Source organism: Engraulis encrasicolus, chromosome 1 (genome assembly GCF_034702125.1).
Source record: "Engraulis encrasicolus isolate BLACKSEA-1 chromosome 1, IST_EnEncr_1.0, whole genome shotgun sequence".
In the NCBI taxonomy this organism is placed as follows: domain Eukaryota; kingdom Metazoa; phylum Chordata; class Actinopteri; order Clupeiformes; family Engraulidae; genus Engraulis; species Engraulis encrasicolus.
Genome location: NC_085857.1, coordinates 51,517,567 through 51,581,237, shown reverse-complemented (window position 1 = coordinate 51,581,237; position 63,671 = coordinate 51,517,567). Strand labels below are relative to the sequence as shown.

Sequence of the window (63,671 nt, the reverse complement as noted above, 5' to 3'; positions counted from 1 at the left end):
AAGTACAACATTAGCACAGCTGTTACACCAGTTATTATTTTACTTTTGACATCACATTTCATTTCAGACAACTGGCACTTTTCACTCGAGAGACAAAAGCTGACAAGTCAAAATTACATAGATTCAAGAACACCTTGTAATCCCATTTCTGTCTAGGCATGAAAATGCTTTACTTCATTCATTTATTGATTCATTGATTTTTAAGTCCCAAGAACAACCATGAAAAGGACACTATTTATTTATATGTTAGACCTAAGAATACATTGTAAAAAGCCATTTAGTTATGTATTTATTTATTTTTTAGTCCAGCTGCCTAACACTAGAAGTTTTTTTGAAGAGGTCCCAGGTCACGGCATCACATTCGATCATTCATCACATCATACAGTAGGCCTACAAGAAAATGGGTTGGCATCACATTATACTTAGTTATCAAATGATTATCCTGTCACATACAGCTTAAAAAAAGATAATATCTTCAACAAAGAAAAAACATGCATATCAATCTAAAAAAAATGGGTGCCGGAGTCACATGAAAACTGAAAATAAAGTTTGGGACACCAAGCTCCTGTTGCTTTTATTAGATGTGCCATTTCAGGCAGTCTTTCATGGTGTTGCGTACTGTATTTTCAGTTTCCACACAAGAAGATAATGTCACGAAAAAGAGCAGTACAAGGAACATCACATTTGATCAGCCCATCCTGTCGCACAAGATAAGACCAAAAACAGGCAGACTTTACATTAACCAAACCTAAGCAATTGCCAAGGGCCCCGACCAAATCTGCCCAGGGGCTCCCAAATGTCACCAGTAGTGATTAACACAGAAAAAAAGTAGGCCTGATCTTAATTTGTCGGTTATGTAAAGTAATCAAAGATACATACACCACAAAAAACTAAAATAGCACCTTGCTCCTTCCATGTCAATTGGTAACTTAAAGAATGACTTTTGAGACCACATGTTTATATTTCGACTACAGGGCCTCAAAATGGCTAGCTATGGCCCTGAACAAAATAAAAGAGAAGGGTGAACTGAACACTTATTTGCAACATACAAGATCAGAATATTACATGGGGAAAATGCATTGCCCATCTCATTTGATTGTAATACATCAAATAAAGGTAAAGAGTACTACATCCAATTCCTCCTCAGATGAAACAAGATCAGATCAAGGGCAGAAAATAGCCCACCTCATTTGACATAATTATCATGACAATTTTTTTTTTTCAAATATTATGACGAAAAAATAATTAAAAAGAGGTGTAAACAGGATACCATATCCAATTCATGCTCAAATGAGACAAGATAACATCAAGCGCAAAAAATACGTAGACTATCAAAAATCAAAACAGAAGAGTACACAGACCACTGCATCTCTTCCGTGCATCAAAGAAGATAATAACATCAAGGAGAAAGAATGATGCACAGACCGTCTCATTCATGCATAGACTCTCTCATTCACCCAAGTTATCACGTCGTAAAAGAAAATAACATAATCCAAGATAATAACAAGAAGGGAAAAAAATCAGATACTAATCTCATTTGATCAGTTATCCTGTCATACAGGAAAAATAAAATCAAAGGAAAGTGTGCAGACAAGTTCAACGTTCAGATGGCTTCCTGTATTTCTGCATAGTCATGTGTTTGTCCACATGATAACATGAAAAAAGCATAGACTATCTTTAACTAACTAAGCGACGAGTCATCACATCATAAGAGATAATAGCATGAAAGAGAAAAGTACATCCAATCAGTCACCATGTTGTGGAGTTCGAGTCAATCTAGCACCTCCCACAGTTTCCTGTTGCTAGTGGCTTCCTGCCTTTTGGTGCCTTGGAGGAGAAAAAAAATACCTCCTGTCAACCTAGGCAGAGCAACTTTTAGGGGACTTTCACCCCTTCAACATCCCGATTACAAAGGAGATAACGACCTTTGAATTGTCCTTAGGCAAGATACTGAACAGAACTTGGATTATTTATGATGCTTTGCTTGCCGTCACAAAACCATAAGCAACTGGAAAGGTACATAGAAAGTTCAAAGTTCAGAGGACATTTTGTAATTCAGTCATGTACTCATCCACATTCACACCTTTGACAAAGGACGGCCATTTTTATTTATTTTAAATCTTTTCATGTGTGGGTATACATGTATGTGTTTATGTAGGCCTACAGTATCTTGGCTGCATCGTAAGTGAGGTTCACTACGAGGATACAGTTCCAAATATACTTCCAACCACTCATCAGTCATCACATCATAGCACAGGTGTGGGAAACCTATGTCTTAAGGGCCGTTTACATTTCCTGGTGAAACAGAAGCTATGTGTTGACGCCCAGGGGGCTGGGCTACACAAACCTTCTGATACACCAGTGATTCGTTCTCCTCCTCCGTTTTCGAAATAAGCGGGGCAGCACGACAAATCAGGATCGTGGGGAGGGAATTCAGTCGGTAGGACGTTTATCGAACGCAACACCCTCCCCCAGGGTAGTTCGGCTGTGCCCGCCCCCTCCCTGAATCACAACAGTAATGGCGGCGTGCGAGGAGTTATCATGCGTCGGGATGGAAGCAGCAATTTTAGCGGTGTTATCCAAAATACCTCAAGTTGATTTTCTAAAGGACGAGCAGAGAATGGTTTTGGAAGACACGTCCTACGTCACAAAGCTTCAACGTGAGTGGTCGAAGTGTCATGTCATTCATATGAGGTTGCTCCAACCACGTGCAAGCATCTTTTGACTAAACCACGCCTGCGGAGAGGCGTGAAAGGGCAGTGTGCCAGTGGTTCACCAGGAAACCGTTTACAGCCCCTGAGGACTTTTAAAATGCCCCCGATATAATTTTAATATTATGCAGCTTCACATGAAATATGACATGTTTTGTAAAGGAATCTTAGAAATTCCATTTGCATTACAATTAAGTTATATTTCAGGGGACCTAGAGAAGGTGTTTTAAAGGTGGCTGCCTTAAATATAGGCCTAAAGTGTAGGGGGAAATTCTAGTTTGTGTTCATAGTATGGCCCTTGGAAGACATTTACAGCCCTTGGAGGAATTTGAAGTGGCCCCTCGAAAGAAAAAGATGCCTCACCCCTGTCATAGCATAAAGGACAAGGGTTTGCACTCAAAGTTCAAATTTCAGATGACACTCTGTAGTTCTGCATAGTCATGTACTCATCCGCATTCACGTCTTCGACATAAGACGACCCTTTATGTCGACTGCTTCTGTTGCTGTCCACTGCCACCGGTGCCATGCTTTGGTAAACAGAATCAAACATGCGCTGGGTGCTGTTGCCATTGATCAGTTCATTTGAGGGCGGACTTTGGTAAACGACATCATCAGCAACATGTGAGTCCTGATTGGTCAGTTCATTTGAGGGCGGGCACTGGTAAATTACATCATCAGCAAAGTGTGAGTTATGATTGGTCAGTCTATTTGAGGGCGGGCACTGGCAAACTGGATCAAAAACAGGTGGTTCGATGCTCTGATACACTGCATTTATTACAGGCGGGCTGTGAGTTGAAGTCAAACTTACACTCTGGTACACACCCTCAGGAGAGTTTGAGTTCTCATTGATTGCTGCAGCTGAGGGAGGGCCAATACTCTGATACACTGGGTTCCCATTGGTTGCTGCACCCGAGGGCAGGCCAATACTCTGATACACTGGGCCAACATAAGGGTTCTGATCTGTCGATCCAGTGAAGGGGAGGGGCATGCTGTGGCTCCGCGGAACAAACACACCGCTGTTCCTTTGGCTCAGATCAGTCTTGGGTAAGTGCGTGTACCGACGTACCGGAACACTCCTAAACTGATTGCTATTGGTCAGTTCGGTGGAGGGGGGAGGGGTTGACCAGATGGTGGAGATGCTGATTTGTCTGGTGGGCTGAAGATGCTGATAGTGGGTGTGGCTGGGGTTGGGGACAGAGATGGGTCTTGGGTGCACTTCTGTGCTCCTATGGTCCATGCCCTAAAAGACGCACACAGTACAATTTAACACAATATAAAATGAACATATAAATGTATAGGTAAAATGTGACAGAAAAATAGCACCAATTCACCACAAATAAGGTGTGACAGAACACAAAACAACATGCTTTAAAATTGCATCTGTGTATTACAATAAAATGCATTTAAGCAGAGCACAACTAAGCACAGTACAAAGTACTATTCGGAACAGCAGACTTTCTGCATTCTATGTTAGGATTTCTATATTATAAAGTCAGTGCAAGTCTTACCAGAACATCTGTATAACTTAACATAAAATACGTTATACCGGTAAATCATATTTGTAATTCAACCTGAAACATACCGCAACATATTTTAGAAAGGTCAGATGAACTTGGCACATTGATACCAGGTTTGTACGAAATTCTGAATTGAAATTCAAATTAATGCCATAATACGAACAATAGGTGGTGATGGAAGCAGCCCAACAAGTGCCGGGAATAGACACATACTGATACATTTACAGCACCATCTAGTGTTCCCATTTTGTCATTACCTTGAATTTCTTTGAATTTAATCTACACCACCCATTGAGAGTACATAGAACGCCACCACCTAGTGTTCATATTATGGCATTACAGTGAATTTCAATTGATTACTGTGAATTTCAATTTGGAATTTCATACAAGTCTGATTGATACACAAGGGTTATACGGTCAGAAAGCAGGGATTACATCATAGGTGAGCGTATACAGAAAATAACATGAGAGTCCATGAAACACATCCCAGTGATAAATCCAACCTACATTTGTATGACCTTACATAAAACGACATTAGAAAATCTATTTTATTCTCATGCATACCAAAATAGATGGTGTCCCATCTGTGTTGAAGCTGGAGAATGCATTTAAGTCAGGGAACAGCAGACCTGTTGAATAAAGAAAGAGTATAACTAAATGGTGACAAATATCTGTAATTTTATATACTGACAGTGAAGTGACCTGAGTGACCAGAGCGAATTTCAGTGATTAAAGCCGAGCTACTATTATAGTAATAAGCTATGTCACGGTTTGGCAAAAACCTATTGGAATGTTCATATCTCTGAATGTCCCAGACTGACAAGCCAGAGTCATTATGCGTTTAGATAAATCCAACAAGTCAATATCACGTCCAGAGCAAATAAAGCAAATTCATGGTGAAACATCTTCAGTGACCTCGGCAGGCTTCTCGGGTCATGAATGGGGCGATGGTGGCTCAGGTGGAACAGGATCCTGTTCAGCAACCAGAGGGTTGCAGGTTCAAGCCTGACTCTGCCAGACCTTGAGCAAGATACTTAGGCTACTAAGTTACTCCTGGTGTCAGGGTGATACCCTGCGTGGCAACGTCTGCCACTGGTGGGTGAATGGGTGAATGTGAGGCATACAATGTTTCAACAATATCTGAGTGCTCAAAGGAGTGGAAAGTTGCTGTAAAAAAGCAGTCCATTTACCATTTTGGTTATTTCTGGTGTACACACAGCTGTAGTCTTTGATGTACATACCTGTCATCCCTTCTGAACCCTTGTGTCTTCTTTTTAGGTGAATCAGAACCCCCAACAAGACCAGCAGAGCTGCCATCACCCCGACCACTGCACACGCTACAGCGGCTGGCAACAGAGGGGTCAAAAGTAAAGGTAAAAAAGAGAAAAGTTTCCTTCCAACACAGGTATCTTATCTGATTAACCAGTAGACCTGTCTACTTGTCTTAGGCCCTCGATACACTTGCTGCAGGATACACGTGCATGGGCACGTTTTTGTGCATGAACACGTTGCTGTGGGTATATGTCAATTGTACTTGTGTTAGATACTGCACACAGACGTGTGCGTTCGGTGCAATCTCGTGCAAAACTACACAGTTTCACGCGAGTGTTTCCGTTGAAAACGACAATGGCGGCAAGAGCCTCTCAATGAGCTTGTCCTGACATTACAAACATTTGCATGATCCTACTTCCCCGTTGCACTTTGATAATGCAGCGTGAAAGTGTTCTACGCTATGATTATGTCCTTGATTGTAAGTCGCTTTGGATAAAAGCGTTTGCCAAATGTAATGTAATGCATGGTGCCATCTCCGACGCACCTGCCAGCTGAGGTGTGCGAAAAAAGCCGAAGTTCAAGCCCCAAAATAGTGGCATATCCCTTTAAGGGAGCCCAAAAGTGGGGAAGCAAATGCACCACTTCATCCCCCTTTCCGACACCTCGAATGTAATGTATTGTAATACAGTGGTACCTGCTGATGTGGATTTAAGTGATATCCCATCTCTGGTGACCAGGTCAGGACTCTGGGTAATGGCAGATGCTACACGGGGAAATGGAATCAAAATTGCATGAGGGTTTACATACAACTGGGGAGAGGAACCTGTGTCTCGATGGTTGAAACATTTTATGGCCCCTGATATAATTTTAATGTTATGCAGCTTCACATGAAATATGACATTCAGTATTTTATAAAGGAATATTAGAAATTACATTTGCAACACAATTGAGTTATATTTTAGGTTCGGGTCTTATATACAATATACAAATTGGATTAAAAGCATGGTATTACTAAAAAGTAAGTAAACAAGTAAATTCTGCTGGGATTTTTGAGACTAAAAGTTTTAGTTATGCTCTGATATTGAATACAGTATAATCTATTGTATCGGCCTCCCAATCATATACATGATACACATACTCACTTTCCCCATATATCTTGCAACATGCGCACACTCTCTCTCTTTCTCTCTCTCTCTCTCTCTCTCTTTCTATCTCTCTCTCTCTCTGTCTCTCTCTCTCTCTCTCTCTCTGTCTCTCTCTCTCCTCATCTCACCTGTGTCAACCTCAAGCTTCAGTTCCATGTAGAGGCCACACAAATGCCAAGCAAACCCACAACCATCTCCACCACACACACACCCAGACACACACTCACACACACACGCCTCACAACGCACCTGTGCCAACATCAAGCCACAGCTCAGTGTACAAATCCAGCGACCATTTTCTAACTCCACACCAATACTTCCCAGCATCCTTTGCAGTCAGTGCAGTGATGGTGACAGTGAAGATGCCAGAAGCGGTGTCGTCGTGGAGATAGAACCTCCCATCCTGGGCCCGGGATTGGCCAGCTACCGTGGTTTGCACTGGGACGTCTTTGTCGTAGAGGGAACAGGCTCCCCTACACAGGTACTTCTGGTTCTCATTGTAGTCAGCGGAATACGGACATCTGTAGAAGAAAATACAGTATGCAATGGTAATTGGGCAACACTTCACTTGACGGCGATGTCATAAGCATGTCATTACAGTGTCATAATTAGTGTCATGGCACAGTTATGCATGTGTCATAAACAGTATGTCTATGTCATAAACATTTTATGACTGTTGGCCTTAAGTGACATTCGGTTGTCTTTGCCATAACCGAATGTCACTTCAGACCAACAGTCATAAAATGTTTATGACATGGACATAATGTTCATGACTTATCTATGACTGTGTCATGACACTATTATGACATTGTAATGACATGCATATGGCACCGGCGTCAAGTAAAGTGTCACCGTTAATTGTCACACATGAGCTACATACGACATAGAAATACCAGTGTTAACTTAACTCTTCTAGAGCTTAAATTAACTCCTCCTCAGAGGTCATAACACATTGTTAATTGTACTCTTTGGTCAGTGTATCATTTTGAGAGTTATTTCTTTTCGATATTGTGTAGGCTATGTATTAAGAGCTGTACAGTTGAAATCACACTGGCCACCTGCATCATATTACACTGACATGTGACTCCCTGTGAGTGTAGTTTGACTCTCCGCAGAGTGTACTCTGTCTGGGTGGTGCAGGGCATTAATCTTTTGTTAAAATGTCTGCAGGTTCCAAACCCACCCTGACCTCTCCCTACACTTCCATAAATGGCTGATGTGCCCTTTGGCACGCCACACTGCTCCTGGGTCTGTCACCAATACCCTGTGTAAAGGAATGCAATTGAACACTTATTAGATGGGACCAAATACTGTATGATCTAGAATGCTTAATTGTATTCTCTGAGTGTTGAAACAGAACTGATAACTATTCTTACTAAACAACAAACAGTCACGCCTTCCCAGGTACTTTTGATCCTCATTTTAGCCCGAAATAATTAATTTTAGAATCTGTACAGTACTCATTTTGAACTGATAAATTAACACTTTTGGAATTTACTGTTTAATGTTAGAGGAACAATTACTTTATAGATCACTCTAATTTCAAGTCTGATAATTAGAAAAATATGTTGTTGGAAAACCTCCAATACTTAATAAGGGACCTAGTGATGTCACTTTAATGCATTCAAATTGTTCTGCTGAACAAACCAAATGCATTTTACATTGGTTATTAAAAAAAAAACAAAAAAACAAGTTGCTTGGACTTGTGTTTGTCCGCCTGCAGTGCTTTGGGTCGTCTGCAGGGGCCACCAAACACCACATTGTGTGCACATAGTATTGGCTAAGGGGCCATCACTGATTGCTCTGGCTATTCATGTGACCATATAACACACCTGCCATACAATAGCTTACGACTGCAATGCCAGTTGAGTATTACTTTGTCCCACATACCTGAAAACAGCTGTCCCACCCACGGTGCCATGGACTCTATGGACTGAGGAGGCCATACGTACACCTGCATCACACACACACACACACACACACACACACACACACACACACACACACACACACACACACACACACACACACACACACACACACACACACACACACACACACACACACACACACACACACACACACACACACACACACACACACACACACACACACACACACACACACATAGAGGTCAGAACCACTTGTGTGTACGGACATGTCTTTGCATAATGGTTAACGCATGTTTGCAGTGCAGTTCAAACACATTACACATTTCTTATTCGTATAGCCTATTCCAAAAACATACTGTATGCATCATCATGTGTAGACAGACGTCATGACAGCAAAGACATTTCCTTTTCCACATTTTATTACATTACACTACAGAACACAGATAGTACTGCACATACTGTAGTAATGACAGAATACATATTCTATTCTATTCTATTCTATTCTATTCTATTCTATTCTATTCTATTCTATTCTATTCTATTCTATTCTATCAGGATTTCACAGGACATACTCAAGTCCTCTCCTTTCCCATATGTCATTACACTACTCCAGTACAGTACAGGTGTGTATCTTTCATGGTACATGTGTATACAGTGACAATAAAACGACATTCAATTTAAAACTAGTTTATTCTAATCTAAAAAATGTGAAGCTGACAAGCAAATTTGGGAAAACATTTAAAAAAAGAGTCATATCAAGACTTGTGCTATTACTGTGTAGGTGAGGCGGGCGGGAGGCGGGAGGCACATTGTGTTTCCATCTGCCCTATCAGGAGTGTCATCTAAGACACAGAGGCCACATCCTTTTCCACATTTCATTACATTTCAAGACACAACATTCAGGGTTCTAAATTATTTTTTTTCACCAACGGCCAAAACGGCTGGTAGGCCTATATTAATCTTAATAGCCAAACAAACACTCACCAAGAGATATTGTATTGCATTGTATTGCATTATATTGTATTATATTATACTCTTCTCTTCTCTTTTATTTTCTATCTTGTTTCATTTCATATGTAATGTTGGCTACATGTTAGGTGGCAGAGGTAGGAGACCCGTTGTGTTTCCCTCACTCTATCAGAAGCTTCATCACAGACACCCAGGTCATTTCCTCTCCACAAGCTACACGTTGAACTTTTCCCCTCTGTTGAGAAGAACTCTCATTTTCTATAGGGTTGACACTTTGCGACTAATTCCCCTTGAAAGTCCACTTTCCACGTTCAAAGTCACCGCCCAGAATAGATGCTTGCTTCCTTGGTATTGCAGACCATTCTTTGCATAACTAAATTAGAGAGGCGGACTTGGACCTACGTGGACCTGCCGTTGTCATATGCCTCTTTTCCACTGCCGGTTTTCCGGTAGGCCTACAGCTTGACGCAATGTGACTCGGCTGCCACTTTTTGCTTTGAGATTGACCTGGGTAATGCCTATTCGAAAAGCAAAAAGTGGTGGCCGAGTTGCGCTGTGTCGAGCTGTAGGCCTAGAAGGTTGCAGGATCAAGATCAAGAATAATTACATTACACTTAGCTGACGCTTTGAGGAGCCTGTTCGGCAACCAAAAGGTTGCAGGTTCAAGCCCCACTCTGTCTTACACCATCGAGTACATTACACTTTAGCTGATGCTTTTTTGTATCCAAAATGGATTACAGTTATTGCTTTTAAGGGCATTGGTTACAGTCTCTAGAGCAATGTGGAGTTAGGTGCTTTGCTCAAGGGCACTTCAACCATCGATGAAGGCGGGGGGGGGGGGGGGGGGCTTCGAACTGGATCCTCATTAAGTTGTATTGAGTGTGTGGGGGTGCTGCTGGTACTGATGTGTGTGTGTGTGTGTGTGTGTGTGTGTGTGATCTTGAATTTCTGATAACTGTGAAATTCCTTCAAAACGTGCTAATTCATGCAGAATGATGGAAAGTTGCACAATGTGTCCATCTCTGATGCAGCTTGTGTTTGGGAGAAGTGAAAGAGGATCCCAAATAGAACACTTAAAGGACCTAGACACTTCCCTTGAACCACACACACACACACACACACACACACACACACACACACACACACACACACACACACACACACACACACACACACACACACACACACACACACACACACACACTTCTATGGCATATTTTTAGCAGGCAAAAACAACAGCCGTGTAGCTGAACTGAAGTGCAGGACGTTATAGTCAAAGAGGCAAATCAATTAAAGCAAAAAGCATTTAAGGAAACTACCATTTTTCTTTTAGTGTAGGCATATTGATGACATTCAATCATTACATTACCTTACACTAAGCTGATGCTTTTATCTAAAGCGACTTGCAGTTAGGGTATTGGTTACAGTCCCTGGAGCAGTGTAGGGACAGATGCCTTGCTCAAGGGCACCACAGTCATGTATGGAGGAAGGGATTGGTAAGGGTGGGGATTGAACCTGGAACATTTAACTATACAAAGTTACACTTTATGTACGGTAATTGTACCCCTAACTGTGACCCTATATTATAGTGTACACATACTGCATGCTGCTACATACTGGAGTCAAATGTAATGAGTAGGTGTATAGGTGTAATGTATAGGTGCTCTTCAGTTAAAAAAAGAAATAAATGTAATCCATAAGGAAGCATGAAAATAAATTGTACTCACCAGTCAGCAGAATGAAGGTGCTCAGTATTGTTGTCTTCATTGTGGCATATACTCGCCTCTGTGTTGTATGCATTTGTGTAGGTTGGATTATTCGATTGGGTGATACGTTGGGCTGTTATGGTCGCTGCTGACAAAGTTGTTGTCACTTTCTTCGCACCTATACACAACACTTCAGAAGACAAATGGTCTTCCCTCTCTCCCTCTCTCTTATTGCATCACTTGCCCTCTCCCTCCCCTATCTGTCACTATGTCACTCGCTCTCCCTCCCCGTCCATGTGACACCAACAGCTGCTCCTCCTCTCTCTCGCTCCCTCTCTCTCTCTCTCTCTGTCTGTCTCTCCCTCAAAGACACTGCTCCTCCTCCTCCTCTCTCTCTGTCTCTCTCTCTCTTTGCCCACCTTTCAGTGGCATAATAAATCCTACATTACAGATACAGAAAGGGGATGGAGGTGGGGCGAAGTGAAAGGGAGAGAAAGAGAGAGACAGAGACCGAGAGAGAGACAGACCGATAGAGGCAGAGTCAGTGGGAAGTGGCGGGGACAGCTAAGGTGACATCTAGAGTTTGCTTTGTGTTACTACATTATCTGAACTGCAAACTCCGTATCGCCCTCTTACTGCAGATGGGCTCTATTCACTCTCTGCAGAAAACACTGGACTACATCATAACAACACTGTTTTTCCATTATAGGGAAGGAACAGATTAAGACTTGGTCATTACCATTTTGGCGACAGTAAGGTTATAACAGAGCTCCCTGTGCTAAGGGGTTAAATCTGAGGTTCATAACCTCAATCTGGCAACCCTTAATGGGACCAAGGCCAGGTGATTTTATTGTTTGGTCTCAAAAATTGTGCCATTAAATAGTATTCTGCCTGCAGCCCACCAAGCTATTGCAGCCTCATAGGGAGAAACAATGAAGTGACAAGCTATAGGCAGGGTTTTGTGTCTGATGTTGAAAATGTTTTGGGAGGAAATTGTCATACACAACCAAAATGGTTGTTAAAGGCCACTGCATGAGAACTCAAACTGAAATAATCGTCCATCATGTGTTTCTGATCATCCAGCGGACAAAACTATGATACAAATACGATGATTATCGTACATCTGACAACTCTGGCTGTGGACCCTTAGCCTGGTTCACACCAGACGGTGTATGTGTAGCTTTGGCGCCCCCTGGCGGAGCAGAGCTTCACACACTACCGTCTGGTACACAGCCATAGAGCACGCTCCGTCTCCAACCAGAAAATAGACGGAGCATTTATTTCTTAAATATAAACGGTAACTCACATTGAGGAGTCACAAGACAGATTAGAGACTATATTGACTCTTTAAAGATTAATAGGAATTTTGAAGGAATTTGTTGGTGAGGAGGCCGTGCAGAAGCAATAAATTCTCAGCCTATTTTCTGGTTGGAGATGGAGCGTGCTCTATGGCAGTGTACCAGACGGTAGTGTGTGAAGCTCTGCTCTGCCAGGGGGTGCCGAAGCTACACATACACCATCTGGTGTGAACCAGGCTGTGGACCCTTCTTTGAGAACCTGAACAAGCTGAAACTACGTTTTTAGACAGCATGTGACAAGATAATAATGCTATAGTTCAATGGAAATTCAAGTTTATTGTTGTTGTCATGGTAATACATTTGTTGCATTCAAAAGCAGCCATACCTTTCCTAACTATAAAATTCTCATCATTACAAAATGTATCCTTGCAGTTGCTAAATAGATATGCGCATCTAAAAAACACTCTAAATATCCACACAATCATGTATTGCAGGATTGCCTGCACAACAAACGGCAGCATGAGCAATATATGCAGTAAATCTTCATCATAAATTCTGTCAGGCGCAACGCGCTCACCATGAGAAAATATAACTATCTTTGCAATTGCTTAACTCTGTGCAAACAGATATGAACTAAAACACAACACCTTACATATCCACAAAATCATGATTGCAGGCTTGCCTGCACAACAAGCGACAACATGAGAGACTTTCGCAATCTATGCAATACATTATAAATTCAGTCAAGTGCATTCCAACCAAAGTATCAGTAGGATTTATGACGTTAAAGGCAAAGAAAACGCATATTGTAAAAAACAAAACAAAAAAAACAAGCAAAAACAAATAACCATCAATAACCCATTAATAATCCATTGCATAGAAAAAAAGGCATATTCTTTTAACATATAGGCCTATTTACGGTTAATCTGGGCCGTTGACAGCTTTACCCGGGCCCAGGACAAAATCATCTTAAAGGGCCCCCCTCTCAACGCATTCAATGTAATGGGGACCAAATTCTGGGCCCCCTACCTCCAAGGCCCGGGCCAACTGACCTATTTGTACCTCCTTGCCTGGGTCTGCGGTTAATTGATCCACACCCTATGTTCATCTCTGAACACTGCTGTAGATGACAGAGAGCTCCTCCTCTGGCTGAGCTGGTGAACTGCAGGAGAAAATATGCAATATTGATGCTTATTGAACACAAAGAGGTTAGGCTAGCGAAGGCTCTCAAGAGTCAAGGTAGGGTAGATAGAAGGGTATTTATTGTCCTATTTAGGTAACACTTTCAATGCAAGTATGTGAATTGTAAGTTCTACCTATATAATGTCACAGGTACAGTAAAAAAGAGTAGGCCCATTCCTTGTTTGTATAATAGAGCAGATACTGTACATGTGAGTAGACATTATGTCATTAAGTTCAAAGAGGTATCCTATGTAACAAGGTAGAGGTTTGTAGAATATCTATTATATTTGGGTATCATATACCGGTATATTATATTTCATTGCTCTGTGCTTTGGTAACCGATACTTCTATCTGCTCAACACTATACTGTCTGTACAAAATGCATATGCAGTATACTGTAGGGAACCTACCTCTTTGCAACATTGGCCTTCTTGAAGTGGACGCTAGCATACTGCACGTCGTCCCCCTGGGGTCCTGCAGTCTGAGGACGGACGGTGGAGTACTCAACATCATCATCCCCCTCTCCATCTCCACCCCTCTTCATCTGGTGGAGAGAGTGAGTGAGTGAGTGAGTGAGTGAGTGAGTGAGTGAGTGAGTGAGTGAGTGAGTGAGTGAGTGAGTGAGTGAGAGAGAGAGAGAGAGAGAGAGAGAGAGAGAGAGGAAGAGAGAAAGAGTGTGAGAGAGAGAGAGACAGACAGACAGACAGACAGACAGACAGACAGAGGCAGAGGGAAAAGAGAGAGCAAGAGACAGCAAGACACAGACAGATAGAGAAAGAGAAAGATCATGCAAAAGAGAAAAAGGGAAAGAAAATGGAAAAGAGAGGTGTGGAATATGGACAAAATATATACACTGTATCAAGCATTCCAAGCAAACTATGATAATTATATGTATAATGAAGTTTTTCTCTTTTTTAAACAAGGTAAAAGGAGAGGATGTGGAGATTTAATTAGTATGTAAGAAGTCCCACAAACCTTGTTTCCAGCTGATCCGCTTCAACAGACATTGGGAAGATGGAGCGGAGAAAATTTTAAATTTTTAAATTTAACATAATAAAAAAATATGCTGAAATATCATGGACCAGAGAAATTATTAAAATTATAAAATAAAATAAAATAAACAATCAAAATACACATATATATATATATATATATATACAGTGGTGCTCATATGTTTACATACCCCAGCAGAATATACACTTTCTTGGCAATTTCTCACAAAATATGAAGGATTACACAAAACCTTTTTTTCACTCATTGCTAGTGACTGGCTTAAGATATTTATTAGCAATATTCTGTGTTTACTCTTTCAAAAGCATGATCACAACCCAAACTACCCAAATGACCCTGTTCAAAAGTTTACATACCCTAGTTTCTGATGCTGAATATGGCCCTGTTTAACGTCAAGGACTGCTCTAAATTGTTTGTGGTAGTTGTGGATAAGGCTCTTAATGTTCTCAGATGACAAAACAGCACATTCTTCCTTAAGAGCCTTATCCACAACTACCACAAACAATTTAGAGCGGTCCTTGATGTTAAACAGGGCCATATTCAGCATCAGAAACTAGGGTATGTAAACTTTTGAACAGGGTCATTTGGGTAGTTTGGCGTGTGGTTATGCTTTTGAAAGAATAAACACAGAATATTGCTAATAAATGTCTTAAGCCAGTCACTAGCAATGAGTGAAAAAAGGGTTTTGTGTAATACTTCATATTTTGTGAGAAATCGTAGAGAAAGCGTATATTCTGCTGGGGTATGTAAACACATGAGCACCACTGTATATATATTGAAATATTAATAGGGAAAATGTACCATATAAGGGAATATACAGTGAGACTAAAGTTCAATCTTTCCTTGTCACCTCTCAATATCAATAGGTACCGTGTAACAAAGTATGGAAAATATTACTGTATATGTACAATATGCAAAGGTTTTACATGTAAAATAATGGCATTATTAATTATGAATTGTTTATGTGCATCATTATACTGTAAATAAAGCATTTCATTGGTTGACTAGCCAAGAAAATAGGTCCAATTCTTGGCAAAATAAACACATTACAACATACTTTCTTGGAAAAATGCTATACCAGGGATTTTCAACTTGTTCTGGCCCAGGGACTGTCTTTGTGAATGTATATTATTTGCAGCACTGTAGTTGCCTCCCTCGGACCACAAGCAATATTGCCACCGACCACCAGTGGGTGACGACCCACTTTGCACTGTGCAGAATATGTCACCAACATACCTTTTCTTGTCCTTCTGAAACCGGATGCTGGCATACTCAACGTCATCATAATCATCACCACTCCCTCCTCTGATGCCCTCTTCTCCACTCCGTGGAGTCCCTCTGGATTTACCAGCAACTCTGCTCAGGCCCTGACCTGTGTCCTAGAGCATTACAGATATGTTAGTTAGACATTGCCATCATCATCATCATCATCATCATCATCATCACTTCCTCCTCGACCACCTCCAAATATCTCTAGAATTACCAGCCTCTTTGCTCTTGCCTTAACCTGCGTCTTAAGGCGGATTCATAACTTAGCGTAACTGGCGCTAACCTCATTCATACCTCCCTTGAGACGAGACATTTTTTGTAACTTGGCGTGCGCCACCAGCGACCATGCAGGTAGGCAGACAAAGCAGGAGTTGCGAAGAGAGGCTACAGCTACTGTAGGCTACTACAGAATGGACCCTGCATCATTTTGAGGATAATAAAATGTCCTAGAGAGTTATTTTATCTTCTCCCTTAAATGTTGTTCAGTGAAACAATTGTTTATTTTGTTCAGAAGCACGTTATGTTTGTATGTATTTATAAATTCTGCAGCCAGAACAATGCTCTCACATGGTCTTGGAATGATCTGGCAATGTAGGCTACAACAAAAATCTATGTTTCATTGTGGTAAGTCACAAGTCAGACGTTCAGTAGCCCTACAGCAGCCGTGTTTGGCTTTCTATTTTTATACATCTGTAGAACTCACGCTGCGAGTTGCGACAGATGCTGCCGTTTCTCTCATGAACAGCAGAGGGCACACTTTCGAAAATGCAAGCAAAAGCCTGTAAATGGTGCTTTTGACTATGAATGGTCTGCCACATTTGAATGGTTCTCACACCAAATGCGCCAAAGTGCGCACGTTAAGTATGCAGAGCCCTTTAGAGCAGTGGTTCCCAACCTATGGGTCGGGACCCAACTTATGGGTCGCCAAAGATCCACAGGGGGTCGCGGAGCCCTCTTGATTTTAAGGGTTTTCATTTGAAATATATATAGCCCATGTTGAATAAATGACAAAGCATTTAACTAATAAATGCATAGAAGCAGCAAATTGTAAGTGCTACATTAAACATTTATTCTATATTTGACCAAAGACGAATTAAGAGGAAAGAGGAATAAAATAACTAAAATTAGTCTTCGCAGGAAACAGAGGGCATCTTGTGACTCCGTCTCGTGCGGGCGCTCGCGTGGTTGGGTCACCAAAGCTTACAATAGTAAAAACATGGGTCCCTTAAGAAAAAGGTTGGGAACCACTGCTTTAGAGTATAACAGATGGGTTAGTTAGCCATCATCATCATCATCATCATCATCATCATCATCATCATCACCACCACACCCTTCTCTGCCAACTCCAAGTTAGTCATTATTGCTGTCATAATCATCATCATCATCATCATCATCATCATCATCATCATCATCATCATCATCATCACTCCCTCAACCTTCTCCACTTGCTGCAGATGTCTGACCTTGATCTGTACCTTATAGAATTACAATTTGCTGTGTGTGTGTGTGTGTGTGTGTGTGTTATAGTTTAGTGTGCCAAGTTTTGAACATTTGATGAATACAGTCAAGAAACACCCTCCAAACATGCCTCAGGCCTATTATGTTTACTATTAAGCTTAAGTGTAAATACAACAGCACTAACCTTGTCAAATCTGCTCGGTGTCCCAATGTTGTTTGTGGTAGATGCCTTGCGTTGCCTGTGACTCCCAAAAAAAGAAACCAAAAGCTTTCTTCAGAGTTGTATACTGTTACAGATGTGATTGCAACCAGGGCCGCTGACAGCTTTGGCTTGCCACGGGACAAAGTCTTCTGAAAGGGCCCCCTGCTCAATACATAAAATGTAATACGGACCCAATTTTGGCCCCCCTTTCTCCCTGGGCCCGGGACAACTGACCCCTATGTCACCCCCTGCCGCCTTAACTATGAAGTGCTGGGGGAAACCTAGTCAGGGCTAGACTGCTAACCTGGCAAACAGGGCATTTTCACAGAGGGCCGACAGCCCCTAGGGCAGGATACTGTTGTTTTTTTTCAAATGTTTTGCGTGTGTTTTTTTTTCCGGACTGGCCCACAATTTAGAGGGGGTGACCCATCGTTCATCTTCAGTATAGACATTGGATTGAGTAGAGATGGATCTAGTAACAAAATGACTAGCGGTACGTATGTGTGTGGGGCCATTATAAGCCAATAATGCCCAAGTGTTTTTTTTTGTCCCAATCCAGCCCTGATGATGGTGAAAGAGCAACTCACAGCCACTTTACAATGACACACAGAAGGACCAGCAACATGCAGAGCAGCACCATCACCAGCATAACGAGGAACACCACATGGTCTTCTTTTGCTGTGAGGATCAGACCACAGAGATGTCAAACAGTCAAAAACCCTAAAGAAACCCGTTCCCTTCCAACAGGGGTAATGGACTTACTCTACGTACTTCAAGCTGATTCTGCGCTCGTTGGATCAAATTTGTGGTGGGTTGCTGGGTTCCTGTTAGGTTTCAAGTGTTTTTCAGTGACAACAAAGTCTATCTAGCTCATTAGTAAATGTTGTAACAGCTGTATGTAATATCATGCGCTGGTGTTACTTACTTAATTTCCATTTAATATTACTTTTGACACCTCTGCCAAGCACAGAAGAGAAGAATAAAACGTACTGATTTACAGTATTTCTCAACTGGTTTTGTACATTTCTCGAATCTCTCTCGCAATTTTCAAAACACTGTATTCATTCTCAAAGCAGCTTTAGGGTGGGAGACGTGACGCCTTGTTTTTTCATAACATTGGTTAAAAACCTACAAAACTGTTACTTTTCCTTTAAAAAACAAATATCAATGAAAGAAGATGTGGTACATTATGTTTCATATTAGTCTTAGATGAGAAGAAACATTTTTGTTAAGATTTATGTAAAGGTTTATATGTCAAATATCCTGCGGTGTGACTGTAACATTAATGAAACCTGGAATATAATATATATATAAATTACCCAACAACATTTTGAATAATGTATGAAGCATTTGGCATGATTGCATAAATATTAACTTTGTATTAAGATATGTGAATGTGAAAAAAAACTCAAGACAGTAATATTAACTACAAGTTCAGTTTCGTAACACAAATTGCGTCCTGTGCGGTGACATGTATGTCAATGTTTGTGAATGGGCAGCTGCAAGGCCAACTACAAGGGTCTTAAAGACTGGCTCCTAACCACTCAGTACCTCAGTTATTGGAGAGTGCTGTGGAAGTAGCCTAAATTAGATATTGGAGGCTAGGCTTGCACATCTTAAGACATAAGGCTTGCACATGCAAGACGTGGTGGTAATGTCAAAGTAGGTGAGCAAGTGAATAGCCTACACTGCGCGCCAGTGTTAATTTCGTCAGCTTTTTTTGATTTAGTCTTAGTCTTAGTCACAATGACGAAAATCAATTTTAGTCTTAGTCATATTTTAGTCATTGCCTTCCCAATTTAGTCTTAGTCTTAGTGAAAATGACGAAAATCAATTTTAGTCATAGTAAAATAAATAACCTACAATGGCTATTGTTATTTCACAAAGTATTACTAATATTGCCTATTGCAGCAAATATTCACCTTGTTACTTGGTCATTTTCCACCAAAACCCAAATCAGTAATTTCAACATCATAGAGCAAAAGAGCATCACACACACACACACACACACACACACATCCAGGTGCAGGCTGCGCGCTCTCTCTCTCTCTCTCTCTCTCTCTCTCTCTCTCTCTCTCTCTCTCTCTCTCTCTCTCTCTCTCTCTCTCTCTCTCTCTCTCTCTCTCTCGTGCATTAGAAGCTGCTGCATATTATATTTCATTTTGAGTTTGATCACGGAGGAAGCTACATGCTCTTCTTCACCTGACCGCGGGACTTAAAGCCTGCAGATTGCCAATGCCGGCAGTGGGAAGACCAGACATCCCAAGTCTGCATGAAGTTCAAGAAGTCTCCCTGATAGTGGCTTCCCGATGACCACGAGTCAGATAAAATACTGCTGATGGTAGACTATGCAAGTTAGCGGTTTTTGTTTTCAATTGGCAATGCGAGCAGAGAACGATAATGACTCGTGCGGCATGTGTGGAATAGGCTTAAATAGATTGCGCGAGCACGCTTCGTATGCCCTGCATAAGTCCCAGGAAAAATAGTTAGGCAGGGGGGGTATGCGGACTGGACGATAGAAAGGACACGCACATACAAATATTTAAACACTAATGCTGTTTTGTTTGTCGGGGATGTCGAGGCTCGATAAGCATGACCTGGAAAGAGTTTTTGGAACTTAAGACGCACAGAAATGCTGTCGACTTCCTTGGGTCTTTTAGCGTTGCTCTCGACGAGAACAAGTTTCAAATCTCAACAGTTTAAAACTCCTTAGCGATCGCCCAGCCATTGATTCTTTCCAAAACTGGGCTACAGTAGCCGTGCCTCTGTTACATTAGACAGGCCAACTTTCCCCCTGCTGGCGCGCGCTCCCGCGGTGACTGATTTAAATACATTCACAAATCCGACCTTCATGATTTGCTTGCTGCCTACTGATATGGTTAAACAACAAATATAGCAAACATTATTAAAAAAGAACAGACAACGAACGCCGGGCTAAGACAGCCTAAGTGAAAAGGAGAATAGGAAGCTCGAGGAGGTTTAGAATGACAGTATCAGAGGAGGATTGGCGCGACTGTCATTACCTACTGCAGAAACACATGTCTTCGTCATGGATAAGAGGGTTGTTGAACATGTTTCAAAATGAACACTTCCCTCAACGTCGGCTATTTTTTCTCTTTCTCTGGGAATGTTTTAGGCCCTAAACTCAACTTAAATGGACTCACTGAACTACTAGGCTACAGAGCTACTGACTGAGCCGCGCCATGCATTGGCTGCCAGCAGATACAAGCGAGGCGACACAGCGTGAGCGCGCAATCACCTATGAAGTTCAAGACACTAGGCCTATATTACAATTACAAATTACAAATTATTTATGAATAATTATATATTTTTAATGTCCATTCGTCCATGGCTTGTAAATTTCGTCTCGTCTTAGTCTGCTTGACGAAAATATTTTTTTATTTTCGTCATATTTTGATTTGCTTGAGGCAATTTTTAGTTCGTCATCGTCTCGTCATCGTCAAGGGAAAAAGGGGCGTTGACGAAATATTTTCGTCATCGTCGTGGTTGACGAAATTAACACTGCTGCGCGCCCTCGCCAAAGTCTTCTCTGGCCACAGTGGCCAGGAGGAGTAAAATGAACAGGTTGCATTTCTCCTCACAAAGTTAACGTTCCAAGCGGAGTTTAGCATTTATTGCTGTTAATTCGCTGTTAAAAGTTTGTTGATCACTCTCCATCTCCCTCTGCAAGCGGGGCTGGTGCACGATACCCACACACGACTTTCATTGTTTTGGCGAGCTCATTAGAAAAGCCGACTTGATGATGGACTAGGCTACTGACAAAATTATTCAATAACATTTTCGGGACATAGACAGATCATAATCGCAGCTTTCAGTCGCGCACACATCCAAACACACAGACGCGCGACCCGTCCCTTTCCTCTCCTCTCCTCCGGGAGGGTGCAAGCACACGCACACACACACACGGCACCCCTTCCTATCTCATACTCTCCTCCGTTGATTCGATTGCACTCACGTTTCGTCGGCTAGAAGTCAGCTGATGTTTTTCAACTAGGCAGCTACTAGGCCTACAACTTTCACAAACAGCAGTAAGGCATTGACAGCAAGACATAATTTCCTTCACTCTTCCCTGTTGATTCGATTACACAGGCGGACTTAAATTCCCGCGGTAACGCAAACAGGAACGCTTGTAATGCGCACTATCGAAGACATGGGCAGGAACTCGGCATTGTTGTGAGATTCTCACTCAAGATTCTCACTCCTGAGACGGAATCAATAATAAGTTCGTCGTTTTTTAAATTAGCCTATATATTTTATTTTTTTTTTACCTCAACGTAAATGACGTCATGGGCAACGCGAGGCCCTACGCAGAGAGCGTAGTGAGCGTTATGGGCCCGCCGGCTCTGTGTGGTGTGACTGCTCTTATAGAAGGAAAAAACGTTTTTTTTTTATAAATGAAAACACACATTAAGATTAAACACAATATCATTATCAAGTTAGCATGAGCTCAGATGTCAGTCATGTACACAAAAGGATTAAAATGGCCATAATGCAGTGGATTTCCTGTGGTGAGACTTTATTTTCCCGCAGTGTGACATGCCTATGCAATGTGTTAATGCAGGACACATTTTCTCAAAAATGACAAAAATAAGGCGAAATTCGACGGACCACTAAGTTCTTAATTTTTTTCTTTTTTTTCCAATGTTTTCCATCATTTTTTTCTGGAATTGGAAAAAAATATTTTTTTGCGTTACGCCCTTAAACGTCAACCACCCTTTAACAAATGGCAAAACACCGTGGATGACCTGCAAAACCGCGTCTCTTCCTCAAAATCCTTAGTTTGTCTTTCAAAACCAAGTTTTTGTGTCAATGAACGTGTCAGTGCCAGCAAAATGGTTAGTCATTGTGTCATAGTGCATGAACAAGCTAGTCAAATCAATGTATCATGTTGTCAATTGACTAGTACACTCTTGAGGATGTTTTCTGAAGGGAAATGTTGTTTAGATTTGATGGGACATGTTGTAAATTCGACTGTATGAATCATTGATCAGCTGAGACTGGACTAGATATACACTGTAAAAAATGCCCATTGAAATTACGGCAAAAAAACTGTCAAATTGCAACAGTCAGTGACCGTAAAATGTAAAACAGTTTATCTCTGTACTAAATACGGCAAGCTACTATTAAGTCAAAAAGCGCTACATAACTTTATTTTTGACAGGTGTCATATGTAGAAAATACTGGACTGTTCTCTGTAAACGAAAATATTGGAAAATACCGTTAAGTGGGATGAAGTAGTCAAGAAACGGTACATAACTTTATTTTTCACTGGTGTCATATGTAGAAAATACTGAACTGTTCACTGAAAAGAAAATATTGGAAAATACCGTTAAGTGAAGATGAAGTAGTCAAGAAACGGTACATGACTTTATTTTTCACTGGTGTCATATGTACACAGCAAATTTGTCAGAGTTAGATTGATCAGAGTTAGACTGGTGTTCAGCCAAAATCTAAAATTCTCCACCGCAATCATTTTTCCCCTTTTTGGACTTTGAGGCTTTGCCATCAGAGTTTTCGTTTGAGAGGCAAATTGACACAGTACACCTCTTCAAAATTCAGAATATATTTTTTACATTCCTCCTACCCAACAGAAAGAAATGGAGGTTATAATGAATTAAATATGAATTACTCCACAGAAGACTGATTGCCTGTCTGCTTGGCTCCAGGTGCCTCCACGTTGTAGATTTGACAACAGTGAAGCTGGCAACTGAATAAACTGTGCAACAGTTAAGGACTGCAAATGGCAACAGTTTGCACATTTTGCAGTAATTCACTGTAACTTATATATTAACAACCTACAGTTTAGCCTCATTTAATGTGTAAAATATACCTATAGGCTAGTATAATTTTAAATTATCTACCTGGGACAGTAAACCCACTTAGAAGTAGCCCAGTCTATTGAAACGGTCATTCTACCCCATCCAAATCAATCTGTCAATCAATTCCTGACCTCACCTGAGTGCTAAGGGCTGTCATGCAATGATTAACTTACTGCCTGCACCTGCCAAATGCTTCATCACTCGGGTCACATGGTTCACTTGAACATGTATTTAAACCGGGACTGTTGCATTGTACTGCTCACTGGTTGCTAGCTAGCTGGCTGGCTGGCTGGCTGGCTGGCTGGCTGGCTGGCTGGCTGTAAGGCCGGCCGGCCGGCTGGCCTGCCCTCACCTGGCCTAGCCTGGCCTGGCCGGCCCGGCTAGCAGGTCACGTTGTAAGGGTGGCTGTATGGCTTGCTAACTAGCTTGTTTGTTAGCTTGCTTGCCCCGCTAGCTGTGGCCTTCATTTTCCTTAACCCCTTAAGGCGCGGCTTTATACATTCATTGTTACCAGTATGGTAATGACCAAGTCGTGGTGCATTACTAAAGGGCCTGTGTTGTGTCATAGTATTGTAGTGCTATGGTAGTTACATTTCAATGTCTATGACAGCGTGCCTCAGAAGGTACGGCGCGCATTAAGGGGTTAAGGTTATTTCCATGCCTTTTTTAAATAAAGAATGCATTTGCATACCCTTCATTGATGATACTGGACTGGTCCACCTGCCAGCACTAGACAATCTGGCAATTGGGCATTTATTTAGGTATCTAATTAGGTCGATGTTTATCAGACTCCAGTGAGTAGAATCAGTCCAATCAGTTGTCCTTGATTGCAACTCTATAACTGGACTGACCTGAGTATAATCTGTCCAATCAGTCGTCTGATTGTAACTCTATAATTGGACTCACCTGAATATAAACCGCAATTTATTTAACTGTACGTTTTGTCAACCATGGCTGCCATAATTTTACCGTAAAATGTAAAAAATAATAATACCGTTATTTATTTAACGGTAGGCTTCGGCAACCACTGCTGCCGGCAATTTACCGTAAAATGTAAAAAGAAAATATACCGTTATTTATTTAATGGTAGACTTTGGCAACCACTGCTGCCAGCAGTTTACCGTAAAAACAACAGTTCTTTTTTACAGTGTACATCTAGAGTATGACCTATTCATTGACAGACATCTCATTGCAAAATAGAAAAAATAGCCAACTCTGGTTGAGGTGTCAAAGTGCACCCTCTACCGCCCTTTTTACTTGTCTTATAGGCCCATGTGAAAAAAAACATATAGAACTGTAAAGTAAAATACATTTGAAACAATACACTGATACTGTATAAAGTACACTTACTGTCTTGTGAAATTCTAGGGAAATATGGTAACTTTGCGTGGAGCGTAATTATAAAGGGCACATGAGGCATAGAGTAATGTAATGCAGTACAGTGCTTATTGTTGTATTGCATGCTTGTTTTCTCTTTCCCTTCTACTGCTTTTGATTAGAGAGAGTCAATATTTACCTGCGAGCAATTTACCAATTCAGATCACATTTATAGACACAAATCCAATGGAAATTATACAGTGCTTAACACATTATGACAGCTTGGTAAATCATTTTGCATGTCAAGACTTATACTATGACCTAGGGCCTAAATGTTTTGGGGGGTGAGATAGTTTCATGCATTCAGTGACAATGCTTTTTGAGTGATATGACAAAAGCAATTGAGAACGTACAGAAAAGCTGAGAATTGTATACAACCATTGCATGGTGGACGAAAGCATTTGCTATATGCTGAAAACTATGAGAAACTGATTTTATCATGTGCACAGTAAACACCAGGAAGTCACAATTGAACAAAAACTTTTGAGAATTGTTATTCTTTTGTGAGAAATGTACAAAACCAATTGAGAAATACTGTAATCTGTAAGAGAATGCACTGTCTATGTCCATACTGTCTTATGTCCATGTATGAGTACTGTCTATGTCTATAATGTCTATGTCCTTACCTAGATTAGTCTATGTCTGCATGGGAAAGCAAGAAACGTAATTTCAAATTCTTTGTATGACCAGTGCATGTAAAGAAATTGACAATAAAACCAACTTGTATGAGGGCCTAGTTTCAATACATGAACCAGACAGATTTGCCTCTTACCCGTAACTCCAAGCCCCAAAGGCTTGCCAGAGGCGTGATGCCCATATGGACCGCAGGTGTAGGTGCCGTTGTCGTCCACAATGACAGGGTGGAGAAGCAGCTGGTTGGTGGTGCTCTGGTGCTTCTTCTTCTCTACAGGTCTGCCATCTTTAGTCCAGATGAATGAGGTGCTGCCCCCCAGTAGACAGGTGGTGATACAGGTCAGAGTCACATGATCGCCTTCCTTCACGTCTTCTGTAGCCGAAGTGACAAGCGACTGACCTGAGAATTGATAAAACTCATTATTTCATTATTTATCTCAGAGATGAATCTGTGATATGGTGGACATTCAAAGTTTGTGCGACTGTGCGTACGTACACAAGAATGTTAGGCTGAGGGGTGTTGAAGGATGACCCTCATGTCCCCCAACAGCACAGGAGTAATTGCCTCCATCTTGATAGGTGATGTTGTGGAGATGCAGCTGGTTGGTAGCGGTCTGGTGCGTCTTCTTCTCTACAGGGCCACCATGTTTAGACCAGATGAATGAGGTGTTGACCCCCAGTGGACAGGTGGTGTTACAGGTCAGAGTTGCATCATCGCCTTCCTTCACGTTGTCTTTGTCCGTTTGAATTGTATGCAGGCCTTAGAGAAGGGTCATGATAATAAATATGAGAGAACAAAGTGGGTATGTGGATATCTCAATGAAGTTTTATCAAGAGGAAATTTTGGCTACAAAAGTGTGGGGCAGCTGTGGCCTATGGTCAGGGAGGTGGGCTTAAGATCAGAGGTTTGCAAGTTTGAATTCCACCATTTCCTCTTCTCTACATCTGAAGTGCCCTTGTGCAAGGCACCTAAACCCCAATTGCTCCTGCAAATAACTGTAAGTTGCTCAAGGTAAACCTGTCAGATAAGTGTAATGTAATGTAGTGTAAAAGTTTAATAAATGTTCAGTTTAAGCTTTTCAATAAAAACGTTTACAGTCATAAAATTAATTTTAAAGGTTTAAATAACAACAAATAGGCCTAATACTACTACTATTACTACTATTACTACTAATAACAATCATAATCATAATCATGATAATCATTACTTGACGCTGAGATACCGTTAAATTTGTGCAATTATAACAGTTAAGCTTTAAAATGTGCCATGATTATGAACTGTGATGTGATTCTCATGTGAGGTTCTGTACTCACACTTGACATGCACTCTCTGAGGTGGAGAAGGAAGGCCTTCCTGTCCTTCAACAGCACAAGAATAGCTGCCATCGTCTTCATAGGTGACTGCCTGGAGATGCAGCTGATCGGTGTTTCGCTGGTGTTTGTCATCTACAGGACGGCCATCTTTGGTCCAGTTGAATGAAGTGCTGCTGGGAAGTTTGCAGGTGGTTTTGCAGGTCAGAGTCACATGATCTCCTTCGTTTGGTTTGCTGCCGGATGGCTGAACCTCCAGCCCTGTGTTATGGATTTAGTGACGTACTAAATTAGAATATACTGTAGCAGGGTCTGCCAAAGGAATTGCAGTTGCCTCCACGTTTAAGTACGTAGCCCTACCATTGATTTAATATATTTAAAAACATGTAATCAGTTAATACAATCAGGACCGTAACAAGACATTTTCAAATACCGAGGTCAAATACTGTGTGCCGCACCGCATACTGTACATTTAGGATGTTTCAAACTCTTAAGTCAAACTCATAAGTTTGTTTTCATCAATCACTGCCTTGAGGATAAACAGACTGAATTTATCATTGTTGATCATATATATATATAAATTTTCATCATGAATACATTTTATATTTCGGAAAAAAATAACAAGGACATGACCTCTGTGTCCTCAATGTTAGTTACGGCCATATATACGATGTGTATCATTTAGCAGAATGGAATACCTGTGACATATAACTCTATTCCAGGTTTTCCTATCCATTTCTTTCTGTCTTTGTCGGTTTCAATTCTACAGTGGTACTTGTGCTCTGCATCAGCATTTTGAACACCACGTATGCTAAGAGAACACTTCTTTTTATCTCCACAGTCCGCTGTTACCCTGTTTTTGTACTTCTCAATAGTTGAAATATCTACAGGCTCTGTAGAATCCTGGTTTATCCAAAAGGCCTTTGTAACTGTGAGGCCACTGGGGTAGGTGTACGAACAGGACATGTGTACTGATGATCCCTCCAGAGCACAGATGGGCTGAGGGCGGTAGGTGACAGTCCATGTCCCACTATGAACTCCTACAATAAACNAACAGATACATTACTGAACACAGTAGCATGCACGCGCACGCACACACACACACACACACGCACGCACGCGCACGCGCGCGCACACACACACACACATGTCTCCATCAAGTAGACGTTGTCCACAACAAAAGTGTGACTTACCAGAGGCCATGATGAGCAGAAACAGGAAGAGAGAGTATGATGTCATCATGAGAGAGTGGGGTGCCATCATGACTGCAGCCTGAGGGACTGAAGGATTACTGAGGAGCTCGTCTCCAGGAGACAGACTCTCAGATCAGACAGACAGACTCTTATAAAAAAAATAGCACAGCTCTGAGAGAGAGAGAGAGAGAGAGAGAGAGAGAGAGAGAGAGAGAGAGAGAGAGAGAGAGAGAGAGAGAGAAATTTAGATCAGGAATGGGCAGCTGTGTTGATTAAGAAGGCCAACATTTTTTGATCAAAACTATCAGAGGGCAACTTGACCACACACTTCAATTAGAAGCTAAATGATAAATTACATTTTCTAAGAAAAATATTTACACTCGAATGTGTATTAAACCATTGCATTTTTAAAGTATGTTCTTGATAAACAACCAAGACTAAATGTGTATTTTTAAAGAAATAAACTCAAGTCTACGTTAATGCCGGCGCAAAATTAAATTATGTTCATCTATGGGCCACACCAAGTAAGGAGGAGGGCCACATGTGGTACCCGGACTTCCAGTTGCCCATCCTTTTTTTTTTTTTTTACCAGATATAGGAAGATGGAGACAGAGATGACAGGGATATATTAGGACAGGGGCTCCCAAGCTTCCAAATTCTGGTAGATTCCAGCCAAGGCCCCCTTTACATCCGTCATGCCACACTATTTTTTTTTCTTAGCACTTTCACAACTCAATAAAGTTGGTGCATTCCTAAACCCATTCAAGTACTACAGAAATCATACTACATAAGCATTGTAAGTAGGAAATAATTCATGATTCAATGTTCAAGTCTTGTTACACTATACATACATAGTGTATATGAGCCAACTCTAATACATATTTGACATTATCTCACACGCCAAATAAAATGAATGTGCGGGCCAGATAAGGCCCCCGCGCTTGAGTTTGACAGCCATGTTATAAGTTCCCACATTCTAGAAAGTCTAAAATTACTATAATACTAAGTAAATATTCTAGTTTTCAAATATTGCTGTCAAGGACACAAATATCCTGTTCAGGAAGCACTAGCCACCGCCATGACAAGACTCCACCTAAACCCCTATGTAGTAAAGGACAGCACATACTGAAATAAGTTCTGGATTTCAAATGGCACACTTGTGCACCTCGGGCACTATGTTTCTGTGCACGACTAATATGCCATACGTATACGAAACATGAACACTAAAGTGCAAAAGTGCACCATTTGAGATTCAGCCAAGGACTTGAATATTTGAACTTTGGGTTGCACAACTAAGTAGTAGGCCCATGCTATTCAGTCATATTAGTAGTAGATAGGTATGTGATTATTGAGGGCGTCTTATCCAGAGAGAGAGAGAGAGAGAGAGAGAGAGAGAGAGAGAGAGAGAGAGAGAGAGAGAGAGAGAGAGAGAGAGAGAGAGAGACGCAACGAATGGGCAGAGAGAGTGAGATAGAGAGCGCTACATGGAAATGTGCAGATGTGTAAGTGATGGTGAAAAAAAGACTTTTTTCACACCTTCCTGTTTGTGGTTAATAGGGCCTCATAAACTGTCAAAGCTGTCGCTGTCAAAAAAGAGGACATTAACTCTATTTCAGCATAGTGCCCAACACGATCTAGCAGTGCATAGCGATGCTATAAATACCATAAAAGCAACCACATTTTTGCCTCGCTTTTAGATTAACAACCCGTGTCATGCTCTCTCTCATCAGGCACTGAGAGAGAGAGAGAGAGAGAGAGAGAGAGAGAGAGAGAGAGAGAGAGACTAATGCAGTGGCAGAGCAATTGCATGCAGGGCCCCAAGGCAAAACACTGATGGACCCATATTGCCTGCCAAGGTCACAATAGGGGCCCCCACCACCAATATGGGAGGGCCCTGGGCCTAGGGGCAAGAGTCCTCCCCATTCCCCTTTGCTCTGCCGCTGGTCTGACGGAGACATGCAAATGTGTGTGTGTGTGTGTGTATGTGTGTGTGTGTGTGTGCGCGCGCTCGCGTGTAAAAATCCAAAGTCAGACTACGAAAGAAGGAGACATGCAAATGTGAGTTTGTGTGTGTGTGTGTGTGTGTGTGTGTGTGTGTGTGTGTGTGTGTGTGTGTGTGTGTGTGTGTGTGTGTGTGTGTGTGTGTGTGTGTGTGTGTGTGTGTGTGCGCGCTCGCGTGTAAAAAAACAACACTTTTTTCACACCTCCATTTTGTGTTTATGGTTAAAAATCCAAAGTCAGACTACGAAAGAAGAAGTAAGAAAGAAAACGTCAAAGAAAAAAAAAAACACACAAAAAGATGTTATCTCACATAACATAGCCAATGAATTATTACTGTAAAATTCATGTAGGGTACTATTTTGAAGCCTGTAGCACTCATATGTCACCTCTCAAGATAGCAACTACAGCCTATAACACTCACACTCACTGCTCACTAACTGTCAAGGTAGCAAAACAAAACATTAAGATTACACTCAAAAATACGTAACAAAGCATGAATTATGTGCTGTAGAATGTATGTATGGCACTATTTTGAAGCCCATGACACTCATATTTCACCTCTGAAGACAGCAACTATAGCCTATAACACACGCACACGCACGCACGCACGCACGCACACACACACACACACACACACACACACACACACACACACACACACACACACACACACACACACACACACACACACACACACACACACACACACACACACACACACACACACACAGTCCAGATATAGCTTGTGGGAAGCACCAAAAGCCCAGAAGACCTGTGAGGCATATGAGGAAGTTTCATTAAAAAAATACATCTACTGTACGTATCAACATATATTGTCAACATATATCCATAGGCTAATAAAGAAAACTGAAAGATGAGTTTGTGTGTGTGTGTGTGTGTGTGTGTGTGTGTGTGTGTGTGTGTGTGTGTGTGTGTGTGTGTGTGTGTGTGTGTGTGTGTGTGTGTGTGTGTGTGTGTGTGTTTTGCTAAACCTTACTGTACTGCAGTGTTTGTCAACCTTTTTCTAGGCAAGGCACCCTTTCAATTCATGAAAAATGTCAAAGCACCCCAAACCAACAAGCCGTAACATGACATCGCATCCGATACCACACAAGTTTAGAAAACTAACACATTTGGAGATGTCACACGACCTACGTTCGAAGTTGCAGCTGACTGGGGCGACCTATATTTACTTTATTGTGCATAAATGGCAGATGAAAGATTCCACTGACTAGCATTAACTTATCAATTTAGACAAATATGTATTATATTACATAATTTATTTATCAGTCAGGTTTCCGTGGCACCCCTGAGGGTGGCCCGTGGCACCCCAGGGTGCCCCGGCACCCCTGTTGACAAACACTGCTGTACTGCATACAGGCCACAAACAAACATACAGTTACATTCTGATCAGTAATATTTTCTGATGGGGGAAACTGTATGTAAGCAGCCGACTATTTTCAAACATATGCATACAGAGATACACTCATCACTACTCAGCACACACAAAACACCTTATATAAACAAACAATATTCATATAGCCGACATTAAATAAAGAAAACCTTGCCATTGTAGTCACGATACATCATCTTTACCGAATACACATAAAACTGACCTAGGTCAGTGGATTGCTCTATTTTCTCTGTACATTTGGCTTCGCCCCATCCTCTCGTCTCTCTTGTTCGCCCTCTCCTCGCTCTCCCTTACAAAAAAAATTTGTAATCTACAGAATATTCCAATTTAATGATACCAAAATGTTTTCACTTAATTTAGTTTACCACAACCTTTAACCCTTTTTAGGCTAATTCACTTGAACAATCTGCATGCAGTAGCCTATTTTAGCCCATGTGACCCCCTTGTCAAGTGTACTTAATCAAGTCAAGTGTACTGTCCCCTTGTGCTCTGTGTATAGTCAAAAGGATATCTCTATTACAGAACTAGATTACACTCATCACTACTCAACACAAACAAAAGCCATACATTATAAAAACAAATAACATTCTTATGCATTAAATAAACAAACAACATTCATATACATTAAATGAACAAAATCTTGCCATTGTGTGCACAGTACAGTCATCTTGATCTCAACTCATCCGAATACACACAAAACCAACGGTAGGCCTTAACATTGAATAAACTACATCCTGTGGACTGTGTGGCAAAGGGGAAGAGAGGGCATGCCAGCCTCTGATACAGGTCATCAGGACTAGGCTATAAATATCGCCCATCTTTACCCCAACACACTTTATAAGATATGCATTAAAGTCCTAAAATCTACTGGCCATACAATTATATCTAAATAAATAAAACACACAGATTAATAAATTAAATCTTACCCCTGTGCTCAGTGTACTGTACTGTATAGTCAAGAGAAAAGAGAAGTGCATGTAGGCCTCTTTATCAGGACTTGAGGACTAGACTACTACACTCAGACACAGGAAGGAACCGCTACCAGCACACGTCACGTCAGACCTGACATCAGCCATCTTCTTTCTTTCTCTCTCTCTCTCTCTCTCTCTCTCTCTCTCTCTCTCTCTCTCTCTCTCTCTCTCTCTCTCTCTCTCTCTCTCTCTCTCTCTCTCTCTCTCTCTCTCTCTCTCTCTCTCTCTCTGTACATTGTATAAAAGTCTGTATGAATGTACTGCATGTATGTATGTATGTATGTTTGTATGTACAGGGAGTCCAATACATACATGTATGTATTTGATCCCTCTCTGATTTTGTTGGTTTGCCTACTAACAAAGACATGATCAGTCAATAAATGTTATGATAATATGTATTCTAATATGGAGAGACAGAATATCAAAAAGAAAATCCAGAAATTAACTTAAGAGAATATATATTAATTTATTTCCATTTCATCGAGCAAAATAAGTATTTGATCCCCTGCCAACTGATAACAGTTCCGGGCCCACAGACCAGATGGGCACTTCCGATCAACTTGTCATCTGAATTAAAGACACCTGTACATACTAACATGCATAAAAGACACATTGAATCAGCAGATTCAGTCCATAGTATGAGTGAATCAGTCACACTCCAACCTCACCAGCATGGGAAAGACCAAAGAGCGGTCAAATGATATCAGGGACAAGATTTTAAACCTGAACAAAGATTAAATGGGCTGCAAAGCCAGAAGAAAGAGACTGGGTATTAATGACCCAACTGTTGATGCATTTCTTCCAAAATGTGAGGAATACAAAATGACTATCCATCAGCCTGTCTGGGGTTTTATACAAGATTTGACCTTTTGTAGGGATTTGATAATCATGAGAACAGAAAGAAAGCACCCTAGACCTGTACGGGATGAACTAGGCAATGATATAAAAGCTACTGGGACCAAAATCACTGAGAAAACTACTGGTAGCACTTAATGCCACAGAGGTTTAAAATCCTGTAGTGCACACATGGTACCTCTACTTCAGAAGGAACTTATGCAGTCCCACCTGAGGTTTGCCAACGGGCATCAGACTGGTTTAGGATATGATAAGGAGGTACTGTAGTCAGATGAAACCAAATCAAGCTGTTTGGCATTAACACAATTCAATGTGTTTTGAGAAAGAGAACTGCTGTCTATGATCCCAAGAACACCCTCCTCACCATCATGCATGAAAGTGGTGTCATTATGGTTTGAGGGTGTTTGTCTGGCCAAGGCACAGGACAACTTCACATCATCAACGAATGGATGGAGGGAGACATGTGATGTGCAATCCTGAGTGCAAACGTCCTTCCCTCCTCCACTACACTGAAGGTGGGCCATTTTTGGATCTCCCAACATGACAATAATACACAACATACAGTCAAAGCAACGAAGGAGTGGCTCAATAAGAAGCATATTAAAGTAGTGAAGTGGCCTAGACAGTCTCCCTATAGTAATTCTATGGAGGGAACTGAACCTCCCATTTGCCAAGCTACAGCCACAAACTATTAATGTTTTAGAGATACTCTGCAAAGAAAAATGGCCAAAAATCATTTCTACTATATGCACAAACATTGTCATCAACTAAAAGAAGCATCTGACCTCAGTGCTAGACAACTAGGGCTTTGCCACAAAGCACTTTATCTTCTTTAGCTAGAGGGGTCAAATACTTATTTGCCTAAATTAAATACAAATAAATTAAAATATATTATTTTAAGCTATTTTCTGGAATTTCTTTTTGATATTTTGTCTCTTCATGTTTGAATACATATTATCATAAATTTATAGACTGATCATGTCTTTATAAGTGGGCAAACCGGCAAAATCAGCAAGGGATCAAATACATATTGGACTCACTGTATGTATGTATGTATGTATGTATGTATGTATGTATGTACAATGTATGTTTATTTTGCGGTATTCACACAGTAGACCACTTGCTCCCATTGTAGATACTGTACAGTATACATGATGAAAATGTTAATGCATTTAAAAAATGTGTCATTAGTTAATTTATCCATCCATCCATCCATCCATCCATCCATCCATCCATCCATCCATCCATCCATCCATCCATCCATCCATCCATCCATCCATCCATCCATCCATCCATCCATCCATCCATTCACCCATCCACCCATCTCTAAATCTGTCGTCACTATTGGTCAGTTGTCCTGTGCCCGGTGGTGGGGTGGGGTGGGGTGGGGATGGTGCTGTGGCTGGGGGTTTCCTTGTTGTGTATTGGGCTGGAGGGGCTTTTCAGATTAAAGCTGTCAGCCGCCCTATGTACATCAAATCTCATCGCATTGTTGGCTCAAACACACACATGTACAAACAGACAGTGCAGACCGTAAAGAGAAAAGATCTGCTGTCCTGAAGCGTGTACGGTTGTAAAAAAATACAGTTCCCGGCCTTACCACTTAACACACTACAACAGACCCGAAATGGACTTAGACTGTTGTTTATTGTCATTCAACAACCAAGGGGTGTTCCACGGGCATGGTTAAAGTGATACTGTCCCATTTTTGGAAATAAGCTCATATTACACCTCGCCCTGAGTTAAATAATTGGGTTTTACCTTTCTCCTGTACTTTCAACCGTTCTCTGAGTATGGCCAGGGCAATTTTACCTCCATGCTAGCAGTTAACATTGAGTCCTATGAGAACAGCTGGTGGCTAACTGGTCTCATAGGACTCAATGTTTACTGCTAGCTTGGAGGTAAAATTTGCCCTGCCATATCCAGAAAACGATTGAAAGTACAGGAGAACAGTAAAGCCCTATTATTTAACTCAAGGGGAGGTGTAATATGAGCTTATTTCCAAAATGGGACACTATCACTGTATAGTCAAGTTCATTACGTTTGGATCTGAACCTTTCGCTGGATTTTTATGGGGATTTGGAAAACTATACATTTTTGAAAAGTATATTGTATAAGCAATCAGAAAAACCATGTTTCCATTTGCACAAATGTCTGCATGGCGGCCATCTTGGATTTTTCAAAATGGCTTCCGAAAAACCATAATTTTGCAATATCTCAGCTTCTGAATGAGCTAAAACATTGATTCAAACTGCTAAACCTACATTTTCAGGGTCACTGAATCTACTGGTGGTAGTTTTAATGTTCTCAGACAGTTTGTTACCATGCTAATTTATTTGAACTGGTGATTTACTGTATAGTATCTACAAGTAGATGCATGTCTGTCAATCCCACCATACAAAACATCCCAGCTAGAATGTGCAAAACAGTTTACGTGTCCAGCATTGTGCTGTATATATCCAGGCTTGCTTGTGCAAAGCTCATACCAACTACATTGTATCCAGTAAACAGGAGCAGTGCCATGTAGTGAATATATTGAATGTCAACAGGCGTTACATTTTTGCCTTTTGCCTTCCTTCAGCATGCATGTATTTTCTGTATGATGATCCTGGAATCTGACTGCAAGACACAGTTACAAATCAAGTAATAAATTGGTGTTATTAATATTGTTAATGCACATACTGTCATTAACTGGTGTTGGTGATGGTGGTGGAGTGTAACAGTGAGGGTTCTGTTTGCTGTTTGTTCTGGTTATAATCATGGGTGAAGAGCATCGAGGTGAACAAGAGGCATTATCAAGCATTATGAGCTCATTAACTGGAAGCTGTGTGTTTTATGCCAGTCTGACGATGCCAAAAGGTGGTTCTGGTCCAGAATCCAAGATTAGACGCCGATGGACATGTACTGGAAGTAGGTCAAGAGGGGGCCAGTCTGAGTGATGGGGGCTATGTTAAAATCAAAAGACGACTGCAGAACTGCACTACAACCTCCCAGTGATGCAGCACCGTCTGCATTGCTTCTAGGCAGGCCAAGAGCAATGTAAATATTGTTTCTGATCTCCAAAAAATCGGGAACTCCACCCACTTGGTCGGACAACAGTCAACCAGTAGCAAACCTAAGGAGGCCGGTCAACCATGCCATTTGGGAAACGTTAATTGTTATGGACTTGGTCAGACCAAGTCTCGAAAAATGACTGAAAAATGACTGACCCAGGCACCTCAGCATCTGATTCTTCTCCACTATCCACAAGATTTCGTACGAGTCCACTCGATAAGAAACCATGCTTCTTCTACCAAAAGGACGATAGTGAACTGCTTTATCAGGTCAAAACTGCAAATGGCAGTAAAACTCTAAAGGCTGCTGTAAAGTCCCAGAATCCCACCCTGAAAACAAGAATGACCACCAGCATCTCAGCAGATGATGCACATTCAATTGCTGTCCAATATCACAAAGATTGCATTCAGTAGAAAGTGGCTGAAAAAGAGAATCTTCACAGTCTTGCCATAACTGAAATCTGTCTGTTATAAATGACCTAAAGAAGTCAAAAGTCCCTACTATCCAGAAGCATGTGAAGACATGGTTCATGCTGCAATGACAACTGATGAATATGATAACATGAAAACAATTTACAAAGCAGCACAGGTGACAAGGACAAACATTGCAACCTTCACCAAGACAGGCCAGGGAACAGATGCCATACAAGTATCCAGCAACATCAATGATGTCCCAGCTGAATTGTACAGACTAGCAAGGGTGTGTCTCTCTTTCGGCCACTTTCTACTGAATGCAAGTTCATGATTCTCCAAGGCTTCTGAATCAAGCATGTTGACATACATTTTTTTCAATGATGTCCATGCTTTGTTTTGTGTTTCCACATCAATACGGTTGATCAGCTCAAGCAGACATGTTAACGTCAAGGCTTCTTTGAGAGTTGTATTTCTGTCAGGCCTGAGTCTCGCCGTACATGACACATGTTTTGTCCCACAATCTTTGTGATATCATACATCAATTGCATGTGCATCATCTGCTGAGATGCGGGTGTTCAGTCTTGTTTTGAGTGTGAGATTCTGGGACTGTTCCAAAGCAGCCTTTGGAGATTTTCCGGCATTTGCAGTTCTGACCAGATAAAGTAGTTCACCATCGGCCTTTTGGCAGATGGAGCTTTGTTTCTTGACGAGTGGAGTGGAGAAGAATTAGATGTTGAGGGGCCTGGGTCATCCATTTCTGTTCATCCTCTCTTCTTGCCACGCTTCTTGGCTGTGCATCGTCCTGTAGAAATGATGTGCATGTTGGTTGCTTGCATGCTGTATTTGAACCTTGTTGGTTGCACCTGAGTGACAGGAGAGATACTAGACTGCTTTCTGTGTCCCTGGTGTCTCAGCTGTGCAGTTCTGCAGTCGTCTTTGGATTTAACATGGTCCCAATCACTCAGACTGACCCTCTCTTGAACTACTTCTCATACATGTCCATTAGTGTCTAATCTTGGATTCTGGACCAGAACCACCGTCTTAGTATCATCAGACTGGCATAGAATACACAGCTTCCAGTTAATGAGCTCATGGGCTTGACATGTCTCTTGTTTACCTCGATGTTCTTCACCCATGAATATAACCAGAACAAATAGCAAACAGAACCCTCACTAAAGCACACTCACCAACACCAGTTAATGACATGCTCGTATGTGCATTAATAATATTAATAACACCAATTGATTTGTCACTCTGTCTTGCAGTCAGTTTCCAGTATTATCATACAGAAAATGCATGCATGCTGAAGGATTCCCCCAAATGAAAAAATTGAACACCTGTTGACACTCAAAACATTCACTATGTGGCGCTGCTCCTGTATACTGGATACAATGAAGCTGTGAGATTTGCACAGGCAAGCCTGTAAATGTACAGCAAAATGGTGGACATGTAAACTGTACCAGTTTTGCACATTCAAGCTGGGATGTTTTAAATGGTGGGCCATCTACTCATAAATACTATAAATCAATAGTTCAAATAAATTGGTGTGGTAACAAAATGTCTGACAACAATAAAACTAACACCATTAGATTCAGTGACCCTGAAAATGTTGGTTAAGCAGTTAAAATCAATGTTCTAACTTATTCAGAAGCTGAGAAATGACAAAATATAGGTTTTTCGGACGCCATTTTGAAAAATCCAAGATGGCCGCCACCTGTGCAAATGGAAACATTGTTTTTCTGATTGCTTATACTATCTACTTTTCAAAAATGTATAGTTTTCCAAATCCCCATAAAAATCCAGCAAAAATACATAATGAACTTGACTAGTAAGAGATAAACCAGGTTAACCCTCAAGCGACCGGCCTGTTTTTGCGACTAATCTGACCGAGCGGGGTCATTTATGACCCCAAGGAGTTTATATAGACATACCACTATATAATTTACTTTTTGGGGTTCATTCAAATTTATTTACATCTTGCACATACTTGTCCCTCATCTAAAGCAAAAAAAATGTGAATTTGAACATTTTATTGTTTTGCTAAAAAATAGTCAAACTTACATACGTATATGCTAAATATGATGTATGCCCTCATTTGTATAAGTAATCATCAAAATACAAAAAACATCCAATACATTTTTTTCTTCTCTCATCATCAGTAATCAACTGAGAAAGTTTCATGGTGATATCTATCATTTAATTTTTTTAGCCTATTCACTTGTAGTAGTCTCACCATAATAATACAGTATATTTATGCTAATTATGGAAATTGCTCAAAGTGAAACTTTGAGAAATCAAGCTAAATTCTATCCATTAGGCGCATAGCTGACATTTCTGCAATAAAACTTTAGGGTACTCAACATTTCTGGGTTCATGAAATCACAAGATCAGAGAATATGGTAATTTACATAGAAAAAACATGTCTCAAACATATAACCTTATGCACACTCAAAATTTCTCTGAAACTTTTTCTGGACATTGTAGCTGTGAAAAGGTGTCTTCCACATATATTAGAGCAAAGAAATGATTCAACTGATGCTTCAGCCTTTGTATAGCCATAAAATAAGGAAAATTCTAAAAACGCCATTGATTTCTACACTGATGACTTGTTTCCTCCCTCTTTGTTCATCAGGATGACTTCCATTTCATATTCTCATCATGTGTCTAGGACCACTGTGCCATGATATCAACAAATATGGAGCAGAGGAACAGAGGAAATGCTACCTGGGTGCCCTCACAATATGCTTCGTTGGCTATCACAGGGGTGCCCTATTTATTTATATAATATATTATATTTTAATACTATAAATGTTTATATTGTGAATATTTTAGGTCTGCTGACCATGGCCTGCCCAAAGACACAAAATACAAAAATCAGAGTTTGAAAATTACAACAACAATGGACATTATAATGTTGAGTATCTCATGGATCCTCTCGGGGTCATAAATGACCCCAGAGGTGTTTTGATTATAAATCCTACATAGATGGTCCAAATCTCACAAAAAATCATTCACAACATGCACAACATATGTATTGACAAACTCCTAGAAGGACAAGTTTTTCTGATGAAAATTGCCGGAATGGTGTATGAAAATATGTGCCCGGGGTCATAAATGACCCCAGTCGGTCGCTTTAGGGTTAATTTAACCTACAGCAGTGATTCTCAAACTGTGGGCTGGGGCCCACTGGTGGGCCCTGAAGGTATTCCAAGTGGGCCTTGAAATCATTTTCCAAAAATAATACTCATATTTTGATGTGTGTTGCTGTTGATCTATTTGAGTTTTATTCTTAATTGGGTCAGAGGTGTGGGCCCAAACATTTTTGACAATTTTGAGTGGCCTCAAGTTGAAAAAGGTTGGGAACCCCTGACCTACAGGATATAGTAAGTATGTTAATAGATGGCCCGTATGTGTCATTTAGTTTAGAGGCTCTTGTACTAGCTGATTAAACACAGGTTCAAGGTTAACTTAAAAAATGTACCAACTTATCCTGGATCTGGTCAACGCTGTCAGTGGCCCTGTCTGTGACTAATGTAAAGGTCTGTTGAATGCTTATTGTTGTTAGAATAATAGACAGATAACTTTGAATAATGCAGAAAAAAGAGAGAAAGAGAGAAAGCGACAGAGACAGATAGAGAGTTGGGATGGTCGATGGGTCGTGAAAAAGTATCTTGTGCCACATCAGTCATCGCAAAGAACATCATGGCCCCTAGAGGGAGCAGCTGAGCAGTGATTGTCTGTTAGTGGTGGCTGATGACATCATCACAGTACAGGCCTCATCACTCTTTCACAGTAATGGTGACTGGTAAAAAATATAAATGAATGAATGAATGAATAAATGATTGAATGAATGAATTGTCCAAAACCCATAAACGTTTTTCTAGACTATCTGTGCGAGTTGGTGTACTGTAGGCTTACATATTTGTACATAGGACTTCAGACAGCTTTCATCTGAAAAGCCCCTCCATACAATACATAACATGAGAGAGAGAGAGAGAGAGAGAGAGAGAGAGAGAGAGAGAGAGAGAGAGAGAGAGAGAGAGAGAGAGAGAGAGAGAGAGAGACTGGCTGGCTGGCTGGCTGTTGTCAGGTTTGACGTGACGTGGGATGTTGTCCGTTCCATCGTGTGTGTGAGCGTAGTATAGTCCTCACGTCCTGATACAGAGGCCTATACATGCACTTCCCTTTCTCTTGACTATATAGTACAAAGAACACAAGGGGAAGGTTTATTTTATGTAATTGATGTTTTATTTATTTAGTTATAATTGTATGGCCAGAAGATTATCTGACGTTTTAATGAATGTCTTATAAAGTTTTGCCTGTGTGTTGGAAGATGGACGATATGACCTGTATCAAAGGCTGGCATGCCTTCTCTTCCTCTTTAATAAATCTTCCTCAAGAGTAAGATTTAGTTCATTTGATGTTAAGGCCTACTGTCAGTTTTTGTGTGTATTATGTAAAGATTAGTGTACTCTGCGCACAATGGCAAAATGTTGTTTGTTAATACATATGAATGTTGTTTGTTACATGAATGTTGTTTGTCTATTTGATGTATGGGTTGTATGTGTGCTGAGTAGTGGTGAGTGTACTCTAGTCACCTATTAGAGGTTTCCTCTTGACTATATACAGAGCAGGCGACAGTATTGTACATGTTATTTCTTTAATGCACGCCTTATAAAGTTTTGTGTGCGTGTGGGATGATTGCACTGATACACGGAGTAGACACATCTGTAGTATACACCAGAGATGGGACCAAGTCACTAATTTGCAAGTCGCAAGTAAGTCTCAAGTCCTTCCAATCAAGTCCGAGTCAAGTCACAAGTTACGGCACATTTGACCAAGTCAAGTCCAAGTCCAAGTCATGCCAAAGCTAAGTCAAGTCCAAGTCCAAGTCTTATTTTTTCCAAGTCCTTAGCAAGTCACCTTGTATTCAATGTGCAATATTGACAATTGCCTTTGGTTATAAATTCATTACCTCTCCACACTGCTTTGCATGTCCCCCTTCGCCAGTCATGTCCCTTACGAAAATCGACCATGGTATACCATGATTTCAGTTTTTTGAGCATGGTTTGGCATTGGTTTTTGGTTTTACTAGGTTTAACTATAAATTGAACCATGGTTTTACGCTGAAAACTAACCATGGTTTTACCACGGTTTATAATTATTCATTAAATTACTTTTATCTTTTATCCAACACATATATTGCTGACAGTCCTTGGAGCAATGTTAGTTAGGGGTTAGCAATGGGGTTAGGTGCCTTGCTCAAGACCACTTCAGTCATGGATGGAGGTGTAGGGGGAGGTGGGTCTAAGGGTGGGATTCAAACCTGCAACTCAGTGATCTTCAGCCCAACTCCCTAACCATAACACCACGGCTGCAGATAAGCGTTCATGTTTTTTTTTGGGGTGACCACGCAAACCACAAATGATCATATATTTTAGCATGGCTTGTGACTATGGTTAAAGGTAAATCGTTTTTTTTTCTTTCTTTCATGCATTTTTTTCACACACAAATGCAAAAACTTAATATATTCATTGACTTAATTTCTTTACTTATTCATATATATTTCAATCCGTTGTCATTACTGTAAAACATTAGGCTCGGACGCAACTACGCAGGAAAAGATTTGATCAAAACGTGATTTGCTTGGTCTTAAAAAGGAGGGGATAACTGCGTCGCAACCAAGCTGGACACATCAGGACGACGAGATTTCAACAGCGGCAAAGAAGGTGGATCTATAGGTCTGTGGGTGGATCTACCTTTTTTGACAGCGGGTGTACCACGTCGCCCTCTCGTGGAATGAAATCATCACTGCGCTAATTCCATGACGCGCTTACCGACGTTGGCACATGCTTGGACATTCCCAGACTCTCTCTCCTAGTCAAAAAGAAATTCGATGGTCTTGAGGTAGAGACACAGGCTTTTACACTCGGAGGATTAAGGTTCGACTCTTCGTCAAACTTATGATGATTTGGCATCTGTTCCATGTAATAATTCAGTTAATTAGCCTAGTACTCGCTTTTCATTTTGTGTTTTGGGACCAAAGTCGTCATTCAGATAGGACAGTTTTAAAAAGACATAAGAGCGCCAATCCATCTTGCAGGGATTGAACCCAGGTGTTCAATATGTAGCTTTACCATAGCGCCCCAACCAAAACGGCCACTCTATTTCTTCACTTTCATACATTAGAGACAACACGAGTCACTCGCAACATATCTGTTTCCAAATTCACCATCAGCAACTAAAGACTTCCTGTGTTCCGATGCAGTTTCGAACCGGGGTCATCACGATTGGAAGCCAGGTGCGCAATCACTACTCTATCCGTCGAACAAGCGCAGTGCGGAATAGCAGTGTTTTTGTAACCAACGGCATACACTCCTAACGTGGCGAAGATGGAGCATGTGACGACAGGGTGGTTTGTTTCTCTTTTTTACTGTTGTAAGTGGGTTGTGCGACCATACATATGGATGATACCACTCTGAGTATGCTGCATTTGAGCATGAAATGCATTTCAGCATGTAGAAAATGAAGCACGTTCAACTACACACACACATGAATCACATGAGCTATCAACACCAATCACGGCAGATTCCTCACATCATGGAGGAGGTCTTCTGCCCAGCGCAGTAGGTTTTTGTTACTGCGTGGCTGCTTGACAAAACTTTTGTTCCCGCGATGGTTCAATGCCATTTGTTACGACTGCCAAGCAGAGGTCACTCCCTTCAACTGCGTCGTGAACGGCAATTCTAACCAGGATGCTTCACGCGGACACAGTGAGCATGCTCGCTGCCTAGCAAATTTTCAACCTCGTCAAAAATACGCCATCATGAACGCCCTAAATGATGTATACCGTGATGACATCATCAGCCACCCCTAATAGAAGGTCACTGCTCAGCTGCGCCCTTTAGGGGCCATAATGTTCTCTGCAATGACTGATGAGGCACAAGATCATAGAGGTAGAAAATAACACTAGAGGTGACCCCGCCCCCCTTTTTACGGCAATCTGTAGCGGCCATTATCTGTAGGTAGATCAGAGAAATGGAAATTAACGGAGAACGAGGCTCACCTCTGTCAAAAATGGCTTAATCATGTGAAAATGTCCATCAACACACTATACAAGGACAATTGAAGTGTGTTGCTAACTATGTTCATAAAATATATTATTTGATTTTTAAATGTATTTTATCGACTCATATGATTTAAGTAGATATTTAGCCTGACATTTCAAATCTGGTCTTTGATTAATGTGTTACTTCATATTCACACAGTTTTAGTCAATTTTTTGACAGGGGTGGGTGTGTTCTCCATGGCCTGAAGGTACCTACACTACCTACGGAAGTTGGGAAGCTCCATCTGCCATTTCCCAGTGCTGTCGCAAATTGCTGTGTCCTCTATAGTGTTATTTTCTACCTCTATGCACAAGATACTGTATTGCTTTCCATCCCGGCTCTCTCTCTCTCTCTCTCTCTCTCTCTCTCTCTCTCTCTCTCTCTCTCTCTCTCTCTCTCTCTCTCTCTCTCTCCCTCCCTCTCTCTCTCTCTCAACTATAAGCCTTCAACAGACTTCTAAATTAGTCACAGACAGGATTGCTGACAGCTTTGACTGGGCCCAGGACAAAGTAATCTGAAAGCCCCCTCCCCAAATAACGAAAATGTAATGAGGACCTAATTCTGCCCTTCCCCCTCCTCTCTGGGCCTGAAACAACTGACCCCTTTCAGTTTCGCTGCACATCGCTCTAGTAAGGTACAATTGTAGCGTGTCATCAACGCCGGATTTAGGGAAGTAGTGTCAATGTGCTAATTCACTGTAATAGGTGTGTGTGTGTGTGTGTGTGAGGAAATGATCGTAGTGATACTCTTCTGTAGAACAATGTGTTCTCTCTACAAGATTAGGACATTAAACACAAGACAGCGGGACAAGGGAACAAAGTTCAGCAGCATCAAGACAGGTAAAGTGAACCATGTCTCATCTCTAATCCTTTTGAAGACGGTCAGTAAAATTATGTTTATACATCGCATTATAGTTTCATAAATTATCCAAAGCGTTTTACAATTATTTAGCTGCCAGGTAAGGGTATGGTTGCACTGCAATCCCTTTTGAAATGTGGGGATAGGTGCAGGGGCTCAGGATTTGGCTATTTAGCTTCGCCAATTAGCAAGGCACTTTCTCGTCGCCATTTTCACAAATTTGCATTTCCGACCCCACTTATGATTGGTGGGTGCGCAAGTTTAGTGCTGGGCACACAGACCTATGTAGGTCTGTGGTTGGGCACCTTATAATAGCTCCATGCATCCAATGCCCGTCTTCTATAGCTTTCTGGTCAACCAGCAGTCAGTAACTGTTGGCTGAGTTAACTGTTGGCTGAGTAAACTGTTGGCAGAAATGAGGTCCATGAAACTCCATGTTTGAAGCTGAAAAATTCATTCAATTTTGGCTGAATTCACTAGCCTAGCATTCTCCATTGAAATGACTGGGGCAGGACTTATTCACTCTCTCCAGTTCTTATACTACCTCCATGGTTTTTTGCCTTGCTTATGGGCACTAAACAATGGATGGGATCAGGGCTGGACTGAGACCACAAACCGACCTTGCTATGTTTGGCATAGACCAGCCCTTCACCCCTACCCCCCATAATACAATTAGCAGGGGCTCAGTGTATATTATGGATGCACCACTAAATCACCCATCTAAATTGTGTGCCGGTCTCTAAGAAGACATTTGAATCAAACAAACAGAGCAAAACAACTAAACCATCAGCTCAGGGGCGTCAGTAGACTCAATACTATACAGGGGCACAATAGCCTATAGCCTATTATAGGGCACCAAAAAGAAATGTGATCGCGCAAAGTGTGCAAGCTGAAAACAAATTTCGGCAATTATTTTTTTTAAAGAATGGACAGAGATAATTTAGGGGTGGGGGGTATTATTTGTAATATTTATTTATTTATTTAGTGATGTATGGATATTCTAATTTATGTTACACAATACAGTGATGGACAACCTGAATTCATCAGTTTAGAATCCAGTGCCACATATTCCAAATGACATGATCTTTAGGTAAACCCAGGTAATTTGGAATAGCCTAGTGGCACTGGACCATAACTAATGATGAACCCAGATTGGCCATTACTAAATGTAGCATTGAGATGTGTTCATGGATTCGATAATCATGTGAAAGGGCCATAGATGCATTGACTTGGAATAACACATGCAATACTGTGCTGGTGTTTACACAAATTGTATGTCATTACATTTCATCTTCTTCAGCCTTTTTCATCTTTCATTGGATCGTTTTATCTAAGCTTCATCCAGTAGTTGATTTCTTTTTAATTTTTCTGCTATTCTATTAAGGCTATCTGTTAAATATCTGATTTGCGCACAATGCACTCAGCCGCGATGCCTCACTTTGTGCCTGTAGTTTCCCCACAACTCGCCGATAATGAACCTGTGTTCACAAGTGCTCGAATGGTTTTCTGTCTAATAGCTCCTTCATTTGGAAAAGGAGACACGGGACAGACGCTCTTACACCTAGTGCGCCCATGCAGTGCCGTTTGAGTGTTCCTCTATGGGTTCGAGTTTATAATTTTATAGTCTACCACCGCGAGCGTGGCAATATTCTTGCGTAGTATTGCTACGTCAGGTGCGTAATGTGGCGCATGATACAAGTGAGAAGCATACCAGGCTACGGAAAATGAAAGGGTTGGAATTGTGTTCCCTGGCCCTGACATGATGACATCGAATTTATTTGAAATGCAGGCTCTAGTAAACCTGCGTGTTATTTGTTACCTAAAGGATTTTTAATGTTTCATTGACATGAAAATCCAGGACATTTCAATCCTTTCATAAAATATCCCGGGACGCCCAGGACCGGTAGTAAAATCAGGACATGTCCTGGAAAATACGGACGTTTGGTCACCTTATAGCAGGGCTGATAGTATTCAGGCTCCATGCCTGATTTCAGGCTTGACAGAGTTTGCAAAAATAAAAACATTGATAATAATTACCCATTAGGTTATTCTTATCTCAAAGTGTTACAGGTTCAGGGTTTTCTTCTATTATCAGGCTTGAATAATGGTCATACACAGGCTATTAAATGTTTGAATAATGTGTCAAAATAGGCCTATGTTACGTCACTATGCAGTATCTTGTCGTCGTCGTTAGAGCAGGGGAAAAAGTTCAGGCTCAGGATTTTTTTTCACTATCACCCCTGTTATAGGCTTATGTATTACAATCAATGTTTTAGTGTGTCTTTACTCGGAGAACTAGTAGGCCTGTCGTGTTTCTTAAAGTCCTGGAGCCAGTCCTGGATGGGATACAAGCTGGCAACACTTTTCAGCATCCACTCCCAAATCATTACGCTGCCCAACTGACTCCATGTTAAGCTAAGCCTTTCTATTTGATTTGGACATAATTATGTTCGAAAAGGGTAAATAATTTCCGGCGAATCATGCTTAATATACATTCAAAGGGAAAAATACAGTAAACAGTTTGACATTACAGTGTATTATGACTAGTGATGGCAAAATAGCATGTAACGCATTGACAATAAAAATGTCCCTATTCTGTGGTATGCAATCTGTGGCATTAGGTGAGTATCTTTGCCACCATCACTTTCTGTGAGTCCATGTCGTCATCTTAACTGAAGCAATAATTCACAAGTTAAAGGGTGTTGTCATTGACATGGCTCAAAGCTTGCTCTGATCATATCTCATTCCACAAATTAACACTAAGGAAAAGCAAACACATAAATGAATAAACAAACCATCTGATTAAATAAATAAACAATCTTTATTTTACATGGACGTGCGTTATCTGCCCACAGCTCTATGTTCCCACTAGCCTGGTCCTGAGCACCCCATAATACTACTTTTTCATGGTATTCACAGTCTGGAGCAGTGTTAATTTCGTCAACCATGACTATGACTAAAATATTTCGTCAAAGCCCTTTTTTGATTTTCGTCATTTAGACTAAGACTAAGACTAAATTGGGAAGGCAATGACTAAAATATGACTAAAACTAAAATTGATTTTCGTCATTGTGACTAAGACTAAGACTAAATTAAAAAAAACTGACTAAATTATCACTGCTGTTAAATACAATAGAGAAAAAGAGAAGACGTGTGTGAAGAAGTTTCATTCTGAACAGTGTCATACGTACATGTTAAAAAGAGAAGCAGTGCGCGGAGAAGGTTTATTCTGTCCAGTCAATGATATATGTTCAAAAAGAGAAGCAGTGTGTGGAGAAGTTCTATTATGTACAGTGTTGACTAAAATGACTAAAATGACTAAAAATTGACTAAGACTAAAATTGATTTTCGTCATTTAGACAAAGACTAAGACTAAATTGGGAAGGCAATGACTGAAATATGACTAAGACTAAAATTGATTTTCGTCATTGTGACTAAGACTACGACTAAATCAAAAAAAGCTGACAAAATTAACACTGGTCTGGAGGTTGTTTGATCTGACGCGGTTGCAGGAAGTGGGAAGGAAATTTTCGGAAAAAATTAGGATAAGTTGTTGAACAAACATGTCTGACATCTATCTTTGGCGATGTAGGACCGTTTAACAGACGTGTCTGACAGAACATCCTACCATAGGATAAAATGACAATGTAGGACTGTTTGTCAGAACACCGGCCAAATCCTGCCGCTCAACATCGCTCCACAGAAAACAGTTACCAGACGTAGTGCCGAGCCACAACCGTATCTCACTCATTTCGTGAAGTATTCACGAAAAAAAAATGATTAATTTTCGTGGTGCATTCATGTTATTGCCTGTTTATTTCGTGACGTATTCACGAAAAAAATAGATTAATTTTCGTGGTGCATTCACGTTATTGCCCGTTTTTCGTGGTAGGGCAACGAAACGCTGCCTATTCACTAGAATTGCCCAACTGTTGCCTAGCGACCCACTAGTTTGATGCCCTTTCGGTAGCCTACCGTCACATGGTAATCAAACATTTCAAACAAGCAATTTAGGGTTAGGTTTAGGGTCAAGGTTAGGGTTAAGGTTAGGGTTAAGGTTAGGGTTAGGGTTAGGTTTAGGGTTAAGTAAGGTTAAGGTTAGGGTTAGGTTTAGGTTTAGGTTTAGGGGACATAAGGCGTAAGTACTGAAAGGGCGTCGAATTAGTGAGTCCCGAGTGTATCAGCAGTGTTCTGTCAGCACCCCCTCCCCGCCCCTGCAGACGCTTGGATAACCATAGCAGCAGTGGGGCAATTCAAGTGAATAGGCAGCGTGAAAATTAATCTATTATTTTCGTGAAGCCTTTACGAAAGGCGGGCAATAACGTGAATACACCACAAAAATGAATCTATTATTTTCGTGAAGACTTTACGAAAGGCGTGAGATAGGGCTCCGAGCCAAGTCTCTTGGCGGAAGTACATAGGATCGTGGGCGAGGCTATGTTGCCACAGCCATGTTCCAATTATGTTCTATCAAGATTTTTTTTTATTATTTCAAAGATTGTTTTTCCTAAAAAAAACACCACATTTGATAGGGTTAGGGTTTTGGTCTGGGTGTATCTTAAATTGTCTGTGCGTGTGTGCGTGTTTTCCAGTGTGTTTAATTCACCCACTACTCTCAGTCATTGTGCTCCTTGTGTCTGTCTGTTTAGCTCGCATAAATATCAACCGACAAGTTGCTGGGTATAAGCAATTGTAGCAGCATGCATATAATAGCATACTAGTTGATGTTGTAATAGGAATTATCTTTTCACCTACAGTACAAGGTGTTCTGCTTACGTCTGTGTTTTGAACTAGAATGATATAATATGTGTGTCTGGGCAGGTGTAAAGCATGCTATTGCCACAAACGCAGAACAGAGGGTATTTTTACGCACACACATTTGGATGTCTCTCTGCATGCACACACACACACACACACACACACACACACACACACACACACACACACACACACACACACACACACACACACACACACACACACACACACACACACACACACACACACAAACAGACAAACTGCTTTTACATGTACATGATTGTAATAAGGCCCGCGGTATGCTTGCTGTAGGACACACGTGCGCAGGCACGATTTGAGCGTGTTAACCTGCGTAATTCATGCTAATTTTTATCTATCTATCTATCTATCTATCTATCTATCTATCTATCTATCTATCTATCTATCTATCTCTCTCTCTCTCTCTCTCTCTCTCTCTCTCTCTCTCTCTCTCTCTCTCTCTCTCTCTCTCTCTCTCTCTCTCTCTCTCTCTCTCTCTCTCTCTCTCTCTCTCTATCTATCTATCTATCTATAGCAATGCTGCTGGCTAGCCATTCATGAAGGTGATTTGTCCAGGAGTCATGATGGCACCCTACTCTTTCATGATGATATCACACTCTCTGTTCCTGTTTCAGCTCATCGTGGCCTCTGGTAAGTCACACTTTTATTGTGGACAACTTCAACTTGATTATAACCATATATAATGGTGTGTGTGTGCGTGTGTGTGTGTGTGTGCGTGCGTGCGTGCGTGCGTGCGTGCGTGCGTGCGTGCGTGCGTGCGTGCGTGCGTGCGTGCGTGCGTGCGTGCGTGCGCGCTTCATGGTGAGTTCATGGTGAGGCAAGGAGCATTACCTAGTTCTCAACAGATCTGTGTAAGGACTATATACTGTGTTTATATATTTTTTGATTGTTTTAGCAGTTCATGGCAAGACATGGAGCATCACCTACAGCCCTCAACACATCTGTGCTCTGGAGGGATCATCAGTACACATGTCCTGCTCTTACACCTACCCCAGTGGCCTCACAGTTACTGAGAAAATGTGGATGAATCAGGATTCTGAAAAGCTTGTAGATATATCAACCATTGAGAAATACAAAAACAGGGTTGTAGTGGGCTGTGGAAAGGAATGGGATAGTGAGTGGAATAACAAGTGTTCTCTTAGCTTGCATGGCATTCAAAAAACGGATGCAGAGCACAAGTACTACTGTAGAATTACAACCAATGTAGAAGAACAGAAATGGATAGGAATGCCTGGAATCTCTCTACGTGTCACAGGTATGTAATCTTAATGCTAAATAATGAACGTTACCTTATCATGTTTCATGTAGTTCATTTATTCATTCATCTTATTAAATGTATTAATGTAGTTTGTTTGTTAGGTATTTATTTAAAATCCAACGTGTTTGTATACTGCACATTACAGTAGGGTGCATTCAGGTAAATTGGCCCACTTTTGGCAAATTCAGAAAGACTGCTGAAATATGGGGAAGAATGTCAATTACCATAAAGTTTCATTTGATTGCGTCAAGTCAGCTATAATCTTCCATTCCATGGTAAAAATGATGTGATTGATGTAAAAAAAATGTATACAAGTTTTAGTGACAGGTGTGCCTTCCTGGATGTATGAATTCATGTAAAATGGGCCAGCATTCAGTTAAAATGGGCCTAAAATGGGCCTATTCACTCCAATGGTAAAATTGAGAATCCCACAACAAGAAAAGCAAAGTTAGTGAACACATCTCTTAAACATGATTGATCATTATTAGCCTCAAGTACCACAATTTCCCCTGGCTGGTGGCAGTCAGTGTCAGTCATGTCATGATGATATTGACTTTGAAGTGTGCAATGACACTTTACAAGAGTTGCAGCAGGCTACTAAAAGACTACCTAAAATCAGAAGCATTAGCTCTATTATGTATCATTTGAACTGTAGATTGGACTGGCCCCTTCTTAGTGAATTCACATCTGCTGTTTTCCCTTTTACAAGTTGATTTTGTAGGCTACATGTGTAAAAGACTGAAATCTAGTGCAGTCTAAACATTGGATTGTTTGTTATTTAACACAATATAGGCCTATAATATATATATACAGTACAGGCGGACTCACCTTCTCATTTATGCATTTTATTTATTTTCGTGGATTTTCATGGAGGGCATCAAACTGTGCATGAACACATGTAGAATTATATGCTTACCGAAAAATATTATTTTAGCAATGTCAGCTGTCTATCCACCTGACGTCAACACTGCACAACTGATGGCCGCACACATTTCAATAAGCTTATTTTTTGTCTATTTTCAAGTAAAAACACCCAGTCAGTCATGTCAATCTTAATTGAATGTTAAAGTCCTCCAATAACTCACTAGAATGGTAGAACTCGAATTTTGAGACCTAAAACCTAGTTTTAAACTCTTGCCAATAAAAGCGTTTTACAGATATTTTCTTGATCTGATATTGAGTCACAGCCAGTTACTTGGAGAGGTCAAATCTGTGCTGTAGGGAATCTGTGGCAGGGTTTTTCCACTTTCACTTTTTGTACCACTGTTTCACCTAACCAGCTGTGTTTGACCAAGTGACCCATTATCAGATCAAGAAAATCTTTCTTGTATTGCTTGTATAAATCAAGATTGACTTGAGTGACTGGGTGTTTTTACTTGAAAATAGACAGAAAAATAAGCTTGTTGAAAAGTGTGGGGCCCTAAGTTTTGCTGTGTTGACGTCACTGTTTGACATTTTTTGATTTTTTAAAAAGGATTGTTTTTATTTTGTATATATTTTCATTTTTTTTTGTTAAGCACATAATTATACATGGTTTAACACAGTTTTGATGCTCTCCCTGAAAATGTAATATGTTATGTAAATAGCCACACAAATAAAGAGAATAAATTAAATAAGCAGGTGAATTCACACTTTTGGCCTGTACTGTATATTCCCAAAAAGATATCACAATTTCATTAAAATGGCTCCCCTGACACCTTCCTCTTCAATAATGGTCACATTGTTTTTGTAGAAAATATGAATGGAAATTCCCATAGGAAAAACGGCCCAAATTAGCTGAAAGGGGCGGCCCATTTTATCTTAACATGTTCAGCCGAAATGGACCGATGGGTTTTTTGACATTTTTAGGTATGTAAACATCACAATGTTACCACAACTATGTTTTTGCAGATTAAAGGCACATATTCAAACCTAAAAACGTATCCTTTTTCCAGTGTTTTTACACATCTGAAAACAGCATCATCCTCATTTTATCTAGGCGATTTCTTATTTTGGCAAGACTGAAAATTTACTTTCTTCTGTCACTATCCATATGAGGGTTCCCCCTGCCCATCAAAAAAGTATTATGCTATTCAAGTGATTTTAAACAGATAGAGTAGTAATGTTGCAACAATTTCAGTACATTTGAGGTGATTGGTCTGTAGAATTAAAAGAAATGAGACACCTAATGCTTATCTGGCCCAATTTAGCTGATGGCCCAATTTACCTGAATGTACCCTACATTACATCACACTTAGCTGATGCTTTTATCCAAAGCGGTTTAAAGATAGGACAGGGCATTGGTTACAGTCCCTGCAGCAGTGTGGGGAAAAGTGCATAAAGACACCTCAATCATGAAGGATGGAAGGGATTGGTTAGGGTCGGGATTGAACGTGCAACCCTATGATCGACAGACAACTCCCTGACCAGTGCACCATGATTGTCCCCAATTAATAATGTCCCTGTAACCATGTTAATGCACTCTCATATAACACAGGGCTGGAGGTTCAGTCATCCGCCGGTGGACGACCAGTCCAGGAAGGCGGTCGTGTGACTCTGACCTGCACGACCACATGCAACCTTCCCAACAGCACTTCATTCATCTGGACTAAAGATGGCCATCCTGTAGATAAAACGCACCAGCAAAGCCACAACAAGCTGCATCTCCAATCAGTCACCTATGAAGACGAGGGCAGTTATTCATGTAGGCCTATAGGGGAAGAGGTTGTTACAGGGCATGAGGTTTCTGCTTCATCTCTGCAGGTTAATATCCAATGTGAGTATACTACTTTCCGTTTGTTTAAAGTCTTTGCACAGTGTTCTGATTTAGGCTTATTTTCCTCACAGAAAATGTGGCAAGTTCAATGAATCTTAGTGTGACCTCTGCATGACATGCACGCACAGTCGCACACACGTATGCACGCACACACACAAACACACATGCACACTGTGTACATTTGAGTAACAAAAGGCATTTGTTATCAATCATTCATTTTTTCCCTTAAGGTAAGACCAATGTCACATCTGACAAATTAAACGTGAAGGAGGTTGATGATGTTACTCTCACCTGCAACATCATCAGCTGTCCAAAAGGTGGCAGCACTTCAATCATCTGGTTTAAAGATGGCCATCCAGTAATAGGGCAGAATCAGAAGAAGTTGCATTTCCACTCAATCAGCAGAGAGAATGAGGGAGGCTACAGCTGTGTTGTTACAGGGCGTGAGGAGGCTTCTCCTCTATCGTTGAGACTAAACGTCCTATGTGAGTACACATTATCATGTCTAAGCGCACAGTATTTGCAGACATTTCATTAGCCCTTTGCACAGACCTCTGCAATAACCTTTTTGTCACCACAATTGTAATATTTAAGGGCCTCGGTACGCTTGCTGCGAGCCATATATTATGCGTGCCACCGCGAGCAACCGCCTGCATATACTTGCTTTAAAAGCAGTGGGCGAACACAAAATACTAGCTCGCCATACTGGTGCAATACTGGCGGTGTCATCCAGGGGGCAGAGAGAGCGCAGCATTGCAATGCGGAAATTGGGAACACAGACTGTGAGGGAAACAAAACAAAAAGAGGGAAGAGGAGACAATACTGCTACCGCTCCTACATTTGCGAGACCCTTTTTCAAAGTGCAACAGGGAAGTATGATCGCAAAAGTTTGTCATTTCGAAGATACCACATGCAAAGCATGTGTACGGATGCAGTTTCTAAGACGCACGAAATAGACATGAAATACGCATGTTAACATGTTCATGCAGAAATCATGCCCGCACTCACGTATCCTGCAGCAAGCGTACCGAGGGCCTTTGTCTTAATCTGTCACGTAAGACTCATTGGTACTCACTTGGTAATGTCATAGCAATGTTGCAGGAAAGAGAAAACGGGCCCGTCATTTGGCCCGAATTGTCCCCTTTTTGATGCCTGCACACAGTTCAAACAGACAAAGCCAACGCGAAGGAAGGCGATGATGTAACTCTGACCTGTTACACCACCTGTCCACTAGGTGGCCGTAATTTAATCATCTGGACTAAAGATGGAGAGAAGATGCACCAGAGCAGAACCAATCAGCTGCATCTCCACAACGTCACCTATCGAGATGGAGGCAACTATTCATGTGCAGTTGGGGGACATGAGGACAGTCCCTCTCCACCCCTGAGGCTAGCATTCCTCTGTAAGTATACACATTACAGGACATGAAGTGGTTAATGTTTTTTTTAATGAAATGATTAACTGTAAAAATCAAGAATGGACTTGTTCTCCCTCCAGCTAGTCCTGATCCCCTTTTTTAATGAAATGGTTTACTCCAGAAATCAAACCCTGGCTGGTCTTACCAAGCTTGACTTTAAAGACTTTTCTTGTTATCAGACTGGCTGATCAGCAAATGATGAAGAGGGAGGTGGGGGTGCATTTCTTTTTTTAAAGATTGTTTTTGGGCTTTAAGCCTTATTTTTGTGACAGGACATTAGAGGGTGACAGGAAGTGAGTGGAGAGAGAGAGAGAGATGAGGAGGGTTTGGATAATTACCCGGGCCTAAGTCAAAGTTCACAGAGTTCACTTCTTAGTGGTAGGGTAAAGTAATATGCACATTGATTTAATCTCTCCCTTGTAATCCGTTGTAATCCATTGTTTTCCCTAGCATGGTAGGGGTGAACTCTGTTGAAGATTTAAATGTTTGGATTTAAAGGGGCACAATGTAGGATGACATAGTTTGTGTGGTGCCCGTGGCAGGCCTGTCTCAAAAGCTACAGTCATGAAAAAATTCTGTTTAAAAGACGCACTGTGAGAATTCCAGCAGTTTACACAAATATGAGTACGGTATGCAAAGTGATTTTTCTTATGAGAAGTGTTTCACACAACACTCATAGCAGATCGCTCTCACAAAAGTTACATTTGGCGTTTTTTGACAGCAGACCGTTCACTTACCAGTGACTCAAATAAGCATCGGCTGACTCTGGACAGTGATTAATTCAACTTTTAATCCGAGCCCCTTTAAGTGTAAGATTTATATTTGATTTTACTCAGTTGTTTACCCAGTTGCATCACGACATATTACTTCCTGGTACGAGGTCACAAGCACAAGTGGAGGACGCAAGGTCGCATATTGGGACGCACACAATGGTTGTACACAGCCCAAGCATTAGTGTAGTTGATAGTGAATGACACACACACACACACACACACATACACACACACACACACAAACACACACACACACACACACACATACACACACACACACACAAACCAACACACACGATTTTCATCTGTGTCTGTCTCCCCTCCCTCTCTCCGTTGTACAGCTTCAGTGGACTCCCCTGTTTCCCTGACCCTTCCTCTTCTTGGTGCAGCCCTCTGTGGTGGAGCCGTAGTGGTCATTTGTGGAGCCGTGGCTTTCATCTTCAAACGGTACACCTTTTATCATTTTATCTCATCCTATCTTGTTTATTTCTGTGAAAGTCTTACTTTGGATAAAGCTGAAACTGAAAGCTAAGGCACTAGCCCCGCACCTTTTTTCGTCTGATTATATTTTGGGGTCAATACAATATGAAACACGCGCACATGCACGCACATGTGACGGAGGTCATCTTGCACCTGTTCACCCCCCTCGGGGATCGAACGTGCGACCTCGTCAACTACAACGGTTCGGCAATGGGAGACACAGTACGATACCGCTGGGCCAAGAGACTAGTCTCTCGGCCCAACGGCACGAGACTGTATGAAGCTATCGGAGGGAGGTTTACCAACGTTCCACGCCAACACTGTGCTAGTTAGCCTCCGTTACACACGCACACATTAAGACACGTTGGTAGCTCGTTTGTTTAAGCTACTGTATACTAAGTGGATTGAGGTAACCTACTGTATTTTCACATTACAGGCATTGCAAGAAGACCCATGGCGACAATCAGGTAATAATCCACTAGTGTCTAATCTCATCTGGTAATGACACTGAACTTTGTTTATCACTATATTTCCATAGACTCTTTGTGCAGATGGGCCCCCATTCACTCTCTGCTGAACAACTCAACTACATCATAGCATTGCGACATTACAGAGATTCTTAATAGAAGACTTGGTCATTATGAATACAGTTTGTAAGGGCAGGCCCAGGCTATTGAACTTTCATGTTTAACTTGTGGTTTCAATGATTGTGTTGTTTTTATTTACCTTCAGAGTGGAAACCATGGAAACACCCCCGCACCTAATGCAGTCTACCAGAGCCTGAACCCCAACACCATCCAACCTGATGCAGTGTACCATACAATACATTGCAGCCCTGTCCAACCTGATGTAGTCTACGAGAATCTGAACCTCAACATCATCCAACCCGCTCAGTTCAGTGCAGTAACAGGTCCAGACACCCAACAGTAGAAAAGAGTGAAATAAAAACCCCACACATTTTAAATGTTGCTAAGCGGGAAATTTACAACACGGGCCAGAAAAGTTTAAAAAATCTCTCAAGGTCAAGATGTTCAAAGATATCCTGACCATTTACATATGTTAGCGTTACCTTTATGTTTTCAATTGCACCTGTGTACAGTATGTTTGTGAGTAATGACTGGGCTTTTGGGGGTTACTTGCTCACATTTATACTTTCCTTTTTCACAAGGTAAGTATTATTATGTTTTAAATGGAAGTGGTGGATGGTATTGTGTGGAATACAAAGGCCTAGGGGGTCACAAATTCCTCCTTCCAATGGCTGGCCTTGGACCAAAAACGGCCTAAGCATTTCCCTTAAAATGGCCCCTAAATATAACCTGATTGGTTCAGTCCAATATCTTTATTCATGATGACCAATGCGCTCACTCCTCTAAATTGTGGGCTTGTCACCAACAGCACCGCCCCCTGAGCTCTGTCCATCAGGAAAAATGCCCTCTATGCCATATGACCAGCCCAGCCCATCATACGTATGATGGGCTCAGTCACCATGATTTGGTCCATTTAAATTGTGGGCTGGTCTCCAGCGGATTCATTTTAACAAAAAACAAAGGAAAGAAAAAGAAAATGCACACACAAAACAAGTAAATACATATGAGGACTGTCAGGCCACAGGGAAAATGCTCTGTATGCCATATTACTCATCCAGCCATGGCACCTATCTATATTGTGGAAAGGTCTCCAAGGAAATAATAATACAAATATCAGTCCTTGAGGACTGTGAAGTTTTAGTCTGATTATCATCGCCTTGTTTCACTAGTGGTTGATCGCTTCCCGACAAAGTGGGAGGAGTTCCAGATTTTTTGAGAGCTCAGAAACGATATTTGTATTCCTCTTGACCTGACTAGAAGCAACTCTGGAGATGTTGCGTCACTAGGAGGGCACGGCCTGTCTAGTGAAGTATGCCAGATGACCAATCCAGCCCTGCTCTTACCCCATTCATACAGTGTGAGGCTTGCCGAATGTAATGCTTTATACAATGTAAGGCTTGTTGAGTGGCGGATTGGCAATAAAGTGTGAGTTTGGCTTCAAATGTATCACTGTGCTTATGCTACATACATTATATCACCAACAAACTCTCCCCCAAAATAGGGCTAGGGTTGCCAACCATCCCTTGAAATACGTAATCGTCCCATATTTTTTAAAAAAATTAAGTACGGTTCTGTGCTGAGCTGAAACAATGTGGCTGAAAATGCAGGAAATTGTGTCTAAGAAACACATTTCCAGGGAGAGGACACAAAGACCCTCTGTGGCAATGAGGTTTCCCGTAATTTCTTCACAGACAGTTTGCAACCCTATATCACAGGCAGGCCCATGGTAAGCACAGGGGTGCACCTTTTCATTTGCATTTACAGGGCAGGCCCGTTACTATTTGAGTAGCAGTTGCTAGTGCTAGAGACGGTAGAACATATTGATAAAGCTCACTCTGATTGGTGTCCATTGTAGGCAATAAGCTTGCAGTTGGCGAACACAGGCAAGTGGAAAATGAATGGGAGTCAACAGGGCTAAATGCTAATACTAATGCTAATGCTAAAACCTCATGTAGCAAAGTGGAAGTTTTAGATGTTACTTTTCCTAAAATAATAACCATCAAACTGATACTTGTAATTGCACGACTACGCCACTGGGGGACTGCCACCCCAGAATATATTTTGATTTCAACCAATAAGGCACAACAGGTTCGGATAGAATGGACAAGAGACGTACCTTTGTTTAAAGGAATAACAATCTTTTCTTTATTAATACAATTCAAATCAATAGTTAAAACCCTGCGCCGCTGAGATAAAAACAGTAATGCTCAAGAACGGGGTTGGCTGCCACAGGATAAAAGGGGTTCACCGAGCTAGGCCAGCCGGGCAGGCTTACTAGTTGAGAATAAATTAGTTCACCACTCGTGCACGAAACCAAGGGCCTATGGTAAACACCAGTCACACACACGCTCATAGGCTCACTACGCTATGTAAGTGATTAAATGACAATAAGTGTGGATATCCACTACACACAGAATAAATCCGTATAATAATACACACTCAAACTACTAGTCTACTGTATGGCCCTGCCCCGACTAGAGCAGCATACAGGCCTAGAACTGTGACAGCCAAACCCCGTAAAATAACAGTGTGACAAGCTGAAGCGGCGGACAGGCAAAAGAAAATCAAACAAACAAACAAAAACAGAAAGGCTAAACAATTTGGCTATGGGCAAAACAGCGGTGAGCAGCTGCCGCAAGCAGTCTGCCCACAGAGACCCTCGACGTACTCTGAGGTGTCTAGAATCAGGTGAACACACACACGGATCAGTACATGTTACATACAGTGGACAATGTTTAACATGAGCTACACATATGACAAAGGATCTTTACAAGCTCACCTCAACAACACTGAGAGGGAGGGGAAGCCACTGGGGTTAGACGCCACGGGAACTCTGGCTCCTGAGAATGAACAATATATGTTTAAATACACAGCTCTAGCTGGTTGCAGTCATCTAGACAAAACTGTGATCACACATACCTTGCTGCACCAGTAGCAAAGGCACCGGGCATCATCAGCGAATACCGGCACACCGGCAATGGCATAGCCACCAATTACGGATTAGCCACTGAGCGGCTACCTGAGTCCCGTGACGTCATGGGGGTATGGGAACTGCTGAGGGACACACCTTACTGAACAGGCAGTGCGCCCTGTTACATTTTCCCCCAGCTTTCTTGTCGTCGTCCCGACGACACAAAAACACACACTACAACTAACCCACCCCGATGCTAATCAACCATCCCAGGATCACCATTCCTATCACGCGCTCACACAGGCAGCTTTCACACGCAGACAGACACTTTCACACGACGCACACATGCAGGCAGGCCAGTCAGAGAATGGTCTCACTCTGGACAAATCACACGGGTGGATCCACAGCACATACACACGGCAAAGCACCCATTCAAACTGGTACGCACAGGCATTTAAAAGGCAGGTGCATACACGCAAGCAGCATTCAGACACAGGCAAACGCACACACATGCATACACTCCCTGGCGTGCGCATATCCCTATGCAGACCATCCTGGGTCACCACTCACACTGCCACTCCATCTATGAAGTGGAAAACAATTGAATCATCACCATCAACGCGACGCACACACACATGCACACACATTGCAGGAGAACACAGTATGAACTTGAGGGAGTGGACATGGGTGGCCAGCTCCTCACACCCAACCACACCCCACCCGAACAGCGAGTCCTCTGCTCTGAAGACAGCCGTCCTCCCATAGGTTGACGTGGGGAAGGCCGTCCATTTCCCCCCCGCTGTGCTGCCAGTGATGGCTTTGCTCGGGATGGCGCTCGTACCCCATCACAGTCCCGTGCAAAATGTCCTGGTTCCTGGCACCGCCAGCATATGATGGGACTTGCCTGCAACCTTGGTGGAGACAGATGCAGAGCATCCACACTGTGATATCTGTTGCAACTGCTCCTGTTGCCGCCTCATGGTGCTCTTTATCTCCAGCCACTCCTGGGAGTCACCTTCCATGTTGGTCAGGAAGGCCACGACAGTGCACAGGGAGATGGAGGAGATGGTCACAAAGCTCTGCTGCTCGGCACCACACGCCGTGCCCACCGCTGTTTTGCCCCTAATTACAACCAGCCTTTAAAAAAAATCTAAATAAACTCAAAGCTAAAAAAAAGGACACGTCTCTTTGATACATCTATCTATGCCGACTATAGGCCAAATGTAGCAAAGTGGACGTTTTATATGTTACTTTTCCTCAGTGGTGGACAGTAACGAAGTAAATGTAATTCGTTACTGTACTTAAGTAACATTTTCATACTTTCATACTTTACTCAAGTATTTTTATTTGGTAAGACTTTATACTTTTACTTCACTACATTTCAAAGCAAAATTTAGTACTTTCACTTCGTTACATTTACAGAAACACTCGTTCCTTACTCGTTCCTTTTTTATTTAAGGCGATGCACGGCAGGAGAATTAATTAATTTTGAATGCTTGGTCAAATGAACGCTGGTGTGAAGAAAGTGAAACTGAATCCGATTGGCAGACTCAGAGATTCGCCATTGTGATTGGTTGTAATGTGTCACGTGACAACAAGCTCTACTGTACTTATTAGTTTTAGAAGACAAGCAGAGACAAATCACTGATGTGTCCATTGCGACTTGCAAGACGAATTGAAATAAGAAGAAACGGTACTTACTAGTGACATGCGGAAGCACAGCAAAACAATAAAGCAGGCGACAATAACGTCGTTAGAGTATTAATCTGCATGTCGTATTCGTTGTCTGAGGGGGAGAGGTTTAGCTCGCAGGCTGCACTCGCCTGCCACTAAGACGAAATTTGTTAGATATAGGCTTCGCGTTTGAACTGAATAATCAGCGAATTTTTACTTAATGTACTGTTTATTTGACTTACTGTGCTATATCTGTGTTGTGGCTTACAACAGTCACATAATTGCCGTTTTTGTAGCGTGTTGGTTTCTTGAGTCAAGTACACAGGATGCCTAAACATGCTGCTCATTCCAAACCATCCAGGCGCACAACTCCGTGATAGCCTTCTTTCCCCTCAGTACATTGCAGTATTTTCTGAAGTAGTTGGGGTAAACAACAGTAACAAAGTAAGACTTTGGCTAAATATAGGCCCAGTGATGTGCGCAGGCACAAAATGCTTTTTCATGATCAGACAGATAAATGTTCCAATGAAGTTGTATCAAGTAGGCTATTGCATCTAGCAAATACAGACCATTACAAGTATATGAAGATGTTCCTATCTTTAAAGGTAGCTTAGAATCGCAAGAAGTCTGTTTGTCCATACATAGGCCTAAGCCAACTTTAACATAACCAAACACATAATAATAATAATAATAATAATAATAATAATAATAATAATAATAATGATGATGAGAAGAAGAAGAAGAAGAAGAAGAAGAAGAAGAAGAAGAAGAAGAAGAAGAAGAAGAAGAAGAAGACGTCTACCAAAACCATAATAATTATTATAACAAAAATTATACATAAAGTAGCCTACTTTATAGGCTACTCTAACTCCTTGCTGTCACAAATAAGTAGGACTGTAGGCCTATGGCTGGGGGGTATTGTAGGACCTAGTAGTTGTTCTAATAGGCATATAATCAATTTCAGCCTAATCATTTTTAATATTAATGGCCCTTTCATTTGTCCTTTTGCATGTTAGGGTCAGTATTAAATGTTTAGAGAGGTAACAATGAACTTCTGATGCTATAACATCCATAGACTTAGGCCTACTCCACAGTGTTTCTGAGGCCTGTTATGGCCTAGTTCGAACATGTTGGTATAGCCTATGTAAGTCAGAGGATATTTGATTAGATATGACCAAACTAGGCCTACAACACTTAAATATTAAAATTGCACCAAAGGCTTAATTTTTAAGTTTTTACTTTTTACTTTTAATACTTAAGTATTTTTGACGGCAGATACTTTTGTACTTCTACTCAAGTAAAAAAGCGAGGTGAATACTTTTACTTTTACTTGAGTAGTTTTCAATGCAAGGTAACTGTACTTTTACTCAAGTACATAACTGGTGTACTTCGTCCACCACTGGTTTTGATAAAATAATAACCATCAAACTGATACTTGTAATTGCACGACTACGCCACTGGGGGACTTCCACCCCAGAGTATATTTTGATTTCAACCAATAAGGCACAACAGGTTCGGATAGAATGGACAAGAGACGTACCTTTGTTTAAAGGAATAACAATCTTTTCTTTATTAATACAATTCAAATCAATAGTTAAAACCCTGCGCCGCTGAGATAAAAACAGTAATGCTCAAGAACGGGGTTGGCTGCCACAGGATAAAAGGGGTTCACCGAGCTAGGCCAGCCGGGCAGGCTTACTAGTTGAGAATAAATTAGTTCACCACTCGTGCACGAAACCAAGGGCCTATGGTAAACACCAGTCACACACACGCTCATAGGCTCACTACGCTATGTAAGTGATTAAATGACAATAAGTGTGGATATCCACTACACACAGAATAAATCCGTATAATAATACACACTCAAACTACTAGTCTACTGTATGGCCCTGCCCCGACTAGAGCAGCATACAGGCCTAGAACTGTGACAGCCAAACCCCGTAAAATAACAGTGTGACAAGCTGAAGCGGCGGACAGGCAAAAGAAAATGAAACAAACAAACAAAATCAGAAAGGCTACACAATCTGGCTATGGGCAAAACAGCGGTGAGCAGCTGCCGCAAGCAGTCTGCCCACAGAGACCCTCGACGTACTCTGAGGTGTCTGGAATCAGGTGAACACACACACGGATCAGTACATGTTACATACAGTGGACAATGTTTAACATGAGCTAGTTCTACGCATATGACAAAGGATCTTTACCAGCTCACCTCAACAACACTGAAAGGGAGGGGAAGGCACTGGGGTTAGACGCCACGGGAACTCTGGCTCCTGAGAATGAACAATATATGTTTAAATACACAGCTCTAGCTGGTTGCAGTCATCTAGACAAAGCTGTGATCACACATACCTTGCTGCA

At 41.3% G+C, this 63,671-nt stretch overlaps 1 protein-coding gene across 1 annotated transcript; it reads right to left on the bottom strand.

The window, feature by feature from the left end:
* Positions 1-3,114: 3,114 nt before the first annotated feature.
* Positions 3,115-11,363, bottom strand: LOC134458126 (uncharacterized). Its single transcript, XM_063210262.1, has 7 exons — positions 11,234-11,363; positions 8,536-8,599; positions 6,895-7,166; positions 6,195-6,263; positions 5,470-5,574; positions 4,793-4,857; positions 3,115-3,951 (listed from the first exon to the last, which is right to left on the bottom strand). Exons 1-7 carry the CDS (start codon positions 11,304-11,306, stop codon positions 3,115-3,117), a joined length of 1,485 nt encoding a protein of 494 aa, XP_063066332.1. The 5' UTR covers positions 11,307-11,363.
* Between the last annotated feature and the right edge of the window lie 52,308 nt (positions 11,364-63,671).

What these genes read in the sequence shown, in the direction of transcription:
- LOC134458126 (XM_063210262.1), bottom strand. Translation starts at nt 11,306, where the DNA reads ATGCATACAACACAGAGGCGAGTATATGCCACAATGAAGACAACAATA. An exon ending in CACCTTCATTCTGCTGACTG is followed by an intron (nt 8,600 to 11,233) that starts GTGAGTACAATT and finishes TGTGTGATGCAG; the next exon opens with GTGTACGTATGGCCTCCTCA. An exon ending in GGTGGGACAGCTGTTTTCAG is followed by an intron (nt 7,167 to 8,535) that starts GTATGTGGGACA and finishes TTTCTTCTACAG; the next exon opens with ATGTCCGTATTCCGCTGACT.